Source organism: Varroa destructor, unplaced genomic scaffold, assembly GCF_002443255.2.
Source record: "Varroa destructor unplaced genomic scaffold, Vdes_3.0 BEIS01000001.1, whole genome shotgun sequence".
Lineage (NCBI taxonomy): Eukaryota > Metazoa > Arthropoda > Arachnida > Mesostigmata > Varroidae > Varroa > Varroa destructor.
In genome coordinates, this window is record NW_019211454.1 from 65,437,672 (window position 1) to 65,509,760 (window position 72,089).

General features: G+C 41.2%; 2 protein-coding genes across 19 annotated transcripts in view; one reads left to right on the top strand and one right to left on the bottom strand.

The window, feature by feature from the left end:
• The first annotated feature begins 4,543 nt into the window (after positions 1-4,543).
• LOC111254615 (uncharacterized) lies at positions 4,544-43,552 on the top strand. 14 transcript variants are annotated; one of them, XM_086975043.1, is made up of 6 exons: positions 4,558-4,701; positions 5,374-5,689; positions 7,939-8,173; positions 8,872-8,983; positions 25,234-25,642; positions 26,095-30,694. In XM_086975043.1, exons 5-6 carry the CDS (start codon positions 25,245-25,247, stop codon positions 26,996-26,998), a joined length of 1,302 nt encoding a protein of 433 aa, XP_086831169.1. In that variant the 5' UTR covers positions 4,558-4,701; positions 5,374-5,689; positions 7,939-8,173; positions 8,872-8,983; positions 25,234-25,244; the 3' UTR covers positions 26,999-30,694. The 14 variants fall into 14 exon arrangements, 7 of the variants coding, with proteins under 7 accessions (XP_086831169.1, XP_086831161.1, XP_086831156.1 ...); XM_086975035.1 differs by lacking the exon at positions 5,374-5,689 and having other exon boundaries at positions 4,558-4,799; positions 7,939-8,509; XM_086975030.1 differs by lacking the exon at positions 5,374-5,689 and having other exon boundaries at positions 4,558-4,799; positions 7,939-8,192.
• Positions 43,553-65,260: 21,708 nt separating this feature from the next.
• Positions 65,261-72,089, bottom strand: part of LOC111255501 (spondin-1-like) — an 87,343-nt gene continuing 80,514 nt past the window's right edge. For 3 of the 5 annotated variants that reach the window (XM_022817537.2, XM_086987612.1, XM_086987625.1), the window contains 6 exons: positions 71,621-71,680; positions 69,694-69,881; positions 69,080-69,218; positions 68,576-68,648; positions 67,826-67,912; positions 65,261-67,396 (listed from right to left, as the gene is read on the bottom strand). In XM_022817537.2, coding sequence (XP_022673272.1) covers positions 68,578-68,648; positions 69,080-69,218; positions 69,694-69,881; positions 71,621-71,680 — 458 coding nt within the window. In that variant the 3' untranslated portion in view covers positions 65,261-67,396; positions 67,826-67,912; positions 68,576-68,577. The remainder of the gene's footprint in view (positions 67,397-67,825; positions 67,913-68,575; positions 68,649-69,079; positions 69,219-69,693; positions 69,882-71,620; positions 71,681-72,089) is intronic. The other 2 variants (XM_086987621.1, XM_086987616.1) reach the window with 2 other exon arrangements.

Consider the following 72,089-nt stretch of genomic DNA (forward strand, 5'->3'; position numbering starts at 1 on the left):
AGGTCTCAGGCTCTGGTAGATGGAGCCTTGTATGCATCTCTTACGAGAACTTTGGCGACCCCGTGTAGCATGCTGACTACTGTTTAGTTACGAACCTCGGAGTCTCTTGCTTGTTAAGTCGGAGGTCTCAGATACGTCAGATTCATCGGTAATAGCCTGAGGCAACTGTAAGTATGCTACTACGTGAGTAGTTCGGGCATTTGTTCGAGAGGCCAGGCACCTCATCAGTCATGTCATACCCCCTGGTAACCACCTTCCCTTTTACGGCAAGCTGTGTTACCTTAACGGGTACAGCCGATGAAAGGTGACATCATCGAACCTTCGACCAATTTGTGAATTTCTCCTGTTGTTTTGGTGCGATCCAATTGTGGTGGGATTACAGTAGGCTCAATGCGATCAGAAAGGCGTCCTTTCGACAATGCTTTCAACGTGCTGGAAGAACCCAAGTGTTTCTTAATGGTTGTACCAGATCCCCATCGCACCCGGTGACAAGTAGAGCACCGCATTTTGTACACCAGGCGATTCAACTTAATCAAGTGCTTTTTGGATGTTCCGGCGACGTTTTAGTGGCTGACGAATCGGCTAATGGCCAAGAAGGTATGGCCCTGGTCTGCAGAGATAACGTTATCGTTTTCTCTCGGAAGTTCGAGGAGTATCCGAAGTTCCTCGCAGTGTGATCGTCAATGCCACCGGTTTACATGTGGCATTGACGATGCACCTAGGTGCTCGTTCATAGTTTGCTCGCTGGAAGTATTTCCTGATCTAATGGTTGTGGCGATAGGGTCACCTACCAATGTTCGTCGGTTATGGAGCTTTTTCAGGTCGGAGTCCCAACTACTGCTGGTTCGCGTAGCGCGTGGGAGCTCCTCTCGGTTGAAGAAGCAGTATTCATCGGAGAGGGAGTATTTGGCTGTTGTCTGGGCGAAAATACTTGTACGGACAACGGTTGATAGTGGCTACTGACAATAGCGTGTTGAAGTACTTGGAAAAGAAAAAGGGACCTGAGCACGAGGCTGACTCAGTAGACTCTTAATGCGGCACCATATCGGTACGGTTAACCGTAATGCGGACGCGTGGTCATGGTTAGACGTGGCAATACTCTCGACAGAGCCGATGGCTAACGGTGCTAACTTCGGATTACTTGTAGCACATCAACTGGCAAGCCCACGTTGGGCCCTCGTAGTAATTATGCTCCAGAGGAATGGTCGGGTTAGCTTGCTATTGAGGGATAAAAACCGGTTGTAGGAAGCTACGCTATATTCTGGGCTGCGAGGATTTCACCCGATCCTCTCCCGATCGGTCCACTCGGCGATGCGCGCTTTCTCCCATTAAGACCATCCGGGGCGAATAAAAGCAGCCCACCGGTTGACGTCTCATTACTTCCCGGAAAGGGGCGTCTAATATTTGGAAGCACGTCTAAAAATGTGATATTTATCACGAGAAAGAAGTGAGCTACAAGCGCTGTCTGGCTTAGATGCCTGTAGAACCGCTGACGCGCGCTTTCCCAAAGATAAACTTAAAGTTACGGAGCCGCTGCGCTTGCCTAGGAGAGCGCCGGTCCGTGCTAGTGAGTAAACTATTGCACTTGCTTTATTCACCGTGACAGTCCGGATCGTAACAGAGGTTCTCTTCATATTTTAGAGCCGGTACGGACCGATGGAAGTGATCGTAGTGGATAGTGTTAGGTGCTTCTGGCGCCGGTGTATACCCTCTACCTTTCGTGTCGTGCCACGAGCACCGTAGCAAGTGAACGGATTGGTTATGATTCCATTAAACCGCACCGGAATTGCTAGGCCTTGCCCCAGAGGTTGCTTTCGCAGTAAAAGTTATTGTCTGCAAAGTCTTAGGCGCGATGCCATTCGAATTACACCACAAGTTCAAGTCGTGCTGGCTGTCAGATAAGTCGCCGGAGTCGCGGTTAGCGTAAGAGCGGAATCGTTCGACATCGAAAATAGAAACAGATACCCAGGCGCCGCTTTGCCAATAAAGTCGAACTCCGAGAGAACGATTTCTCTGCGCCGGATGCTTCAGCACGGTAAATGTCTGTCCCACACCAACGCCCCCACATGTTGCGGAAGCTTCTGCCCATGTTCAGGACAGAATGGAATGTTGAATCGACTCGCACCTATCCCTTGCGCGGGTTACGGGAATGGCGCGTCGCGCCGCTGCTAGCCCACAAGATGACTGGGAACGGGCGCGAAATAAAAACATCTTGCCGAGAAATATGAAATTGAAACATACATTTTGTAGCTATAATGGCTGTTTCCGGTTCCTGCTGACCATAAGCATAATGCCTTCGGTCGTCAGGTGCATTCATTATTATGTTATCACAATATACATAGCGATGGAAACATTTAGGATTACTGGTACGGTAATCCTAAGACGAAGCCGCGCTATTCACGTATGTGTCTTAACATATGACCTAGATAATCTCGCGCTGACAATGTCCTTCAAGCACTCGGTGATTCCCGGTTACATTCGTCGAATTTTCCGAAATGGGGTCATATTGATTAGCCCCAAGGCGTCGAGCCTTCGTCGCAACTAAATGCTGAACAACCGTTTTTACTGTACGAAATCTGCTATAGTGTGCAAAAAAAGGACTTCCTTCCCACTGTTCGAAGATCGCATTCACTGGTGCACAGCCGTCGAATTAGCCGGAAAGGGTAGTTTGGGTAACGGCTTCTTTTACAAAAAAAAACACTAGCACAGATATTACCCTTGCAGCCATCCACTTTGTCCATCGTCGATTAGAATAACCTTACGGCCTATTGTAGCGACGACACATTAGTACCGGCAGAATACGTATATATATATATATATATATATATATATATATATATATATATAATATGATAACGATATATGTAAGTAAAATATAAATAAAATAATAAGCTAAATATGCTCTATTTTGATCGACGGCCTTGTTCTAACACCATAATCCCATCACTGTGGAACTTCTGTTGTTTATAAGCGAAAAATTGTAACAAGCGCTTTTAGATCCTTCTTAGTAAACTAAATTAACACCAGTGAGGGATTTCTGCAAATACAAGAACACATGCGAATATGAGAGGCGATATGGCTCTCGATTTTTGCCGGGTGGATAAATATGTATGTTGGTATTGCAATCGCACACACAATTTCCTTGTTCACTAATTTTAGTGGATTTCAATGGTTTGTTAATTGTTGACAGCGGATGCCCGAAATAATCGTTTCGCCAGAGAGCGGCAGCCCCGAATACATGAATCCTTTCCAGTTCCAGCAAACACGCAATGAACTTCAGCGTCAGCCTGGACTTTGCCAAAAATTATCGGAGCTACATTTTCATTAGGTGGTACACTTCACATGCGATTGAATCCATGGCTTTATTCTATTGCACCTCAAAAAAGTTTTGCGAATCAAGATACGATCGAATTGATTATTTGGTATCGATTTGCGCAGCGCTCAAAAATTGAGCTATTTTTGCATCAAATGCTTTAAAAATGATGGATATTAACTTCCTTAGCGATATCTGAGTACTTATTTAACGGTACTTAGTCGACCACTATAAAAAGCATCTTTCTCATCGACGACTCGAGAACGAAAGCGACGAAACCATCTTTAGGCCGTTTTTTTAAGAGAACACAAGTGAAATTTTATTGGCCTGGGCAGTATTTGTCAGAGCGCATACATATCTCCATACATATACGGTATTTGATTTCTTATAGTTTCCCGTTCATGCAAGGGCCTCTAAAGCAGCAAGCACTGAAAAAATGCACGACAGAAAATTGGTTCCGATTGCAACAAGCAGTTACGATGAGGCGCTAAAAGACCGCTACAGACGAAATGTTTTCCGGTGCGGATTACGATTTTTCGTACCAATCTTCACGTTCTTGCTGCGGTTCGTTAAACCGAGTTCGGTGATCTCGACATCTGGCGCGAGACTAAATGCATCGCCGCCGTCATCACCTATGAGAGAAGTATTTGCTTGTTCTACATTGTTTGACAATGTAGTAGGTAATTTTGGGTTGCTTGTAGGTTGGAGCGCTAGGACAGCAAAGCTCCACGAACCACTAGGGGGTTGGTGTCGTGCACTAAGTCCACGTGTACAGAAAGAATAGCACGGTGGCAAACTAAGTTGAATTTAAAGTTGCCGCTATCGCCGCCGCACGAAAGCCGAGCCACGGCAGGCAAGACAAATCCCGTCGCTGGATTGTCTTCTTTCCAGTAGGGTGCCAACCGCCGAGGTTGTGCGGAGATTCTGGGCACACGGGTGCGCAGCGAACGCAGCAGCTTCCGCTGCGGCCTCGAGAATCTAAATCCCATACCCTGGGCAATTAGATGACGATTCATCGAGTGTGGCACTACCCTCTTTCGAATGTGATTACAGATCATGAAAATTTGGGATTCGTCCGACATTTCAACGGGAGGACAGTGGGAGGGGGAGGATATGAGTGTATTCACAGACAACATGAACAATCCGCCCAAGAGACAGGTTCATAGGCATATTGCCTACGAGCGGGCACGTCTGCTCCAGCCGAATCGGCGGCGGGTTAGCACAGCGCCACTATGTAAATCAAATACTTCGTGTCTGCCTGTTCAAAAACTTTCGTTTTCGAACATCGTCTGCTTCGACGTCGATATGATGTAGTTCAACGCCAGACAGCGCACTCGGCGCTTCAAAGTGGAAAATACAATTATAAATCCGTACAGAAGCTAGCAAAGGTGTGAATAACTCTTTGAACTTGCCAGAATGCTTTGAATTCGCCTGAAAACGCGCCATAATTACTCTACGCTTGGAGCCATAGCTTCCGGCATGTAATGTATGTGTCATGTAACGTATATAACGTCCGGTATATAACGCGCAAGTAGGTCCACTTACATATCGAGCAATTCTAATAGAATGGATAAAAAAATTCGTCGTTGAGTGCTGTGAAGTCACAATCAGAATGGCACTGACGACGAAGGGTTGCTTATCTACCTAAAAAAGGTGATCTTACCAAGGCGAAGGTATCCTAAATGGTGCTAAGGCACTTTAAACTGGGGCGATCAGAAGAGCTTGAAGTATACGCTAGAAGGAGTCCATGACTAAAGTTTATCGTTTATATGAAAATTCTGTGCCTAAATTTTGGATCGTATTAAACCCTAGTAGCATTAAAATACTGTCTTGCATAAGAACTGCACCGTGTCATTTTCAATATGGCGTGTAGTAGAAATGATACCTAATGCGAGAAAGATGGTGCCGAGCTGTCGTTGGAGCCGGCATAGATAGCAGCTTTACTGAATACAGATGCTAATGTATGTGAGCATCAATATAAGCGTAGTACGGTTGCCTATATAGGGGTGGTTCCCAACTATTAATACAAGGTCTGACTAATCCGCATAATATGTTGGCAGCTACCAAGGTGACACCATGTTTAGCCGACTAGTAGATCGTCTGGGCTACCGGGCAGAGATGTTGGAGCTGGCATTAATTTGAGCATCGCACGGCAAAGTGGCTGATGGTTCAGTGCGATGGTGCGAAGAGTGCAGACGAATCTGCGAAGCCCCCCTGGGAGCTGTTCAACCGCTGGGTGGGGGCTACTGAAAGCTAGGACCTTAGAAATAAACCGTACGACTCCTTGCCACGGGAAGATTTCACTAAGACCCCAAAGAGTCGTTTGAAACCTTTTTGCGGCCGCAAAAACAACGAGAAGCCGTTTCAGCAATCTAAGTAGGTATTAAACTGCCACCGCCGGATAAACTGGGGGTTGGGCCCTGAAATTCGGTGTGGTCCTAACTAACATACAAGAAACTCCGCAACCTGCTACTTTAGCTAACGTTGTTACATAAGGGGGTAGCCAGTTTCTAAACCAAATTTGTTTGAGTGTACTGATATTCAAAACCGGGGAACCTGAAAGTTGTTTCATTTGGCAGATAATCCCATATGTGAACTTTCGCGTCCAAGTTATTTCGATGTTCGATATATTCTTTTTAAAGTTTGACCGTTATAAACGACTCGAAAGGATTGAAATTATGTTATCTTCAGCCGTCGATCATAATTACACTTTCGTCCAGAAATATCAATGGCGTCAAACTGCAGCGTATTCTGGTAGGTGATCAGTGGTTAGTAACTGTTGCTGTCGCAGAAGAACGAGATTTTTCTATTTCAAAAGCTGGTAGACGGATGGCATAGCTTCTGGAAAAATCATGTACACCTTCTTCAGATCAGTCAACGCCAGTCAGCAGGGCTTGCTTATGGCAGATGAAATTTGCGTTAGTCCTGGCAAGGCAATGAATTTCGGTTTTATTTTTTCTTTACGAATGAGTGTCGCAGCCGTGAGCGCTGTTTTTGGCTCAAGTCAGTGCTGTCCTCGGGGTAAAATATTGCGCTTTTCGTGAACGAGCGGCTCGAGAAAGGCTGCCGTGAGATTTCCAGAAAGGTCTCAAGGCGCTCCAACGCGATCTCAAACCTTAGTCGTATTCTATGCAATGAGTTTGAAAACATTTCAACCACTTTATGAAAAATGAAATCCTAGATCACTTTTTTTTTAGATTAAGGGTGCCTTATTCGGAAAACTAGATTTTTTTTACCGGAGACAGTTTTTTTCCGGCGGCCATAGTGCTGGTCGATTGTTTGAAGAGACATCGTCTTACGGTATTGGGTGCTGATATGCAGCAGGAAAATGTACTAAGGTTGATCTTGTCTGCTTTGACTACTGGCTGGCCATTGACGTATTACTCGGGATTTAGGAACGCATGGCATCCGTGATGCACGATAACGCGATCTCAACGAATTCGCATTTAAAAGTTTGAAATTTGGGTATTTGATGTACCGATCTGGCCAAGAACCATCAATATACATGTGCATATTCTATGTATTACATACTAGGTAGAAAATATCTCTTTGTTTGCACTCATGCACTATTACTGTGAGCTATTTATTGGCCGAAGCAAGGAAAAGTACTTTACGTTTTGAATGATACGAAATGACCAGTAAGTTGAAAAATGGGTTTCTAGATATTTCTATAGGAATCGATTGCTGGACATTTAATTAACGAAGCGATACGATGCCATCTACATTTAATGATTATGCATTCTATAGACATGGACCTAATCGGAACCATTCTGAAACAAGTCGCCTTATGGCTTTTGAAATTTATGCGAAAATACCTGTGTTTTTCGCCTTTGGGTTACCACATGCCCTGTATTAACTTGCAAAAATGATCACGTAGGAAGGAATTCTCCATACAGTGCATAAGGAAACAGTTAGAAATAAGAGGGTTCATTGCATTTTGCCATAAGTGGTAATATTGTCCATGCTAAGTAGCTTATTGGTGTATTTCTATATGGCATGCCCAAATATACCCCGAAATTAGCGATCCTGATTACTTAAACGACTTCGTGTTAGTTCATGCTGCGGCAAACGATGCGCAATGCCTTTAGCAGGTAGCACATAGCTAAACCCATGAAACTTGTTTCTAAAAGTTAGTTTGTGAAGGACGGAGAGCCGAAAATTTATTTTGACACGTTGCAGAACACCGCGTCAAAGCTTCATTCGGGGCGTAAAGATTTTCCTAAAGACGCACACGACAAGCGATAGTCGATTGTGTGGTAACAGCTGATTCCCTGCATGAGGCAGGCAGGCAGATAGAACTAAAATCGCTCGAAGTGTTATGTTTGAAAATTTGTAGATGGCTGGCAGAAATTTTGCGGAAGTTAAGGACATTCCTCACGAGTAAGCCATGACGATCTGATTGAAATGCGTAATATTTTTACATGACTCGCCACATGCTTTACAGTCAAGTTAACATGACCGTTTTATTGGCCTGCTTGTAAAAGTATATATACGACCGTCACAGGACCAGCTTGCTGGAGCACATACTGCAGGATATATGTTGCTTGACGAAGGCGGGTCCTATTTTATCTCATTATGATGCAACAGTTATTATATTTCTCTTTCATGTCTGTTATGCGTCCAAGGTCTGGGCATAGCTAAATCAAAGCCATCTTCACCTGGATGGAAAAGGATTCAAGGAACGCGCTTCCCTCGCCTACATCCTCTCTTCCTACCTCCCTCACTTTGGCAATTTTACTTTCTTGGAGTGACGCTTGTTTTTCTACGGGTCCGTACTATCGCAACACTCTCGCGCTGCCGAGAGCATCGTACCGCGTGCACAGCATTGCACGAGGACATCGTCGTAGAGTTAGTCAATGGGTCAGTCAGAAATGGAACGGTCAGTCATAGGATAACGTTTGAATTCAAAAGCTAAAGTACTCAAAAAACTAACTGAAGCAGTGAAAAAGATTCGTGACCTCTTTAAGACTTATCACGTAAAATGAAAAGACCTATTTTGTGCCATATGCACGTAATCTGTTCATGTATGCCTCAAAATGGATGCTGCGTAGGAAAGAAAATGAAAAATAATTTGTCGGCAAACAAAGTGTATGGTTTTCAAGATATGTAATTACTGTCAGACCTAATGTATACGTACAAAATAGACGGTAACAGCTATAAGAGGGAGCAGTCGAGCGCCATTTTGTTGCATACACGGTAAGGCTTTGTGTATTGGTTACTACTAAAGAAGTTCAGCTAGGAAATTGATTATTTGTATAATTTAATCTGTCTTCAAAGTTCAAAGACTGTTACTATTTGGAAAGGTCCGTCTTATTACGAAAAATGTTTTTTCTCCCGAATAAAAGTTATTTTCCGAGTTAACTGTGAACTGTATTATTAGATTCTATAGACTTAACAATACAGCTTATATATTTGGCGGTTCTCGTTTTTTCAGACGTTGCCTTCTCCTCTAGGTCTTTAGCGATATCATCTGCCTAAAGGGACTATGGCTTGTTGTAACTGAATCTTTCTTGAATAAGATTATATTGACAATATAACTTCGATTTGTCGGTTTTCAGCTCAGTAAATCTCGTTGGACAACAACTAGATAGGATCAAGATTAACGAAGACCCTCCGATCAGGGCCGTCGTGTAGCTTACAGGTTGACTGCTTCATAGGATCATAAGAAAGGTAGTTCACATTCAATAGAGAAAATGTACAAAGCTAACACTTTTCGCCTTAATTTCCGCTGCTGCAGGATCGATCATCGTTGCTGTATTTGAACCAGATTGTCGTAAGTTATCAGAATTGAGTTTGATACGGTAACTGAATAAGGCAACACTGCCCAGAGATTATGACCTGCCGCATTGCAAATTAGACTCGAGAAGGCATCAGTTACGTGCTTCTCAAGTTAATACTTCAAAAACTTGTTGAACAGGTCACAAACAAAATGACTTAAAACAGCGACAGACACGCTTTGCAAGAAGCAAGCTGTTTTTTGAAGAAGGTGAGAACTTTATTACACAGCTGCGGTTGCGATCTTTGGTGCACCTACGATATATACACATAGATATAAGTTGACGTTGATTTGGTCAAAAGAGGGTGCAATGCACCACATAAAAATGAACCTTAATACGGTACTAGATTTACTGAAACAAGGCGGCGGGAGAATCATAGCCGGGTCTGAAGTTACCTTAGCTTCGATTGTAAAAAACATAATGGTATTGGTCAGCATCCAGCTTGCACGGAACATGTGCGAGATGTACTTAAACAAGTTCATAAGGCTCACGGGTGTTCCTAAATATAAGCAAGCGGGTGCTTTACAAATACAGTGCTCTTTGTTGAGTAACTACAACTACTCACTTAGTCGTAATGTTGTATAATGATGTAAAGTATGTTATTGCATATTTAAACATCTTGTCTATCTTGTTAACCATAGAGATGGATCAAATCCCTTGTTTACCTATTTTGGCCATTCATCAAAGTTTCATTAAAACCGTGTTATTTTTTTTTGTGTAAAAGAGCTCTTCATATTACCTCGATTGTCTGCGTCAACTATTTAAAATTCTCGAAGACTAATAACACGGTTCAATAAAAATTGGGGTAACAACGTGTTACTACTTAGTGACAGTAACGTTTTCAAAAGCAGTCGTGTTGCTCTTCTTTATCAACAGGAGCCGCGTAATATGTAACGTAAATACGTGCTTTCGTTACTAATATGTGACATTCGAAAGAGCCATAACTAAACAGTTGTAAATGTTCAATATAGCGCTGTGAATTAGCGTACATATTTCGCTTGTATTTCAGATAACTTGGCTCGTAATTAGCCGCTTTTATACATAAAAAAATCGCTGAAGACATCCGAAATCTGGTGACCCAGGAACGACCCAGCATGTCCGAAAGGTCTTTGTTACTTTAATTAGGGAAAATTGGGCGTATGGTTTCTGAAATACTGTGTTTACATACAATAATATCGTTGGTACACAAGGTGATTTAGTGCCTCTGTAATACTGAGAACGTTCATCTGTTCATAAAACCGTAGATTCATTCTTCTAATCAGTGGAGTAAAATTTTCTGTAAAGGATTTAGGGCTCTGTGTGTGTTTTTTTATAGTGCCGTAGATCGTTTGCATGGCTCTGTCGTTGGTTCACATTTCTGAAAAAAGAAAACTTTATCAAAATTATTCAGTTATATTAAATCTAATTAATATTACGTAATTAGTCAGACAAACATAATGGTTTCAGGTGCCAGGTGTACTATATCTATATATAAAAAGTACACATTATTATATAGTGCACGCTTCCGTCAAGCCATTGGGAGTCTTCGTATGAAAAATTTTGGCGCAGCCTAAATACTATTAATCTTCAATTGACCGTTTTGTTCTCTTCGTATGACTTGTATTGGGTCTCATAACGAGTTGTATGGTTTTATGTGACAATGCTCAATCAATTTCTTGAGGACAAGAACCAAGCGAGTGAGGTTGGCTGCGTTTCTAGGCAGCACTATTATATTCTAAACTTACTTTATACGAACAGTTTGTAGGCTAGCCCAGACGGGTCCAGACGTCCGCGACTACTTTTCTTTATGACGAGAACTGCGACATGCCATCCGCAAGATACTTATATGCGAATTACAAACTAGATTTATCGGTATCGTATGAAACTAGGCATAGGCCTTTTTTAAGCTTCAGATGTAAATGATTGTAAAATAATCGGAATCCATCTTATGCCGCGCCAACATATCTATTACACCAAAACGATAATTATAATGAAGCTGCGTTGTACGAATCTGCTATTGAACCTAAACCACAGAAAGGTGGCATTTTTTGGCATCTATCGAGATTCAGACAGAAACGTTGCAATTAGTTGTCGTTTCTGCGCTCCAGCAAGGCAATGTTTTTTTTTTTTTTTTATAAATGTTTTGCCGTAGGCAACAGGTTGTTGTCCCTGACCAATCACATAACTAGACTCCTTGTGTGCTCACTCCTGGTATTGACTCCTCGCCTCCGAGATCCTCTCCTGATGAACGTCGTGTTACACGAATTGAGGATGAGGAGAAGGGCGTTAACTCTGTATGCAAACAACTCCTGGACGGCCGGCCGGCCGGTCGGTCGGTTAGCCAGACGAATACGTATTCTTCTTGATGTCGTAACAAAAACGTTCTTCTCCCTAAACATTATTGGCTGCGGCTTCAGCCAGCGCCTCGGGGCGAACTTACCGTAGTGTGTAGAGAGAAAGCGGAAGATCGAAAACTTAACTTGCAAAAATAAACACGCAGAGAGAAGCCACAGGCGTACCAGGAACGAGTAACAAACAAGCAGGACACTGACGACTTGAGCATCTGTGTAAAGAGCCAAAATGTACTGCTCGAAAATTCGGCGATATTTAATGCAAAATTGACTGGGCGGAAACGTAGCGGATTTCGCCGCTAAGAGACCGGGAATGTCTGCTTAATCCTTACTACTCGTCTGAGTATAACAAAACAGGTACAGCGAGCTTACCAGCCAGGTGTCTCCTTCTCCTGTTTGCCACTAATTCATTATGCAATTTGTTGCGTTTCGGACTTCATCCTGGCGGTACAAGCACCATGGAATGGTATTATGCCAATGACAAAAGCGTCCAAAGAAGAAGCGATATCGATGCTCTAATATTTTTCTCAGAAGGTATTTCTAAGAAAAGATATTCTACTAGTATATATTGAAATTCGTGCAAGGACACGTTTTCCTCGGAACATAGTTTTGTTCAGTTGCTACATGGACAAACAGGGTTTTTGCCATTTTTGGTACCGAACCTTTATAAAGAAATGTATATAGGATTCTTTTCGATCGTCGAGGTCTACCGACTTGTAGTCAAAAATACCTCCTTTCACACATAAGCCTCGATGAAAGTATTTGACTGCCGATTTTTTACAAACATTTTTACTATGATATTAGCCTCTATAACTTTCCTACGGAACATGCATAAAAAATTCAGAAAATATACCATAGAACAGCCAATCTGAGAGAGACCTTCGTAGTCGGACGAACAATACCAACTAACGAGATGTGATTTGCATTACACATAGCCAAATACAAATATACAATTGTCAACTTCTGAAATTCCAGTATTCCGTTGCAATTATCTTATTGCGGTCATGTACTTTGCCTGATCCAGTTAGTCTATCAGTGACATTTACCCTACCGTAATTGTTCTGCTCCACGTGTCCTGTACTCCTATCGGAATGTCTTTGCAGTCCTGCTGTCATGCTACACTTATTAGCCTAATTCAATAATCGATTCCTGTTGTGCCTAATTCGTTAGCTCTATGTATTGTTGCATTCATCCCGTCTTTTAATGTCTTTCGAATTTCAATTAATTCCACCACTCGGGTATGTGTTCATTCAGCTGTGAAATATGGATCATATGGTATGGAATGGTTTAAAAGTAATTTGCCATTTTGCGAACCAACTAAAACAATGCAGCTCGACCTTATGGACGGCAAATTGCTTCCCGAGGAAGATTACTTGAAAGATAATGGACCGATATTTAACTTACACCTAGTAATTGATGCTAAAACTAGAAAAAGCCGGCGGCAAATAGCGACGACACAACCCAAGTTTGCAAGCCAAAAACTCTAAAAATACAAACTATACATTTCTAAGAAAAGACCGTTAATCAAGTCAGTCTGCGGCCGACTGAACAGACGTTGCGATCGATGGTATCGATAACGGACATATATAAAATACGTCTGATATATAGCATATTTTTTTTATCATAACTTAGTAGATGCATAATTAAATAACAATGCGACGAAGTAATAATTTATATATAAAGACGCCATTTAACTGATCAGTACCTTGAGTAATAATAGCAGCCGAGAATGCTGGGGTTATTGATATAGGCCTTAACGTACAGCCGCGTTACGCACTTATGTGCCTCAACGTATGCCTATAACTGTCTGTCCAACTCAGCTAGTTCTTGTCGATGCTTTATTCACTCGATGATTATAGATAGACACTCCTCTAGTATTTAGTATAACAAGATCATGCAGTAATCCCCAATGTTGCCGAGCCGTTGTTGTAGCTCTAAGACGTCTGCTCTATTTATTGAAATTGTAACTTCGCCCTCGGGTGCTGGAACCACCTTCGTTGAGGCACCTCAACATCTCCTGTAAAGTTGAGATATAGTAGTTTCTCCTCTCGAACCCTCTATCCCCAAATATAACATCACACATCTCAGCCTTGCAGGGTAGCCGGCTAGTTCGTCTATCCCCCCCCCCCCCCCCCATTTGCATGGCCGTCCAGGTACTACGATTTGCTCTCCCTTGCCTCTAACAAACACGGTGATGACGTTCGTATTTCTGCTATTTCTAATATCCTAATTGTTAGAAATTCGTTCAAAAAAATACTCAAAACGCACCTTCGCCCCGTTGTTCGATACGAACGATGGAGTGCTCATACCATACAGTCAGAAATATCACTTTTAGATATAGGTATATAGACTGAATTTATGGTCAGCTCGTCAAGATCTATTGATTACCACCAAGAAAAAACGTCCTTAATTTAAGCTTCCATTTCATGAATAATTTCAAGGTTAACTCACTTTAGAGTCGACTCATCTACAGATTTTCCCCCAAGGCTTTAGTGTTTCTTATTTTTTTAATAATAGCAGGTAGTTACATATTCTACAATATATATATATATATATATATATATTGTTTTTTTTTAGAAGCTTAGAAATAATACATTTGCTCGAATTTTGGCGCTATCATGCGATCTATGTTTCTGGTAAGATTGAGTGAGAGTATATGTTGAGTGTTCTGACATTTTTCTCCAATGGAGCAACGAATGTGCATTAGGTTTTTTTGTATGAAAAATAAAATTAATCGCACAGACACTCTACACAGATGACACAGAATCCCTATGGAAACCTGATACTGAGTAAAGGTCAAGCAAATAAGAGGTTTCTTTCGAGAACAGCGGACGAAGACGTGATGCTCATCGCGATCTTCTTCGGAATCGCTCGCTGTGAGCTCATGCTGTCCGGCTCCACGGTCACCAACGAGTATTATCAAAAAGATCTCACCGCGGAAGACTGGGACTGAGCCACGGTCCTAAGTCTTCCACTACGACAATCCGTCGCTTCACGCTTCACTAGGCGTATAGCAGTAGTTGCTAAAAAACTCGACGTGTGTGATGCATTAACACTTTACACCTGGTTCTTTCTCTATTTAGAAAACTAAAGAAGGGCCTGGAAGGAAGCGTTTATACACGATAGAAAAACTGCTAACCGGGATAAGGGCAATCCCAACTATTGAATCTAAAGAGCATTTTAAAGAGCAAAAAAGGTAGCGGCGGTAAAAATGACTTTAAAAAATTAATTAACTAAATTCTGACGATTAAGTGAAAAATTATCAGTCAGAACAAAGAATTATAGCTGTTTCATTTTATATATCGATTCTCTTTCCGGGACGTCACTGAAGCTGAACGGTGTTTTATATATATTTTTTTTTATAATTAATTGAATGAAGATATAATGAACGTTCAGGCATAATTTAGTTTCGTTACATATTACATTGAAGAAGAACTCAAATGGTTTGCTGGCACATTGTTTCTAAGGTGTTACTAAAGATTAGGCATGTTTTTCATCGTTTTTTCGGCCCTTTTTAAACAAATATTTAAAAAGCTATAATGAGTGTGGCTAAAGAACTTTGAATTTTTAACTAAACTAAACTCTCTGGATTTTTTCATGAAAAGCAATTCCACATTAGCTAACTTTAACTAGTAACTCAGTTGACATTTATGAGAGACTTGTTTATACTTGTTAAGCCAAAACAACTTTCACGCTGCTCGTATGTAAGCATGCGTGACGCTGGGGGCCACTTTGCTGTTTGCAGACGATAATGCAGCCCTGTTCTGAAAAACGAAATTAAAACGAATACGCTGTGGTCGATTTACTAACAGTCAAATAAACATTACGCTCTATCTAAATAGCAAATTTTTCCTTCTAGAGAGAGAAGTATTCGTCCAACTGGTTCCATCTTGCGTTAGCCTGAGATTCCAGCGACTAATAAATAATCAGCCCAGTCCGACCACTTCAGAAGATCGTCCTAGGTCCGACAAACAGACAGACATAGACTTTAGCAGCATAAATTATATAGAAAACTATCTAATTTATTTAATGCGCCTTTGTTCAGCAGTCTGCTACAGCATTAGCTCACTTTTTGAGTTCGTAAGTCTATGTTATTTTCTTCGGATGGCTCGCTGCTATGCTTGAGATGAATGGCATACACAGTCATAGAAACCGTCGACTAATCAGTAGTTCGTAGAGCTCTTCCTGAACGGTCCCATGTGAAGTTTCTGCTTCTTGAGCTTGTCTCCCTTGGGAGCCAACTGCGCTGTCTATTGGGACCCAGTTCAACAGGCGTCGACTGGAACATATGGCACGCCAGGAATCAACCGGTGAGGCAGGACTAGATTTGTTTTCTAACGAACGCGAACGCGCCATGTTGCCGAGCTCGCCCCGTTCTGAGGAAGGTGTCACGTGTTCTAGTGTGATAACGGCATGATATCCTCAATAAAGCATGGCGGCTAACGGGCTCTGAGGAGTCGAAAACTTTCCAGCAGTTGCTTGAAAATAAAGCATACGATCCAGAGTGAAGCGATTTGTGTCTCCGCTGAGCTTCTGGGCTGAGGGTCACACACTGCTACTACATTAATATTGCGAGCAGCCAGGATATGAATACGAAATTCCCACAAGACTTCTAAAAATGACGCATAAACCAGGTATCGGTTGTTTAGACGAGTGCCAACAATGATCTGTAGGAAGTACTCAAACGATCTGGTACATCGAAAAAACAAATATCAGAAGCAAATCGTCGAAACGATAGGAGATCGCACGAAGTGAACAATAAAGACTTTTTTTTTTGTATGAATGTCGAAAGGCATAAACATGGAAACACGATGACCGAAATTTCAGTCAGTTCTGCACGAGCAGTTTTGTAGAAATAGGTGAAACGATACTAGATAAACAATACGAATGAATATGAATGAAGGCAGCAGACGAATTTAGAAGGTGTAGCGACGTTTCAAGAGCAACGAGCGAACGGCGTCGTGAGTTAAAGTAGGTGACCGGTTACTTTGAAGGATGCGGGACGGAAGTACGGTTGTAAAGCATTAACGCTATAGAAGCAAGTTCTTTACAACGATGACATCGACATCGTCGCATCTGGATAAGGACAGGAATGTGACGCGGAGAAACCTATCAGTCAACTATAATATACAAACCTTTAATAAAACCAGACTTAAGCGAACGGTGAACAAATGCGTATATATTTATTTATACACATACTCGATTTGAGTAGTGGACAATTTTATAATGTACCAATAGAAACGTATGTATAATCGACAAAACGTAGATGGATATGAGATACTAAGAATGACTGAGTGCACATATGAATTATTGCTTATATGAGTGAAGGATCGAGGTATAGACGGTCCGTGCTTGAATTCGCTGGCTGTGTGAAGCTGCCAGTCATCATGTCAACTTTTAAAGTGTTGTAGTCAGCAAAGATGACATGTGAAGTATGCATTCCAGCTTACTTTGTAGATGACATAATAGAAACCTCAATGACTGCATGCGCTGCAACAAAATGTTCGCCCAACAGAATAAAGTACTGTCTCATTTTCGAGACAACGTCTTCATTGTCAGCTAATTTATCTGGGCGCCAGCAGTCTCGATTTTGATCGCATATACGAGCGGAATCCAATACAGCCTAAGTTTTCACCGATTTACGCGCTTATATATCAAATTGCGATGTAGCGCGTTTGGTTACGCTGCCAAGCATCGATGAAATTAGATGAATAGAAAAATAGTAGAATTCATCGTTTAAATATCTTCGGTTTACGTTCTTACCGCTACATTTTTACCTGAATTATAGTTACCGAAAATTAGGAAATCGAGCTATTTTACATAATGGAACCTTTAATCTCGTATTGTTTCTACCTACTGGATATTGTACACGCCTGCTTTTTATCTCTTCAGAGAAAAGACACACGAACAAGTTGAACATTTTGTAGTCATTTTAAAATCCTTTACTTTATTAAGCCCCTGGTCGACTTCATGAACGTGTGCTCAGCTTTTCAAAAACCTCGTCGGTATGTCATGGACTAATTATAGTCTCCAATGATTTACCTCGACTAAGAAAAAAGGTGTCCACAGAACCCCCAGCCCACCTGAAAAATGCTCGATTGCGAGATGTTTGGAAACGTTCGAGTTCTTAGGCTTTTTTGAATAAACGGCATGATTTCAGTAACAACGACAACAACATGACCGTTCTTAGCATTGTTAATATACATGCATTGCTATAATTTCATAATAATAATTTCAATAGCACCATCAATAGAAGATCTCTGAAATTCAGTTTAGGTTTCTAAGTGATTATTGCTACTTTTTGAAATTGTTCCTATTTGTAACTCTTGGTTACGAGCTTTGTTCACACTTCATTCTATAACATTCGGTCGTCTTCCTTTGGAAGACTTCTGATTTTTCCGTTACAATATCCTGACGAACGTTGACATCTGAACTGTAAACAAACTGTTTATTGAAGGTTTGTCAATTGCTTCTGGTTGAGAGCGGTCAGCCAACAAGGCACGGCGGGTTTTTCCGTTAGAGAACTCAATAAACAAGACAAGCTCGTACGATTTTGGAGCGCAACGCTATCCCACAGGGGTTAGACAGGACTAAGAGCACCAGGGGTTCTTGAAAAACGAAGGTAAAAGAGATGTGAAAATTGTACAGTGTGGATCTAACGTTTTTTTCTCCCCCCCAACGGTCCTCGTTGGAAGCTTTTGTTGTAGGATCTTTTTTGTACGTGTATGTTGGAAAGCCACCGGACTAAGTTTCATCGACGAAGTCAAAGGGTCGGCCAAGTTTTCAGCAGGCAATTCCTGAACCAAGGTTGGCCAACGACTTTTTTTAGGTTGTAGGGCCTGAGCGAAGAGTTTAGAGAAGTCCCTTAGGGGAGAAGGGCGCATAGAAAGGCAAGCTTCACTTTCCCTTGGCGCTTATGCGTTCAAACTAGTTGTTTGGGTGAGCTAACTGAAAGATTAGTAAGAGGGATTTAGCCAGCTAGCAGTATGAGAACCTGACTCTACTGTTAGGCTAGTTTCGTGGCGCTATGATGGCGACTAGAAAAGCCTCGAATGAAGAGAATTCGAAAGGAAGAATACCAATTTAGTATACCCAAGCAAAGACATACAATACTCTATGCCAAAAGTAGAGATAGGACGCCTGGATTACCAACGAGTGTTTCTATAGGGCCTACTATAAGGGTGCAGAAGTGAGGAAAAAATGAATCGTGAAAAGCTATTCGGAGAATAGCTTTTTCTGCTTCTCTGAATACGTTTCCAAAAGGCGAAAGGAGAAGTGAAATTTTCTAAACAGCAGCAGCAGCAGCAGCAGCAGCTAACGAAAAACTAAGGTACGCTTTTAAACAAGAATTAGGTTTTGAAGGCAATCGATAAATGGCATATATACATTTCTAAAAGAAGTCAAACTTCCGCTTGCTGCGATCATGACTTGCATTTCCTTCATTTTTTTCTAGGTACTCACATATATTCTTTTTCTAAATCAAATTCTTGTCCTATGTTATCACCCACGCACCGCTTAGCGCCAATTTCTAAATGTGCACATCCACCACTGAAGTGCACATATTTTGCTTCGAAACATAAAAAGTTATCAAGTTAGCACGAGACAGTCCAACAATCTTTTTGGGTAACAATTTCGAAAAATTCAACGTCTTAACTTTTGGTTATAGAACATTTTTAAACGGTTCACCATTGAATTCGGGTTCATAGTTTTATTCAATTCCGCGATTTTTTATATGATCAAGTTGTAGTATAAACGCTAATATAGATATGGCTCATTATCTTTTTGTAAATAACTGACATCGGCAATTGTGGTAGCATGACGGGTAGAGCTGTTCCAATAACTATAGCTGCTTCTAGCTACTGAAGGAACCTTCCCCGCGCTTTTTGAATATTGAGTTTTGGCATATGCGTACAGACTAGAGGTCTATCGTAGCTCGAAGCGTTAAACATTGTAAATAGCTAGCTTTTGAAATAAGCGTTTTGAAAACTTGGACTAAAGCTCGGTTTTTGTTGTAAGTTGATGATTTTATAATGTTTTTACTTAAAAAACAACGATATAACGGCCATGATTTCATTCGCACACGTAGCATATGGTATTGAAATCGGCTAATATTTGTATCGATTGAGAAATATTATTTATTCCCTTTGCATACATGTTACAGAACCTTAGACCGAACCCCAAACATGAAAACAGCTGAACAATGCCCTTTGAATTCTGACGCATGCGTCGTTGTAGGGTTCCCAAACCCTGCCGTAAATGGGGCTTTTAGCAAAATCATTTTCCAAATGGCGAGCTAGACGATTTTGGCAAGCAGCGGATAATTTTTAATGTAGACATTTTCAGGCTGTGTATGACTACGAATAAGCTATTGTTTTAGAAGCAGTCAAAAATGAATTCATAAATATCTTGAACCAGTTTTAACCAAACCTAGCCTGGTATAAAAAGAACATTAGATATCCACAAGTAAATAATCCACATCTAAATGTTTGAAGTTACGCGAAGAATACTATTTTTGGTCTCTAATCTAATCCCGTATTTACGTCGCAATACCCGGAAGAGTCTTTACAGCAATTAATATTCTTATTGACAGATTCAACCATGAATGGTAAAGTGCTGCTTCAAAACCGCGTGCTGAAGCTCATTCTATATGACCTATGAACAGATTAATTCAGAAGACCTGACGAAGAAGGAGCAGACGTACTGTAGATTGAACCTTCGATTAAGATGCCGTTGGTTATTTATAAGACACCTGCTGACGTAGGTGCCTCATACAAAAAATATTCTACTTCGGTTCCGATGAAGTTATTATGGTTTGCATAGGCGAGTTAGATCATTGTATAGCAATGGAAACGTTTCGTTGATGGAGAAAAAAATTTACCTAAAAAAATTTCGACCTCATATTCGAGTTGTCAAAAACAGAGGGCGGGATATTTACTCCAATAGTCGTCAATTTCCTCGAAGAGAAACTCACTAAGTATCAAACTTAAGTTCGCAAACTTATATGAAACACACAAAAGATTAGCATACATCCAATGACCCCAAAAAGTTGCATGTCTTGCGACAACTCCTTGATCTCTGCAAAGACGGTGTAAGATAGGGAAACTAATAGGAACGCCGAACTGTTTCTATTTATAAACAGCCGCACATAACAGAACAATGTCAAAATAGACCTATATGTATATATATCAAAACAACAGTATATATATAGTATTATTAATTAGTGCTATTTAATATAAGCAAAACATGCCGGTGTTCCTGAGTGCACGCGCGCTATTATTTGTTCTTGCAATATTGCACTGCAAATGAAACATGTCTCTAGATAGACACAAGTACGAATCGTTCAGCGGCAGTTACTATGTTTGAGCAAATTTCCAATTACTGACACCCGTATAAGTTTTGCCTAAAAAAACCACTTGATCTTCCGTTAGATCGAAACTAATGATTTGTTATTGTTTTAATCTTACGTAGGAGAAATTAAGCTAAGAAACGGAAAAATTCGAAGTTCACTTATTCGGCGCTCTTTCGTAGATCTCCTTCAGGATAACGTCCGGCTGTTGCAGGATAGTCCAGCATTAATGATACAAGCCTCCTTTACTCCTGCAAAGAAGCAATGGGTTTTTGTTTAGCAGAATTTGTCCATTTTTCCAAAACGAATTTGACCTTTCGTTGCAGTTTAACCCATCTGAAATATCCACGTTTTCCTAGAGGCCTAAATGGATCCATATTGGATTAGTTTGGCATATATTTACAATAGAACAGGTGGCTCATGGGCTTTCCTACAACAATTGTCGGATGGCGGCGTTGGCTACTGTAAAATAATATTAATTAACTGTCGTATTAACTTTAAGCGGAAAAGCCTTGGAAGCAGATACCAAAGCACAAGCCTTGTAAAAAGGTATCTCGAGCTAGAATAAGCTCGAGATATTCGTACGATAACTTTTAAATAAAAGCTTTGAGGTAAAAACGCGGTTTTTTTTCCTAACAAAATTGCATAGGTGTGACTAATATAATGGTAAAACGGGACACCAAAAACCATTACCGATGCAAGAAATTGCCGAGACAACAGAAGTAGAAAAAAAAAAAGACACGCGCATAAAAGGCTATCAATGACTTCATGTAAACAACCCTTCAGTTGTAAAGGAAACATTGTTTCTTCTGGAGAAAAACGAACATCAAAGGGCAGCTATTGCGTCGTTACGAAGGATTCGGGTCCGACGCCCAACTGCTCTGGCATCCGCCCTGTTCTCTCTATAGAAAGTTTTAAGGCCTCGGCAGACGCCGCCGCCGCCGCTACCGCCACCACCGCTATTCTTGCTGCTGGAGATCGTTGGGTGTGATGTTCTCTGCCCGAAGAGTGAGCTATGGCTACTCGTAATCGCCTTCACAATGCCAGTGTAGTTCACAGCGTGAAGGCACGGCAAGGAATGCAGTAATGAAACAGAAGGAACAGAGTATCCGGTATGATGAGGCTAGTGTGGTGTGGCTCGGCAGACCCCCGACATCTCGTAACGGCTGTGACCGCAGTCGAAAAACTACCGACGATGACGACCCAAGGAAACATAATCGCTTCTTCTTCGTCCTTACATTTTGACAAAGGTTTCCTTCATATTGTCCAGTTTGAGGCAATGCAGCAATCAACGTCTGCTCGCTGACTGGAACCGGGTTTCGCTGTGGCAGCTGAGGCGTCAACTGAGTTTTACAATCATTGTTTCATTCCCTTTCGTTGCCTATTTACAGTTCATGCTGGAGGGCATTATACATATTCGTGGAATTGGCATAATGGCAGTGCGTTCAAAAGTCCAAACTTGTAATTTTTATATGATATGCAGTGATATGTTTCTCCTTTTTCAGCGAGTGATTCTGTGCCATGATTAAAGGGTGAATCCTTCTTTAGTTGCTGTTTCTTGACGTGAAATTAATCGCTAAATTTATGCCCGCCTCTATCGAGCTTGAAGAATACACGCACGCCACACATTTCTATTTCTTTTCGCTGTGTTTGCAGGTTTTCCACTCTTGCCTACGGAACTGATATGTTTATCATCTACCCGTCGTTGATTGAAAGACCGATTGAAAGACCAACAACACCTCGAAATGCCAGCATTAGTTATGCTAGAATAGAAATAGAAGAATTCATTAATGGTTTGGTAGGCATTACTTGATCTGGGCAGGAATATTCATTTTGGATGGTTTTCGTCGAGTGTCTAGTAAAAAGTTCCTGTCAAAGGTTCTTTCCCCAAAGGTCATCAAAGGTCATTAGAATAGAATCGCCGATATTTGAAATACACAAGCATGTTATCAAAACCAAACGTAAAATTCAGCTACGTCAAGCGTCAAGTTTGAAGCCGCAAGCGAGCAGGGGCTACATTGGGCCTTTCATAAAAAAAGTATTGTTTTATATTGTTCTAAGGGCTTACAAGCAAGAAAGTCCGTATGACTCTGGTAGTCAAAAAATAGATAAATTAGATGGAGAGAGAGCACATTTGCGCCTAGAAGCCTTCGGCTGCATAGCAATTTCCTGCATCTGAAAATGCAGATGAAACATATAGCCGCATCAGCAGCAGCAACGACTGCAGAGCTTGAAAACCATTCAAGCACAAAATACACCATACCGGTTGAAGGAGTCGTTTTTACAACACGTTTTTTACATTTGTCTTCCGAGTAATTTAGGTACGAACGTGTACCCCGATTAATTACAGAAGCGTGCGTTTACAAGCAAATGTCATCAAACATATATGCGGCTCACGATTTTCCTGGCACTTTTTGTCTGTCGTCAATCTAATGTGACAACCCATTGATTCAAGTGGCTTTTATGAGCAGCCAAAACTTCCATTCGATATTGGAGCGACGCTCATGCTTCAATACAATGTAACGACCCGCAATACGCGTACAATCGAGCGCGCCGCGCTGAAGCAGATTGGCAAATTAGAGACTGAAGACAGTGAAAGCCCTTGGGATCGAATGCTGCTATAGTTTATCCATTAAATATTGACAGGTCGTGGCAGAGCGATTTAGGAAGGTGGAAAAATATCTTCGCCATAAACCCTTTCTCCCGCACCCGCGCGCTCTATGTATAGCTGTCTTCAAAACCAGCGAGACTCCGAGCGTCGAGTTAGAAACTCGATAGCAAAACAGAAGCCGTACAAGCCATGTTGCCAAAGAAGATGTCTTGACACAGAGAGATAACAAGCACTTATTGATAAGCTGTCTCGCCACCTCACCGCTAGTGCCAATGTCTTTACCGGTGACCGCCACATCGATCAGTTTTGTCAATAATGAATACAACAACATAACGTTGCCGCTGACTTTGTTGGGCACAAGCGACATTTCTTGTAAATCGGTATAAGTAAAGAATATTGATTAACAAACGATTCGAAAGAAAATGTCTAGCGTAAAAATGTGCAGATTGCAGCGTCCGTATGGCTCATGCTATTAGATGATAATGGGCACCTGTAAGTTCAAATGTTTAGAGGCTGTGTACGTGACCATCTAACCTGGACGTTTATCAACACGTAATATCAGCAGTCTGGGACGAGCGTTTACGGGGCTATAGTTAATTTTGCGCAGCTAGAGACCTGTTAGCAGATTAGGTTATCTTGAAAACGTTCAATAAGAAAGAGGGTATTTTTATGTGGACGGCGCGAAATTATATGCGCTCGATATATTTCCCTTAAAAATGATGAGAACTGCGGATCGTGGTTTCTGTTTCTCTTTCGAGCTCCTCGTTGGGAACTTTGTCAACAGTCGCAGACAGTATATGGTGCGACAAGCAATTCGTATCCTGTGGCCTTAGTTATGGTAACCGCTCGAGCCAATGCGCTTCCCGTCATTAAATAAACCGCTCGGTGAGCGTCTACTCCATCATTCTTCTGGCAGTTATTTATACAATGTCCACTTCCGAACCCCGTCTTTTCAGCACTCAATTTCCCTTCAGCCTTTTTGTAGCAACAAAGCTAACGAACTTTAGAAAGGCTTTGCGACGTATAGGTTAGCATCGACTTCGTTAGAGGACTGACTAAAAAAATTGTATTTGCCTTAACGCTGTACAGCCTCAGTCTTCATACTTAGATAGAATGATGTAACTTATTTAGTCACAGTAATGTTGTTAATAGTAATGATGATATTATACAAAAGGCAAGTTTTACAACGGGTCTCTTATAAACGAGCTACTAGTAAGTGGCGCTTTTACTCTCCCTATCAATTTCAGGATTCATTGGCTAGATCACTAAATTCAGTCGTATTTAGAAAGGTAAAAAAACACTAACATGTTCAATTGACTTACTTTGACCAATTCACAAAGATTTAGAACTTCGCGCGGAGATCCATTCGTGTGATTTTCTAGACAGATCACCCTATCAGAGCCGTAGCAAAGAAAAGCTTAGAGCGGCCTCTGTCTTGTCAGCATTTTATAGTTAAATGGTACGTAGCTACCAGTTGAAAGCTGAACAATTCCGCATTAACCGCTTATGAGATCTAGCTCACAGATTTTTATAGCAGAATAGATATGAATACATATCATGCCGTACGCTACTGCAGAGCTAAGAACGTGGCAGGAAAGCTCAAATGGGCTAATTTTCATTTAATTTCAACACTCACCGTAGCCAAACTCTTGGCTTCATAGTTTGAAGAAAAGGAAATGTCGCATCGCATAACGATACAGTCTTCAATTGTTATAGAGTGCGTTATTTACCTAAGCCGCTGTTTGCCGTGCGACCTTGAGGATGAAATTTTATTCGCTGAACTCCTTTACTCAAACCAGGAGCTCTGCTACAAGTTTCAACATATCGTTCTCTATTATAACCAAAAAATAACGCAGTTTTCAGCAAAATGTTCCGGGAAAACGTACCTTCCCAACTCGTCAATCATGAAGCGGATATCGGCCATAATCATGCACCAGAGACTCCTAACAACAAGCCTTTTGAGATGGCCGTTTGTGCAGGCACCATATCAACAGCTCCGGCAACGCAAAATATTGAACTACGAGGATGCCGCGACGTGGCCTGTCAGACAGATCTTATAAGCGATTTTACCTTGCCTAACGCGCCGTCCAGTTCGCCGAACAAACTAGAAAATCGTTCTACCCAGACTGAGCCTGCAACCCGAAGTGTTTTTACTCGCTCATCACGTTTTCTTTTAGTATCGAACGAAAATCCATCTGAAAGGCAGTACTCTACGGCGTCAGTGACGCCATCTCATAGGGGAGACTCTACAGCAGTTTTATCAAGGTACGATGACTCACTGACAGATGCTATATAGTTCAACTTCGCTCCTAGCTAAGGTTTAAAATATTTTTTTCATCTATGCAGTAAGAATGACGGTGTTACCTGAGGTTTCAAGGCATTCTAATATTTAGCAAATATAACCAAATTGTTACCGCATTGTAGAGAGATTCTTCACTATAATGAAAATCGTTTACATATAGAAAAGGAATAGTAGTTACAGGTGTGACCTTCTATTAAGAGTAAGACTTGACCGGCGCTTCTTCAATATTGTCACTATTTTGTATGTATTTTCTTAACAAGTTGCTTCGCTGTATGTTTTGTGATCATTTTACTGTAATCGACTTTCTCTATTTGAAAGGAGCATCCTACTACAATTCTTCCCATATCAGCTGCTAGTGTTCGTACGTATCAACTATTTAACCGCGCCTTTACTTTAAATCAATATGATTTTTCAGTGGGCGGGGCAGAGGTCGTTTCCGTGGTCGAGGAAACAATCGCGTCCGGCTACGGCGAGCTGTGAGCCTTCCGAATATTACTACTGCCACTACGTTGAACAATAATAATAATAGCAATAATCAGGATCAGATCAATCTACTGAATCCGGAAGCGGTAGGTAGGAGCGCAAGCCTTTTCACGAGCGGCGGAGCCAGTACGCCCAATGACATTTTGGCACTGCTTGAAGCTCGGCTTGGTGAAACTCCTCTACAGTCATCTTCAACACGATCACTGCAAGATCCCCCAGCTCCTCCACCTGTTAGCCCAACTGAGGCAACGCCAATAACAAGATTACAAGGGGTTTCGGTAACCCCTGGTGCCACTCTCTCTGTACAAATCATGGCTCAAGACGCTGATAGCCTTTCCACTAGTGACAATTTGACAATACTGGCACCAAAGAGTCAACAAGCGGTGCCTGTTAAGCCCGTTCCGGGTTTCAGCCCTAAGCGACAGCAACATCACGACTTCTCCACTTGGACAACTGAAATTGACTCGATGTCTGAACGTCCTCCGCGAGTAGCACCGAACGCCAACACATCAAGTGTTAATAGCAGTTTATCCCCATTGCCCGGCAGAACATCCTGGGGTTCTACGCAAACAACCAGTATGCCCGGCACTTCTCTACTAATGAATTTCGATGGACTTAATATAGTAGGTTCGCCGGAGGCAAGAAACAGACGGCGTGGGGTAAGAGGATTCCTGAGTCGATTGCTCGGTAAAGAGGGCTCTAGCAGGCCAAAGGTACCAGGCGCCACGAGTTCATCGAGGCAAGCTCGTGCCACCAACAGGACCCTGAGGACCTTTAACACCCAACAGGCGACAACCGCTGGCGGTGGCGTTTCGAATAGCGACTCAACTGGATGATTTCATAAGGGCGCAGTAGTATTCCGTTACACAAAAAGTCAAGCGCGTTGGATTTAATGTACAAGGTCCGTGGATATAATGCTGCGATTAATTACAGTCTCATAGGATTTGTATGCTGTACTGTTAATGAATGTGTTTTACTTAATCGAGTTTAGCCTTTCAATGGATCACATAGTATTACTTATATAGCAGGCTATTGTTAACGAAATTAGTCAGCGGCATTTGTGGAACTTCGGCACGCCGCTCAAAAAATACGCTAGCGCCGAACTTATGCGAGGAGGGACAAGCAGTTAAGGATTACTGGTGGTACAGAATAACTCTTAATAAAAACAAATCATTTATAGTTTAGCAGGACGTAAACAAATACAGTTTAGTTTAAATGCGTCGACGTTAATATCGGCGAAATGAAGCTTCTCGTGTGCATTTCAACGCCTTTGTCTACGACTGTTACACGATTAGCTCCATTTTATTCAGCTGGTAAAATTAATTAAAAATGGGATGTTTTTCTGTGAAATTGTTCGGCAGCTCTTTATGCCGTCGAAGGATTTTTTTGGAATCGATTCCAAAAGAAATATGCGTCTGTATTCGAGTAACCGCAGCGAACGAATGGGCGACAAATCTACTTAAAATTTGACTGTGGATTACATGCACACATCTACACGCGTCGTAGGGAAACATGGCTACATTACTCGACAATGCACCCCTTCTTTTCCGTTGAATGAACTTTTGAACGAATGAATTGTCGCTTATGCAAACAGACTTCGCTTCATCCTGCCAGCGGGCTTCTGCCGTAACCCCGTCAGCTATGTCGCCCCGAACAACCTGGTGTATCCCATCTGCTGCCAGTGTATCCAGGTGCACGGGACCAATCCTGCTTCCAACAATAGCAGCTGCAGCGGTGACGACAGGCGGCAGACTTTGAGGGAAAGAGCAAGAAAACAACGGGGGAAAATGTAGAAGCATGTAATAGTGAAAGTGGACAAAAGGAGGAAAGTATGCGATTCAGATAGTTCGTAGCTTGGGGTGCAAATGTGTTAGGCTCGAGCAACGTTTGTAAGTGCTCTAGCTGTACAGTTTGTCCCGCCGTTGATGTTTCTGCTACTTGTATCTCACACTGTCAGACGATTGCTCTTCGCATGGCACTGGCCAACCCATCCCAGCCTTCCGTCGGGCGGGTCATACTGCCAATATTTTCCAACCCGTTCACCACACAGAATCATTCAGTGAATCAACGAACAAAACACAGTCGACTGCTCTGGTTCGACAGCAAAGCTTGTTCGGCTCAACCTAATAATGGCCGGACTCGTCTGACGTAGGGAGATTAAGATAGGATGTTGGGAAGCGATCGGGGCGCATATGGCTTTGCGGTTGAAAAAGGCTGCTGGGCAACATTGTATAGCGATCTTTATATAAAAACACGTGCGCGGACGGATTTCAGGCGCGAGCGCCGCTAAGCTAATCTGTGCGTCCCGATCGCCACGGGGCTTTCGCTTGCTGACGTTTCACCTTGTTCGGGCTTTTTTTCCCGTAACGCTTCTCCCCGGAAAAAAGCAAGCGTATTCAAGAGAATGTTTCTGAGTCGCTGGGCGGCCGGCCTCTCTTCATCGTCCTGTCGGGGTCGATCGCTACGTCCAACATTGCCGAGTCCCAGAACGTAGGCACACGCACGCACACTTACGTAGGGTATAGACTGGTTCAGCGTACCCTAACACGCCACTCAGCCCCAAGCAAACTCGCTTGACTGACCAATATTCGGGATCTCTAGTGCGGAGAAGTCGCAATGTTGGCCTATGCACATAATGCATTCTATAGTTGTTTATAACGGCGCTGTATACCACCGTCACCACGCGATGTCTGTATACATGCCTAAGTAGCGTAGCTGGTGAAGGATAGCGAGGGAATGTCTGTAGAGTCTCTGGAATGTAGCGTGCAGCAACAATAGGCAAAAGTCAGACTGTGACGCCAGTCTGGACCTACGCCCAGTGTCGCTAAGCTGGCACTGCTGTTATCAGAATAGACCAAGTTGAGTATGCCAGGCAGAAAGGTATAAGAAAGGATATCACACACTATATAAACCATAGTCAGCCATACAAATCTGGCAGTTGAACTTTATTGAACATTATTAAGGCGGCCCATGTCTCTAAAAGAAAAGAGGTTTGAAGCTTCCGGGTTTAATAGAAATAAATTGGCTGTACTATTTTTACTAGATAGTAGAGTAAATATTATTGTCTCCATGTGGTGCGTAAGTTACGAGACATCGCAGCTAACTGCAAATTAATTAAGCTTAGCTAGGACCCTTTACGAAGTGCTAATTTTTCGCACCTATCTTTGTGATTAGATGGCCAACATTAGCATGCGTTCTTAGTTTGAAGCTCGATTTTTACGAATCTAGTATTAAACTGCTGTGATTCGTTGGCGAAAAATGATGAAAAGTCATTATTGTATCCGTCCATTGAAACACCATTACGGGAAACCAGCGAGCACTTGGCGTCACTTTCTTTGGGGTAAATCTGAGCTTTGCCATAGATCTTGGAGCACAGTTTTTTTCATTTGCACATTATTGTCGTATATGACCTGCTTTTTATCGGCTCTCATAGGCCGCTTTAGAAGTGATTCCGCTTTCCTGTGTTTCTGCTGAGTTCTGCAGATTAAATACGATGGAGTAGATCGCGTCAATTCAGGTGGCGCTTTAACGATTTCTTTTTGGCTTTTTGTAGCCAGCTGCCTTTAAACGCTTCTTTAAGCTGTTTGGTAGTAGATGTTTGGTTCGATATCTTGGCTACTAACGTGTCGGTCCTGCTTAGTTTTCCTAAAGTCCCGCAGTTGAGCGGATAGCATCTTTAATATCGAAATTTCTAGAATAAAAACAACAGATCGATTTTCGGGTTGTTTTTTTTTCTTTTGAATAAAGGCATTGCAGTAATTTTAGCACATCTACTACTGTCAACCTTCAAACGACAGTGATGACTACCGTGATACGGCACCCTAGATGTAAGAATGTCTGCGCCCATATCTCAGTGAAAATCTTCGAGCGCACTCCAATTCGATGGTCGACAAGTTTCGGTACGATGCGTCTGCGTTTGAATCTGCAACAAAGCCTATCCTGAATTAGGACAGAAATTGCGTGATTTCGCTGCGTGTTATATTTCCATCATTGGAGGGCCTGTTTCGAAATGAATACGCTTCAAATTAATGCGGCTAAGCCGACATTCTTGTCGATGATGAGTAGAAAATCATCTGTGAAGCAACCCAGCAAACCGCGCAGGACTTTTTGTGGACTCGTCGGCCTACCGTCCATATTCTTGATATAGAAGAAGTACTATGATAATCGGTAGAACTGACGTTCGTGTCATAGCGCAGGGAGAGCAATTAAACTTTTTTGCATTGCCTTATATCGTGTTAGACAGGGTAAAGCAGAACTGTGCCTCTTTTTTTGACCAAAGACGCAATATCGTATTAAAAAGTAGACGAAAAGGATAAATTTAAAAACTGCCAATGTATTAGATGGATGTACTATAAAAAAAATTAATTACAAAAACTATAAGGCAAATTATTGTTAATGTTGAAATACGTTTGATAACTTGATAAGTTATCCGAAGCACTCCAAAAGTTGGCTAAAAAGGAAGTAAACATTGGCAAGAATGGAGTTTTCTGTTCAAGGATGGTTAAATATATATATATTTTCGTTCAATTTTAGCTTTATGTACTCTTTGTATATTGTTGGACATTTGCCTCGGAGAATCTTTAAGCGAATTTGAAGAAGGGTCTAAGGCCATTTAACTATATGCTGCCTGTATAAGTACTGGAAGAGCAAAATTTCTTTAGTTCAGCTTATCAATTCGTATCAAATTGAGCTCCACCAGTTGTTCTAGTGCAAAGAAAACTAATGTATTTAATCCTTATCTAAAAAAACATCGAGTTACTCCACTGAAGTGGTCTTACGGCCCTTTATGCTAGAGACGCTCTAATTCAGTGGTACCTTATATAAATCATACTCAACACATGATTCTTTTATTAGCACCGATACTCTGACCCAAGTTAACTTCAAATTACTAACTACGGAAGCCAAATCGGAAGAAGATGTTTTTAAAGCTTCGAAAAATTAACACGTTTCATCGTTCTGTGCATTGTCTTGGCAGATTTGAATGATACTCAAAGAAAATCACCGTTGTCTTTTCGCATCGTTGACTGCGTTCCGTATGAAACCATTATACATCAAATTGATCCAATGACTGTTTTGGCGCCATTTTTTTAGACAGAGGCGCCAAAAATAAAATTTAAATTATAAAAAACGTAAGGCGTACCGCAAGAACAAAGTCTAAGTTAAAATTCATTCGTTGTACCCGTTTCAACTAGGATTAAAAAGCGAACATCCAAAACTTCCATACACTTTTGGCTAAAAGCATCCAGCTTTGCAAGTACTATAATCCACTAGAAAACTGACAAAATCGTCATCTTTGGATATCTTGGCAATATTCATAATTTGATTATTACCTAACATACAGTTGGTTTGTCTTTGATATTTATCGTAGCAATAGATTGTTATGTCGCCTTGGGTATTTATAATGAACAAAATTGTTGCAAACATGTTACATAGCGTGTACAGCTTAAAAATCAAGATGCAAACCTAAGAGTTCATTATTGAAACAGGCAACTGATTTACTAGAAAAAGCTCCTAAGAGATTCACTACTCCTCCATATCTGAGGAGTGTTCAAAGAAAAACAACGAAAGAAGTTCTCTTGGTTCCTCATATTTTTTTCTGCTAGAAGAAACCTTTGACCAATGAATGACTTAAATTAAGTGTTCTATTTACTTCAAGCGAAGTTATCTATTGCAACTGCCGATAGTAAACAAAATACTAAGTTAATATACAGTTGAGTCGGATCTTCTTCAGTTTGTCAACACGATCACGCACGTCCTAATCGAAGCCTGTGTGGGCCATTCCCAGATACTCATAGACGCTGGCGGCAGAGACGATCATACTCTTTTCGCGCGCGGCTGCATAGATCGTTGTAAGGGATATAAACATTACAAGCAATGTATGTAATATCCTTGAGGAATCCGCATAATAGAGTCATACTTACGAAGTCCAATACAAAGTTTACAGCCGCAACAGCTGTAATGAGCATAGCGTGGTAAGGAAAGACAGAGGAATGTACGTTTGGCTGCGAGTGAGTCTCTCTGTCTGTCATGTGTAAGCATTTGCCAAAGTCTGAGGCCTTAAACAATTCTGGACCTCGACTTCACTAAGGAAACCTGGAATGCGAAGTGACGCTGCCGGTAGCGCCAGTGGCAGCTTACTCCGTCAACCAAGTATCGCTCCTCCCGTCTGGAATGCAATAACCCATAGACTTATACTTGAGTGAGCTCCTCGCATCTAGCTCAATGAACTTTTAGCTAGTGACCCTTATGGGTTTGCCTAGTAAAATGCCCGTAGTACTACGCCCGATCCTGAAATAAGGTCCTGGCAGAAATGTGGGGGAAGTTAAATCGCTTGAGAACGAAGAGCTGTATTGGATAGAGAAAAGGTACCTTATCAAAACAGTCGAATCAGTAATTGGGCGCCCCCCGCGTTGGCATCGATCCATTGTCACGCGACATCCACGAAAGGGTTCTGTGGGGAGGTGTGGCTAAATTGTGATATACCAGGCTATACCGTTGTGAATAATGAAACTTACCAAGTTTGTTGACATTCGTGGAATAAGTAGCTATAATGCGTTTTTGCGAGTGGTCTAATGATGAGCAGTGCATGTGAAGTTTTCTCAAAATAAATTATGTGTGGGGGGAGGCAACTGGCTGTCTGATGTCACAACTGGTTTGAATGTTAAACCCAAAATGTTTTCTGTGTTTTGCGACGAGCGCCATTTTAAACAATGTGGAGGAAGTTGCACTCAGTATCAAATTGCCCGTTGATACGGGTTAGGTCTTCTAACAGTGCTTGGACACAGAGGGATCGTAGAATAAAGATCGTATGCTGCTATATATAATATATGATATCAACAAAGTGGGTCTGTTTATCCCTATAAATTCCGTCATATGTATCAAGAACTTCAGTTCCAGTAAATGTTGTGCCACGAACCCCCGTAACATATTCCTGCATAGTATGCTAGAGGTAGACTACTGTATAAGGCAGTATTTTCTTGTATATATTATATACAGCAAAAAAAAATAGTTCACATTTATGAAGAGCTATACCCTCGCTGAGGCGTTGCCATCAAACGACAAAAATAACTTTCTACGATACTATCTGTGTTGTTACATTAGTTGCATTTAACTAAATTGAGGCAGTAACACGTATTCAGCTGATATTAAATTTAGGCAACAATTCACATAGACTGTAAATAATGAGCTTTATACGGGTTTATATCGTGTGTTTTAGTAAGTGTTTTTGGCTATTATGATTATGTATGGTTTTCAAACATCGCTACGACTTATCAGTTACGAATCGCATCACCTAAATCGTTGAAAGACGACAGACTTTAGCTGTTCGATTAGAGTTAGCCTATTTGTTATTTCTAATAACAGCACTTCTTCCACTGGGTCAGAGAAGTACCGATAATTCTGCACCGGCTGTTCAAGCTGGAATTGTCGTCTCCAAATTAATCCTCACCAGGTTCGATGTACAAGCGCTAGCCTCTTTTTCAGCGAATGGGTTTTCGTGTCGCTCTCGTTGATTGTCTGAAACCTTTTTCTACATCGGGTGTTTCTCGAATTATAGAAAAAGGAAAAGGTCATAGGGAACTATAGATAGTGAATGGGGGCAACATGGGCATCGAGTGGTAATAACTTGCGAGCTCGAGCATTGCTGTGATAAAAAAGCCCACGACTTTTTCTCTTATACCCACTTTGGCATTACGGCAGCATTACATAATTTTCTTACAGCATATTGGTGGTATTCTTTAATAACATTAGAATTGCTCGGCGTAAATTCATAACTTACAACTTGCTCATAATTGAAAGGAACTTGATTTCTGTTCTGGATCTTGCAACCTCCTTCGGTCTGTCCTCGCCTTTGAAGTAATACTCTAACTATTGCGCTTTTCTCATCACGTCAAACTTGTACGCCCACGTCCCGTCGCCTATGATCTCGCGTTTTTGTAAATGTGGGTTTTTTGAAAATAAATTAAGGAACCCCCGGCAAAGTCGTTCGGGGGATTTGCATTGACTTGGATTTCAGTCTTTTCACTGCAATCGTTGTTGTAACTCTTTTCGTTTGTATGTAATCCTTTAAAAAGAGTCACGAAAGACTTCTAACTCTTTTGCCAGCTCCTTGGGGATCATTGGGCGCCCCTTCAGTGTGACATTTTATTAAAAGCATGTCATCTGTGCCCTATGCAACAGGTCGTTTAAAGCGCGTTGTTTTTAAGGCTTCTTCATCCATCGCGCAACCACTGGTACACTCGTATAATCATTAAGTGCCCCTATAGTAGTGGGCATTTCCCTCTGACTACGGTCATAATTCTAACTAACAATGCAAGGAATCGTTGGAATAAAATGGTTGTTTTTTATTCACTGATTGCTTATGTTAATTCTCTGAAAGTGTATCATATTTTATGAGAGTCGTTAGCGCACCACGTAATTATCTTTAAAATATATACAGCACTAGGTTTGGCTGTCTAGAGCATCCCTAGCCCGATCTGAATGTCACTTTTTCTCGGTCAGGTTACTAGCCTAGAACTTAACGCGATATTCAATCACAGATCAATATTATTATACGTAGAATTTCATTTTCTAGCCTCCTGAGTCATGCTGTTCGACGCTGAATATCAGCGTTATGTGGTGGGGTCTCGAGGGAAGGAGAACGTGTTAAGTAAGTGAAATTGCTAAAATGTCCACCTCAAAGAATCTGCTGAATAATGAAGATTATTACCATGATTCTTATCTGGTGCAGAATCTAAGGTAAGACACCGATGGAATACCGCTTCTATACAGGGATCAGGCGGTGCGCGAAACTTTTTTTCACTTTTCAAAGTTAAAAGAGCACCATCTGCTGTTCGAGGTGAGTTGAGAGCAGATGAGTAGAAGACCCGATTGGTAAGCCATTTTTCATCATTCCAGCGTCTGTGCGTCCACAAACTAACAAGGGGCAGTGCGTGCCTTGCCCCAAGTCAGCTAGCATCTCACAAAAAAAGACAACCGACACGTTACATTGGGCTCATATGTACGTACGTACATTGTAAGGATATGTATGCAAATGTTACAGAACAAATTTTTCCTTCTCGTAAACTATCTTCAGAAATTTTATTTTTTGCAAAATTTATTTTAAGAAAATGTTCTATATATATATATATATATATATATGTTGTTCGATATAAGCTAGAACATATTTTTATAATTCTCCTTCAAATATATTGTTTTCAGATTAAACCAGCTCCATTGACCTCAAAACAATAAAAACAGCTTTTTCTACTCACGAGGCCGCGTGGTATGTCTCGTCAGCTTGGCTAGATCTAACGTGGCCTATCTAAAACAATATGCAGTAATTAAGTTACTAGAAAGTAATTCGAGTGGTAAGGTTTTGAGACAAGTGGCTTGCCGAAATAATACAGTCTATATATATATATATATATCTGTATGGTGTGTAAGTCACGTATGTCATGGCCAGAAAAACCTGAGTATAGGTAATTAATGATTTAATTGGTATACGCATATACATTTTACAGATTCATCTATGCCTAATAAAGAAGTATTAGTTCGCTGTTCAAGTTTAGCGTATAACGTGATCGACTAAACGTCCCATGTCTCAATTTATAAAGTATCTCTTATCGTGCCAATCCATATCACAATGAGGATATGCCGTTGGATTTTCAGTGGGACCTAAAGTCTAAAAGGCGAGGACGATTAAGGTTGGGGCACAGCGGCAATGCAGAGGCGGCTGCGGAAGTCAGCGTATGGATTGAAGGAAGGGAGCATTTTTTGCTATTAATTTTGCCGACAGCCCGTTTGAACCAGGTGTTTCGTGAGCTCCTCATCGCTGTATCTCCGTGTTTGGGAACACTGCTGTACGTTGATGTAGTCGCCATGGTCATCTGCAAAGACCTCCTTGAGACTCTACTACCTCCGTTTTCTAATAACTTCCCTTTGAGTGACTGACTTCCTGAGGTATCGCTCTGGTTAGCACAAATGCTTAGCGTTGTTAACAAAACTGAAGGACATCCAGAGGAGAATGTCGGAGGTCTCGATCAGCCAGGACTGAACGGTTCAGTCCAGTTCGCTTCTACTGTTCTCTCATCTATTGCCGCTTCCTTTTTTCCTTATATCCAATATATATATATATATATATATATATATATATTGTGGCCGCCGCCGAACAGACTATCTTAGGCTTGCCGAAAGGGGTCGCTGTCAATCATCGTCTGCTTGCATTATCCGACCAATTTCCATTAACCGTTCTGCTACCTAGAGATGGAGTTTATTAGGTATTTATATAACGGTGCGCTGGCTATTTTACTCCGCTAAACTGGCTAGCATCGGACACAAACGACTAGCCTATGCTCGCTATATTCCTCGGTAATACGGGGCGTATGCTATTCTTTTGTTTTTTAACGCTATATAATTCCATTTGGCTTAGCTCTGGGCAGTAAGAAGAGCAGATCGCTGTAAAAGTGATCACACATTCAACCTGCCGTTCCTAGAATGTCGAAGTTCATATTGGTTGATCAATTCAACCGACGTCACTTCAATTTTTCGTTCCGTTAAAACATATACGAAAATAGTGGGCACTTTTGATACGACCCAGCATAAAAGTAAGGTCTGATCGAAATGTGACCTTATAATGGCGCAAAGATCAACCGCGCACTCGACGCGAGACGTTATAAACTGTGAATATATTGATTAGCCTATGTGACTACTACGTAGGCCGGAAAACTCCATCCCATGCTTATAGGTAATTTCATTACGGAAGTGTAAATAGCTTATTTAGGAAGATGCTTCGGTAGCACATCAATAGTAACTCAATTCAGCGGAGCTATATACAAAAGATGACAAAGCTGCCCATCTATAATCCACAATAAAACCGCAAGCAAACATTATAGAAAACGCGAAGCGTATCCATCTGCCAGTATGAAGTTTACTGTCATTTACAATTAGAAGTCATCGCCAGGTACCTACGCTTTGTCACTCGATGTCTGTCCTGTTAGAGTCTATTATTATTAATTAGGCCTCGAAAGGTTGAGGTAATATATTTGAATATGTATACATGCTGTTACGTGGTACTCTACAGCCCTGTGACATATTGTCAGTTTTCCTGCTGATGCTGTAACCTAGGTTTTTGATGGCGAGGGAGCGTGGGGAACTCCGCTCGTAACAGAATATCAGGTAAGAAAACAGTCAAGTAAAGGGATATAGCGGTAGCGAGAATACGAAGTATTGCTTCTGCGTCATCGCTCTATGTCTCTCTAGCCCTATGACTCTGTGCGAGTGCGTTGTAATGATTATTGGGGAAGTCATCAAGGACGGCGAATAATACCGGTCTGAAACTTGGCCTGTCTCGATGGCGGTGGTATCAGTTGCTGCCCCAGCTCGTTCCCTCAGTCCGATACAAACCCTCGTCGTGACTATTCGGCGAAGCCTCCTCCGTACTGCCATTGCTGGCTATGGAGTTGGTGGTCTCTAGCTGCTCGCTTCGCTTCGTTATCAAATGAAAAAACAGCTTACGCCGGCTCTAGTAAACGAAGCTTGTGGACGTTGCGGAAGTTCCCGAATGTGCGCGTAGCGCTGTTTGGGGAATAATGATACGCCGAAAGAGAGATAAAAAAAAAGGGGGAAGGAGTGATATTTGCTGTGCGAGCACATCACAGGGTGTGAGAACGGTGCGGGATTTGCGGCAGTTTCCTCCGTCAAGTGCCCATCAGACAGCACACGCGTGTGTTTGTACATGAAAACCGGCGAGTGCATAGCCGGCGCACAGAGGCTGGCTGATGCCAAGGGTCGATGCTGTCGAATAGAAGCCCACATAGCCTGGGAATGGCAATCTGTGCAGAACTTGTGGGTCTTTTTTGCATGGTATAACATTTACGTGGGTTGTCAGCCATACTTTTATGCTTAATTGATAGCTAAGTCAAAATTATGTAGAGAGAAATCGTTAGGTATCCTGAGGTTCCTGTTTTCTGTGAAAATTTTTCAAAGGGTCAATATCATGCATTTTGTTGCTATTAATATTGTTTCTTGTTCTTTTCCTCGTGGAATGACATTTTCTTTAATATAATGATGGAGACGTCTATCTAGAATTATTTCTAATATAATGACCGGTCTCTACCTGCAATAGATCAAGCTAAGGGGTAATTCTCAAGCAATTTCTTGATATTTGGAAATGGAGCTCACCGTGTAACATCCTCCCAGCTTTGAAAGCTAACTTGTGACTAAAGATCTATTTGACACCCATGAAGCCCGAGGATACCGTCAGCTTTTAATAACGTAACCAATTTTCTTCATTGCCTGCGTACCATTTAAAACTCAATTGTATAGACACAAATTTTTAACAGCAGCTGAATAAAACATGGCATCTCTTTCTTTATCCTATAGCTGTGGCTATTTTCCAATTCTGACTATGGATATAATTCATCTACACGTCGAGCAAATAGCAGCATGCAAAATCAGCTACGAAAAAGACAGATGATAAGATGGAGCCTTAAAGCTTTGCATTTGACATGGTCAGTACAGGCAAAAACGAACGTACATGTGACCGCAGAATGCTCAAGCTACAAATACAATAATAAGAGAAAAGACAGTGCAACTTAGAATGGGAGAAAGACAGAGAGCGAAAATGGAGTGTACACTAAAATACTATGTGAGACGCAATTACTCCTGAACCGGCCTCAGAGTCTGTCTTTGTCTGAACCGAGTTCGTGGGAAAAGATAGAAGCAGTCAGAAAATGAAAGAACTGAGAGGGGACGAACTACGTTTTGTGTATATACCTGATCGCCCGCAAACGCTAGCCTCAGTAGGGGCAAGATGGGGCCCAGAATGTGGATCAACTGCACGAGAGAAACGGCCCGTTTTGGGGATCAAGTCAGAAGTGTTTTTAGGGGCCAGGTGGAAACGGAGGCGACTCGCTCTTCTAGCGCGGTGGACTTACATACGCTTGCTTGTAGCGGCACTCGTGGGAGGACCATTACTCGACGTAAAGGCAAAGCGGATCTTTACTGTCCCCCTATCCCGTTACTTTCTGATGGGATAGGAGGACATTTTGGCTTATGCCTTCGTACACCGACTGTTCAACCACTAAAAACCATCGTTTTTGGGCAGCGAGGCCATCCGCCGCTACTAGTACAACTTGAGTACCCGACGGTAAGCAGCGGAGCGGCCGACCGACCGTCGTATTAACATGGTTTTTCTCTGCTGCTTTTACTCGAAAGCAAGTGGGTCCTTCATTTCCCTCGAGGCCCCATGCTTCCGCGATGTGAGAACACTGTAAAAAGTGTGGGGTTAAGATCAACCTTCTCATTCTGCGCGCCGTTCCCACCCTAGCTGTGCGTCGGCCTGTGGTAAAGCAAGGCGGCGCTATTAAAAACAGAATGTTCTCACTCCCCTCCAAGATCAACCGCGTCAGTCCTGGCGGTGCTGCAGCCGCCCCCAGGAATCTCAGACTTTTCTCTGTCTTCCCATCACCAACCGACCGCCGCTGAGCGGAGCGACCTCACTCTCTAACTCTCTGGGTGTGCTCTTCTCGCTTCCATGGCTGACTGGCCGGCAGCTTGAGTTTGGCTCCGTGCCTTTTACCCCACCCATCTCATAGCTCATAGAACTGTTGGGTTCCGAACAACAGCCCCCCCCCCCCCCCCCCCCCCAACGCGACAGCAAAGGCGAACGGGGACAATCTTAAATACCGCAAGACGACCTCCGTGTGTTCCTTTCTAACATAGCTACCTCATGGCCTTACTCTGTACTCTAATACTACTATTTCTGTTGGACTTTGAAACGGAATATGCCGCTCGGAGGTGGTTGCTTGTGCGATGTAAACGTCTTCGAGTATTCGTACGATGATAAAGAAGCCATTTCAGACCATTATTGAACAAGAATTTGGATTGGACAATAGTAAACGATTCGAACCTAATGCGTGTTGTTACTTTTTTAAAATCTGGCCCAAGAATACTTTGTTGTTTATCATAAAATTAGTGTATAATTTGATACAAAAGCGTTTAGTCTTTGAATGGCTAGAACTTACGGATGAGAATATTATTTCAGCCACAGCGGGCAGGTATCAGCAATCAGTATTATCAGTAACGCGCAAAATTTCCATGGGACGAAAATATATAAAATTTTGCCTTTATGAAACCATAAGTGCATACCTTCGACCACCAGATATTTCGCGGTCCTTTTATCATGAAATTCGTCAGAGAGAACACAGATGGATTTAGTAATCCGAAGTTCACTATCACCATTGATGATATGAAACCTAAAAAAAGTGTATATAATATTTATCATGCTATTATGGCACCTCGTTTTAACACTATACCAAGCATACGACACTGGTAGTAGGTATTTGTTATATGCTTTTAATTAACTAAAAGTTTCTACAATATATATATATAACGAAAAAGGTATCGTTTTATTAGTGCGGCACTTCTGAGAATACTGGCCAGTTTTCTGTCCAACTAGAACCCTGCTTTCGTTATTCAGTTCGATAAATGACAAAGTCGATAATCACAGTTAAGTCGTACTGTCATCTATGACCAACATCGGTCTTATTATATGCTCCACACGCCACATAGTCAACATTCTGAAGCCACAATCGTCAGCCTATTGCAGGGTTATCCGAGCGGGAAGGAACTCACCCAAACAATTCCGTGTCGGTGTTTTCACTGCGTCAGAAATTTAGTTAGGCATGAGGAAAGCAGGTGCATCAGAAGGGGAACAGCTATTGCTACTTGGCTCCATTAGAACAAATCCATCAAAAGGCGCTGTATATTGACTCTTGGCTATAGTCACTTTTAAAATGGCGGACAACGGTTGACGGGCCGACATCTATGCAACTGCAAACGTGAGCCGAGGGCTACTCCTATAAAGGAGTAGCTCGAAAAAGCTTTTCGAGATAGTGTTGTTCAAGTTCGATCGGCTCGCTGAAAAAGTTTAACTCAGAGCCAACTTCAGAACTCACTCATAAATGACGCCTTTCTTTAAATGCGTATATTTAGGGGATACATGTGGAACTTATCTTCTCAGATAAAATTTGTCTCCAAGCGCTGCAAGATTCGTCTCAACATGAACTAAGCATGTTTGTTACTTCTAACGATGATAACTATAGAATTCAGCGCCGGATCATTGAGCAAAACTTTGATTCAAAGAGTTTTTTTCTAGAGCAATAATCAATCATAAATAAGTTATTGTACCCAATATCAATAACCCATTGTGCTTAGCATCACAAAATACATGAGTGGACCCTAAGGGCGAGGTGGTATGTCAGCGATTCTATGCAAGCTGCGATAGGCATTTCAAACGTTTGATCGTGAAAGATCTCTTGTACGTTGTAAGACGTTACGGAGTAAGTCACGTGTCGTAATGCCCTCAGGATGGGGGAAGTTATTAGGTGGAACCATAAAAATTAAAACAGAGGCAATGTTAGCTAGTGGAATCGAATCTACTAGCAATGTTATAGACAGACAAAGTGTTAGTCCTTGAGACGAACATTCGGCCTAAAGCTGGGGAGATTTGTTCATCTGAGCGCAAAGTGCATAGGGCAAACTCCATGAAGTGAATTCCAAAGAAAGAGGTCCCGCTGGCTATTTTTACAGTTTAGCCACCAGGACCTAAAGGCCTATTGGACAAGACCACTATAAGGAAGAAGGGAGTCAAATTCCTTCTGGCTTCCCGAAGCGTACGTCTTTTTTTTCTTCTTCCTCCTTGTCGGTAGCAAACGCGGCTACGGCCAAGGCGATTTTTGCCAAGCTAACTGAGTGCTTCTTTAATAAGCGAAAATAAAAGAAGTGGCCATGCAGGAAACCGCGCCGTTCCGAAGCCCTCTTTTTCGTTTCTCGTGCGGATCCTTCCTTACCCTCCAATCAGGCCGAGAAGCCTGTGCAAAGTTCCGGAACTGCTAAGTACTTAAACTGCGTGTGTTTGACGAACACCCGAAATAAGGATACAGTGCAGAAGAGTCTACGTCTGCTCGCATTGCCCCATTCGTGACAGATGCATAGTCTTCGATATACATTCTCCTTCACTGGTTCACTATTCACTTCTGAAGTGTCGATTGCCGAGGAGTCTGCCATTGAGGATCGTGCGGCGATGAACAATTTGAAGAGTTCGTCATCCAGTCGGCCTCGTGCAGTGATGACTTTGGACGACCCAGGGTAAGAACCCAGTTAACGATGGTGAGGATTAACGATACCGCCCACAGCGGGTATTCCTGCTATATATAGCGATACAATAGACGGATACAGCTCTCTGCTCTTTGGTTTCGAAGAAGGTGGAACAACAGAGTCGATTGGAGTTCATAAGATGGAAACCACCTGCAGACGTAACACTTAGAGGCCGCTGGCTGCCAGCCGCCCCTTCCTCTGATTCTGTGGTAGTATTATTATTCACCGGTAGGCGGGTAGGCAACGCCAGTAACATCGGTGTTTGACCTTTGGCGTGATACCATAGCGATAAACATTCGCTTTTTTGAATTCGACCACCATCGAGCCACCCTTGCTCCAATAGTCCGGACAGCCTGCTAAAGAATCATCTTCCATTCCCTGCTGTGCTGATGTCAAATCAAGACACATCAGGCTGTTCGAGACGAGAGTTATGTAATATACTAAGAATGAGCTGGCCAAAGAATATATATATATATATATTTGAACACTTTCTGTGTGAATAAAGTTATTTTTTAAGCACTTTTTAATCGAATCTTTCAGAGATCTCTCTTGCCTGCCCTTTTTGCTTATGTAATATTGAGCCATTGAGCGGGGCCTGATGTTACCAGTATTGGCCCTTGCATTTAATGTTTTTCCCTAATTTGAATAGGTGGAAGCCAGGGCTGAGTAAAAGCAACTGGCCTTTCTTCCCTTCGGCGTGCATTACATCATCCACACGATGATGCGGCGACTGTGAGCGGTCAGGCCATGGGGAATTCTATTCGACACAGAGCGACGGAAGCCGGACAAATCGCTTCAATACGACCTAGGCCAGGCGTCCTTCAGCGTATCCCATTTGCGTGTATAGAACTTGCGTATCATCGACCCTATTCCAAAGTACAATTCTACTTCAAAAGAGATCAAGAAAATAGATCATCAAACATCATACAGTATACAGTGGATAAAAAAAGAAATTTTAAGCGACTGTAAGAGAGGTGTACGCGATACTTAATACTGACAACGTACTCCAAATGATATGACTTCGTTCAGTTTATAGGGTTTATGAGAGGAGGCATTGGACCATGTCGTGGGGAGACCGGTTATCGCACCTCACATTAAAAGTTTACATTTTACTTAAATCCCATGTAAGTGAAAAAAAAAATCGCAGAATAAATACTAGTCGTTTTGATAATAAATATTACACCCGCAACATAATAATCGTCCCTCTCGCCACGAATCGATCAATAAATTGTAAATAGAAACAACCATTGAATAAATTATGGAGCTGTTTAATAGAGAGAATTGATTTTTGCTTATAGCTCATCAAAAATTGTTGCCATTTATGTATTACTATATCTTTCAGGATTTAACGGACCAATATGCTCCGCTACAAAAGCACCAACGGAAAACGGAAGATATTGTTGGACAGCGATGGTTTGTTCCGGTTAAAGGGTGCTATTTTGTTTGAATAATCAACAATAGAAAAATTGTTAAATGCCACAATAGTCTTAAAAGGCGCGTGTGGAAGCATTACAAGGCGATATAATCACATATACATAATTCCTTGAACATTGCCTCATCAAATCTTGAAAAAAAACCTTCAAACGTAGTGTTTATGGATTGGCCTGTTGTACTCGAACTATTTCATGTGGTAGCTTTGACAATTGATCATATTGTTAAGTTTATTCAGGCGCAGGCCTTAATGGTGTTCATTCCTATTGAGTGCTTGGTTAATATGCAATAACTATGGGGTTCGGTTTTCCATTTATTTATTCGAGCATTTCTTTAAGTAGATTTTTTACTCGTTTGTAATACACGCCAATATCGAATGTATAATTTTTAATGTCGACGGTATTTTAACGTCTCGTTACGATACGCGCCTACGGCAGAACGTATTAGCAAAAAAAACATGATTAGTTTCAGTTACATGCTGTTTGGAAATGTTGAATGAAACGTATTTTGAACTGAGTATTCAACACGGACCTGGCTTGAAAGCCTCATAGTATCGGTGCCTGGCATACATAAGGTAGGAGGACAGAACTTAGAGACGCGTTTTTCTAAATACTCCTTTTCGTTGGTGGTAAGGCCACGCTACAGTAGTAGCAGGCCAGCGGATACCTCCCTGTATAAATTAATTTCTCGCACCTCAGAACCACCCAGTCAGTAGTGTTTTAAAAGACAGCTTCGGTTAGACGCATGAAGCTTCTAATCATCTGGTATCTTAACCATAGTTCCAGCATACGCAGCCCAGTGGTGCCAAAAATGTCAGTTAGTTCTAATTTTTACAGACCTTGCACTAGCTACACTGCGCACTAGTATTGCTACACACATATTATTTTCCATATATTTTCGGTAATTACACAAGATACAATTCAATTACATTTATCTTATTGGGTTTGTAGGACCTTACATGAAGCTTGCAAGAAACAAAGTGTTATCAATTCGTAAACAATTTTATGACTCTCATTCTTTTACCTTGTGTCACCAATGCCACACAAGCATAGACCTACGATTAAACATTTGCGAAAGCACTCATTATTTGAAAAAAGGAAACCAAAACCTCTTCTTACTCTATGGTTTCCTAGTCCTTCGGGCTAATCCAGCAAAATATAGGACTCAAGCCTCGGGATCCTAACATTTTACATATATTTGTAGCAGTCTACCGCAAGGTATCTTTTTCCCTTTCCTTTTCAACTTTTTTGCAACTCACCTTTTCACTTCTCATGGCTACGTTTGGCTCCACTTTGGAGGCTAGCCAGCCACCTGGTTCACGATGCGCTATTTCGTTAAGATGAAGCTTCGGCGGAAGTCGCTTTTGCGACGCCCTTGAAGCCACCGACTGGTATGGAATGGTAGAAAGGCCTTTTTCTCGTATGGGGCGGCCAAGGGAAAACCTGGCGGATGAGCCCCCAACTTTAGAAGAAGGGAGAAGGAGAACGAAACTCTTCTCTTGATCGTTTCTGCGGGTGGGCTGACACTAGGCCAGCGGCAGACCTGCGCAAATTCGGCCCAACCGTAACGCGAGCCGGGTTAGGACCTCATCGCTTTTGGGTAAAATAAGTTTGTAGTCTGCTGGGAGGTAAGAGGTTACAGTGGACAGAGAAACATACCAGAATGGGAGACGCAACAGGAAGTTGAGCTATCCATGCCAGTTTGCTACAGTAATCATGAAAATCAGCTGCTGCGACGTGAAGTCATTTAACCGGTCTAGCTATCCGCTACCATATGCTCAAGGATGGGGGGCTCAACCCTTATGTAAATTTATAATACGCCGCTTGCACCCTACTATGATGAAAGCTAGAGTTCCCTTTTGAGTACAATGAAAATTCTAGAGTGATGTGTTTACTTTATTAAGATATTTTCACTAGTCGACGCTATTGCCTTTAGCTCATACTGTTACTTGCGAATATGGATGGTAAGTATTCATAAACGAATAAAACGTTCGACAGGAGAGAAGCACGACATTTAATATAATAATACCAGAACAATAAGAATCGCATCTGTACTCGCAAATATGTGACAGAAGATGGTTGTAAATTTCTGTTTAGAAAAGGGAAAATTAACAACAATTAGAGATTTCGTTGCCCAATAGCTTTCTACATTTTTTTTGTTTCTACACATTTACACAATGGCATTTTGGTGTTTTAAGGATAGCATCAAGAAAGCTTTAATACTATTTTCAGTTAATGATGACTATTCGTAAGCCCACGATAATTTTAATTCTGCACTTACAAAATTAGGTTGTACGAAAACAGTTCAGAGTTGAAAATTAAACTTATTCAAAGTTATTTAAGATTCTGTTCGTATGCTCCATTAGTGTGCCCTGGGCATACATTGAACTTATATTTGTCTGTGATCAAAGCTGTTATATTACGGATCGTTGATGGGTGCTGTTGAATATATTTATAGAGGGCACCTTTAGCCCTCGGGACAATTTAAGCGTACAAACATTCCGGTAAAACGATAGAGGTGACGCTACCCGACTTATTCACGTTAGTGATTTAGTGGTAGAATATTGTAAAGCCATGTACCAATTAGTGAAAATACAATTTAATACATTCAGAGATTCAAGCTGCCGACTGAAAAATTCGATATCTAGTTCGTATGTCTGCTATGTAGAATTTAAGTAGCCAACTTTCTAACCAAAGTTTTAACTTTTATTTAGTGCTTGACTTTTAGTGCCTATAAGGTTTACAAGGTATTTTTTAACGTAACACAGGCAATATCTTAAAAAACCACTACATGATTCGTATGCAGTAACACCCTAAAATAAATCGATGTATTTGGCATTCAGTGACGGTGTTCAAATATAGATTCTGGCCGACTCCACCGTTTAAATACCTAATATCCTCCTCCACACTGCTACAAGTTTTTGTCTAAGTCGATAGGATAGCACTACTCTTTATGATTGCCCTTATACCATATTAGTGAGGTTGTATTCCTTTTTGTGATGGAAATACGCCAAATTAAGTATATGGGTTATTTTCGGCTAACACGGACTCGAAGCTGCGGTTCGGCTGAGTACTAGCTACCACTGGGGATTTCTAGACTAACTTCATGAAACGGGTTGAAACATCAAATTCATTGAATGGCCGAATTTTTTTTACAACGAGCACCCAAAAAAACTCACATCATCATTTCATTAAACCATTGAGGTTTTACTTATCGAAGGATATGCCTATTTATGCGAAGCTATTTAAGGTTTGGCAGACCTTCTTTGCAGTTCACAGGGGTCTATGTTTTGTTCTTAAAAACATCTACATCCACGATCAGCTAGCCTTAATTATATCAAAAGAGTACTTATGACAAAAATGATAAAAAATCGCGTACCTTTTTAAATAGGCATTTCAATGAAATAGCGTAAAATAGACAGAGTGTGTGTCATCTTACCGCAATCTTAATTCGAGCTTTCGCGCAAAGTTTGGGTAACCACCAGGCTGTTCACACATGGTCTGCTGCAAGGTTGGCCTAAAGAATCATGAAGAGTGATTATTAGGGTGGCCGCAAAACATTTCTTATTATTTATTTAAAAGACCCAAAAGCTGAAATTACTTTAAGAGCCTTATTATTACAAAATAGCTCTATATATAATGGGAACGAAGCAAAGCTACTTGAAGGTTTAAGGTTCAATGACTTACAGTTACCTTTAACTATTAAGGAAACAATTTATTAGAAAAAAAAAAGAAGTTAATGAAGCGATATGTTCTAGAAATGGCAATATTGGGTCGCTGGGCCTTGATTTCGGTAAAAACGAACCGTTGGTTCTAATGAGAACTGAATTATGTGGCACCTAAACATCAATTAGTCATCCTTAATTTCGAATTATACAGTCTGCAGTTGCCGTTTTCCGTTTAGGCATACAGATAATTTTTTAGGTATAGCACAAGCCCACAATTATACAGGTTCCTTGTTCCAGTCTCTACTAAGCATTCGTAAAGATGTTTTCTCTTGTCGTTTCGTTATGCTGCCAACGTATGAGATAGCACATTGAAAAATAATTTGGCTTATAAATATTAGTAACTGATTGATTTTATGTTAGCCTAACCTATAGTGTATAGCCACGTTCCATGCGAACTATGCCGCTTTGGTAAGGCCATTACTTCTTTTATGGCTGTCTCCCCAGTGACTCATATCTAAACTAGTTGAACTGCCATTCACGACACATGTCGTTAGGATTCGAGCCCTTCAATTCGAGCCTTACGAAGCAGAAAACGGCAACCTCTATTTGAGGAAAAACACACAAGGCTTCGATCTGCATAGATTCTTGAAGTATTCAGCATACCGCAAGTGCTGCTAACGTCTTTCTAGAGGATTTTATTGCTGCTAAGTGGCAGTGCTGTCGACTGATGTGACGCTTGAAGTATTTTCTGAGGGACCACAGCGTGATTTTTCCTGAGCTTAGTGATCGTTAGTCAGCGCAGGTGACAGGCAGAGTAACTGAACCTGGGCATCGACAACCTAGGTCTCACCACAAGCGATGAAGACTGCCGCCTGGAAAAACGTATTGCAACGTATGACGAATACATTTCCTTTTAAATATCTGTTTCGCTTTGTTCTTGGCTCTGCAATGATTTACAGGTATGACTTTGTCTATAGTATTTTTTTGTACTCATGGCTTTTGACGGTTACATTGAAGGACCATTTTGCGGTGGACGATGATACGACATGTGCTTAATTGTCATGGCCTTTCCACTAGTTAATCGCGCTCGTTCAAACTTAGACGTGCTACGCTCACCAGAAGTTATCTATACGTGTTTTGAGAACAGAAAAAAAACCAATTTGATTTGAAAACAACGAGCATAACGTGTACAGTTAGCCATTTGGTCTCTGAGTTGTCTTTCTGCTGCCGCTTCCTGCGCAAAAATGACCTTCAGCATTGTAGCTGTGTCCGGCTGGCTCTGGATACATAAGAAACAGCTAGTACTATCACTTGAGCTATACTATTATTGCAATGGTAGTGTTTGATAGAATTCAGAAGTGAGTAGTTTGAAAAAATCTATTAGCCATTTTAAGCGTCGTAGTTCATAACGTATTATACTGGCTACACGATACTGCAGCTGTTGAATCCGATAGGGATCTAAGCTACTTTGCAAAACTGAGCCGGTTTCATTAGAAAGATTTTTTTGTCGCGCCTTACTTGACTTTTCTGAACTCCAACGCAATTTGTGGTGCTTTTTTTCCTAATAATTTTTTTCATATAGGTAATCACAAAATTGGCCTAGCTGAAGGGTTGCTTTCAAACAGCTACGTAAATGTCTATTGAATAGCTCAGTGTACATCGAGTTTATAAGCGATTCACAACCATTCTCTACGTCTTGGCTCATCGGCCTACTTGTAGCTTGGACTTCTACGGTTCTAATGTTATAAAACGATTTTGTATGTTGTACCAGTTTATTCATGATGTTTTATTCTGTTTGTGACTTTGTTTTGAAGCATTTATCTCATGCCACCGCCTGGCATCAAGGGACCAACGTCTTTTTCCTGCCCCGGGATAACGGCAGCAGATGCACATCCCGGGTATATAGCCGATAAGATCCTTTCCCTCCTCTTGCTCCTACTTCTTTCTTTTCTTTGCTTGCTCGGCATGTTCAACACGATCGTCTCGTTTTCTATGGCTTATAGGTAAGATGTCGACCGACCAACGACGTCAACGCCCAGTGCCAATATGTGACGGTACGCCTAGCATTTTCCTTTTTCTGCTTTGCTCTGTAGTAGAGGCCTGCTAGCAAACGGACAGCAGTACCATCCAACATCCACATTAGATATTGCACAAATCTACGCCTGCTCGCAGCTACGCTAGCGAATACGCTAAGCAGCCTGCTAGTCGTTTGCCAAATCTGTCGGCGGCGTAGCGTTGGAAAGTGGTCTGCGAATGACATCTCAACGAGAGATGGCTTACCACAACGCCATGATCCTTCTCGCTTCTCCAAGTCGAACGACGTTACGTGTTATCACCAGCGTCTACATTAGACACCACGAGGCCCTCGTAGGCCGCACTATTGCAACCGAAGTTGACGATCGACTAGAAGTCTAGATATCAAAACATAACACATCTATTACCGCCAATAACACTAACCGATCTCTTTGCTAAGTATTCCTTTTTTTTCCTAAGGGTGTTTTTGTGTTGGTAACCCCTCTGGGAATGTTCAAAGGCTCGAGTTGAAGGTAGAGAAACAATTTGCTCGATATCAACGATTACGCTGTGTAGCTTTGTATTTGTCAATTCTCAAATTACTCCTAAAGTGCCAATTGTGAACCACAAATATATGGTTAAATCAATGCATAATAACGTAATATGATTACAGAGTTCGTTGAAGCGTGAAGTAAATATAACAGGTCAGCATTTCCAGGCTCATTTTCATGTTATAGTTTTGAATCCGTTAAGTTCTAACCGAAGTGTTACATTGTGCCAGAACAAGTTACCGAGAAATACCTTAAAACGTATCTGCTGTGGAGAAAACACATTGTAGTTCTGATCAAGTTTATCCCAATTGAAAATTATGTGTCCCTATGAATATCAGTTAATAAGCTAAAGAACGGCGCTACTACACGGAAAGGTTGTCACTTCAATGTTCGAAATCACTGTAACAAAGAAATGATAGCTTACGGTATCTATAGTTGGGAACGAAGGGCATCCTGGAGATGGCGCACATTGACGACCCTGGTCAGCTGACCAGTCGATTACTTTTAGAAGGTCTATCGTCTTCCATAGGTAATGCAATGCATTCACTAGAGCGGGAATCAGTTGATCTGAGAATTAAGAGTGTAGGCTGGTTTGGCTTTGAAGCGGTTCTAAGAGGAGCCTGTATGTTAAGGGAACGGGTAAAAGAAGGAGAAAACAAGGAAGGGTCTCCTCAGTCACTGGGCGGCAGACTAAAGGAAATACCCAAAGAAGAAGGATCGGCTCTGACAGAAAATCTGTCCCACTAAGACAGAAAATCTGTCCCACTGAAGAACTGAGACAGGCAGTCGAATTGGCTACACACTGGAAATTAAAATAAAGCTACCCAGCGAATGGGTCCCTCATAGGTAACTCCTTGGGCTATTGTAACAGGATAATGTTATAGATATGCACGCATGTTGACGCGGTATAACAAATATGGTAATTTCCCTAGATTGGATCGCTAATGATTTTATTTAGACAAACATCTGGTCACTATATATGAATTATATAATATGTGCCAAATTCTATGATTTGTTACCAACGACAGACATCACTGTTGCAACTATGACCAGCATAACGTTAGGCGATGCTTTTTTCTGTTACGACGTAAGGTACAAATATTATCTTCGACATTTCAGTCAAGGAAATAAGTGTATTTTAACTACAACTTATCGATCATCATATAGATAACGTGTTTACGGTTACAGTACATATAAAACACTGACTGATTAGTGTTTTGGGGGGCTTTTTTAATTATACGGCATAATATAGCCACATAGTTCTTAAAATTGCCTAAGATAGCGTCATTCTAAACAGTACAAATTTATACAAACGCGATTATAATTTTTTTTAATGTAATAAATATTCAATTTAGGTAGAATCCGTACACCGTGAATATGTGTGTAAAAAAAACACGACATGTATGGGAGGTATAATATACTCTACTCATTTTATGCCAAATATATACAAATTACTAGAGATCAAACCTCTGCGTCACAATCGAAATGGAGTTGACACAAGGGATTGCATGTCTCGCTTCATCTCGACCTACTGTATGTTCTCTCACTGAATTTTTACTTAAGTCAGAACGTTCAAGCAGAGCGGACCCGCCTAGTTAGCGACAAGTTTGACGCCCTGAAGCCTCATGCCCCCGACTTACATGGTCCCTTAAGAAGTTTATTGCGAACTGTTATCGTTGCGTGGTAATTCTAGCTCACCAATAACGGCTCTATTATCTGACTGCTTACAGTTTGTATCAAATGGTTGATCGGTAACTTTCGATACGTATGATCCCTCGTTACCCCAATCCACCCTAGTCAATTACATATTGATTTGCAGCTAATACAGTAAATGTGAGGATATTTATAGAGCTGCCTTGGGAACATTGAAATAGAAGAATGGCACCTATCTAACATGACATGGTTTTTAAATCCGCGTCAGTCAGCGAATCTACGAGTTTGACACGCTAAAACACACTATTTTGAATACTACCTCAGAGTTATTATCAAGTTAACTATATCTACTTACAGTAGTAGCCTGTCATCCGCACTTTTAGTTCAGAAGAGAAAACTGCACAGAGGTCAATCAAATTTGAATAATGACGCTTTTTTTTTTTTTTTAACTTAAGAACTACGCTCTTTTTTAACCGTGCATACATTCATTGTAGCTTATAGTTTATACGCAGTGTGGCCTAATTGTTTCTGATCAGCTCCTACGAGCAGGCCGGCTTCCCACGTTGGGTTTGCGTACAGCTTTCTCACGCAATTCATTATATAACAGCTGTAGAACCTGCGTAATTGAATACGTACAACCATTTTTGTTCAGACAAAGTGTTTACTGTTGGATTACTAAGCATAGCTTTATAACATTCGATATAATCCCAGCACGAGAATAGACATGCACGAATCAGTCTATTTCATTTTGTCTGTATAGAGTGAGAAATCATTTTTTAATCCAAAGAATACATGAATCATTTTTTTCAGAAAATTTAAGGAAAATTTCCGAAAGATAAGGATTGCCTACCTGTTCCTTGCAACCACATATATGTAATCAGTGAAACCTTCTTAGGAGAAAAATGTGGGATATAAAATAAAGATTAGGCGGTGAACCTTTGGAGAAACTCATGAAGCTAACAGACGGCAGTCCCAGTCGAACAAACCGAGAAATCAACTTTGGTCATATTTTCGGTATGCAGCATTAAATAAGAGGGGCCGAATTTGTCACTTCGCGATACATATTTATGTTTCTATTTTTTATTACTTTCCTACTTCATTTAAAGAGTGGCCACTTTAATGTAGTGCGTTGTTGAAGCGTTACGCGTAACCGGAACATGTAGACAGCATCGAGGAGTCTTTGTGATGAAGTGTAATAACGACGACTTAGAGACAGATTCGCCTACTGATATAGGATATAAGAAAGATGAACTGAGGCTGAACGGAAGAAGAGCAGTTCTTAGTTCTAAGATAGGTTGGCCTGTCATAGCGTAACCTCTGCTATCTCTGCGGCTGCCGCTTATGAGTGAGAGTAAAGCATGCGTCGCGGCAGAGGGGTGCTACCAGCTGCCATAGCAGCTGCTTCTGCTAGCTTTCCTGTCATTTCGCTCATTCGTCAGATGGTAACGAGCTTGACAAGAGAAGCAAAAGTCGGTCTCTTCCGAGCTGCGTAACACTTCTCAGTGTTAATTTAATTGCTGTACAGAAGAGTTGAAGACGTACGCTGCGGGAGCAAGTGTGTGCGTGCGTGCGTGCATGTATGTATGTATGTGAATATGTGTGTGCTTCTATCGTACAGGGTCGGGACGATAAGTCTAAGGAACTCTTATTGGGATCAAGGAAAAGTGCCGATTGTGACGTTCGGTCGCTTCGAACGTTAATTCGCCCGTTCAATATGAACTCATGAACCGGAATGCTATATAGTAGTTGCCGTTGTACCGTACAACGCATCGGCGAGGTCTTACCTTTGACGCAATATTAAGCTTAACAGCATTGACGGACAGTATTTCGTTGAAGTATCGGGCGAATTCAACGTTTCTTTCAACGCACGCCCAACTGAAACAATTACTATATAATATAAACAACTCCACCTGTCAAATTGAGAGTCGAGCGTTTGCATTATAACTATTCACTCATGGAAGTTTTAGCATATTTTTCTTTACTTTTTACTGAGTAAGTTAAAGAAGCTTGATACTAAACTGCCCGAGAGAATGACTATTCTTGCACCGTCGATGGCCTAAAAAGTATTTAGGCGACTTTTTCTTCGCACGCACCAAGCGAATGCTGATTAACTTACTTCACATTGGTTAGACTGCTGCGTACATCCGAAAAATCTCTGGAGCCGTCGGTTTAGCTCGTTCGGCGTCGGGACCACACCGCGGAGGATTTCGGTCAGGAGCGATGCAAATATGCTGCGAAGGTGTCGCCAAGTTCTGTTGGGGAACAAGTTAGTTGAACTTTGTGTAGGTTTCCAGCTGATTCCTAGCAAAGGAAGACCACATTAGCTAATTAGAATCCAGATGATTCTACTGAAGGTCGCTCTCGTCTCAGCCCCAAAAGTATGTGCCGTGTCGCCTAAGGAAGCGTACTAAACTTGTGCTTTATGGTTTCGCGGGGCCTTGGCTTCCACTTGACTTGTTCATAAGGTTCTGTATGAAAGTGTAGAAATCTTTAACTTTATAATTTTTTTCATGAACGAAAACCGTCAACCTATAGCACAATATTCCTTGAAAAGTCATAGGCCCGTCCATTGAGACGTATCTACGAACGTGTTGGAAAGATATTTGGACCACATACCATACTATGGGTTTGTCTCATACGTCAGTATAGGTGTTTCTGGGAGAATAGTTTTGCAAATTAGTTATCTACTCAGACAATGGAGTGAGATCTGATATAAACGAGCATGGTGCCAGTAATGAGCTTAACAGACCCTATTTTTTTGGTGGTAATAGTATTACGGGTTTGATGTGGTGCATTGGCGAGTGACTATGAAGCACTTCTAGCAGCGTGTCGTGCCTGCATTTGACCACTAAGATGGTTCAGTCATTCGGCACCAGGACTGAGGCCTGCATTCGCCTCTATGCACTCACCTCTACTGGCGATGTTTTACTTTGTTGATGGCCAAGTATTACATAATGTTAGAAACCTACCTTTGAGGCTTTGTTTTTCCACATCAAGTATTCTATCTCAACATGCGAGAATTTCAGTGTTTTATAAGTAAAAACCATATTTTACTTCTGCTAGTGGTACCAATAAGGCCTGCGACCCATCTAATTCGTCTGCTAACTTTCTAATGAAGCATTATATATGTATATATACATATATATCCCTTGGCAATAAGTAAAAGCTGTTCTTCTAGAAAAAAAAAACATGTGTTTGGCGAATACGTTAATACCTTAAAAATAATTACTTAACGCTCGATTAATATAGAATTTATTTACAGACAAGTGTCGAATAATGGAGAAGAGGTGGTCTTCAGATATTTAACTCTACACAGTGGCTTGAATATATCGTCGCATATTGTAAATTCGTTGTTTATATTGCGACGATAAATCTGTATATTGTGCGGTGAGAGTACCGCATTCGGTTCCTAGTAAGCCTTTCCTGTGGTACACAACGCCACGTGTCCAGGCGTCTAATCAGTACATCTTTATGTATATCATTGTAAGCGACCCACTCAAAGCTCGTGCATTTCAACAAGAGCTGTTCAGCACAAGGAAATCATCGGCACTGTATTGAAACGGCACGTTGTAGGCTCGTCGGATCTACTACAGAGAGAAGGCCGGTGTTTCGACCTGACCTTATTGCCGTTGTTCGGAAAAGTCTAAAATACCACAACAATTTACTGCTTTATGTCCCCATCGGCACATATCACTAATATCAAAATACGATAATAATAGCAGTTATAAAGTTCAGGTTACTTGCCACTTCTGAGTACGACAATTACGGTTAATAGATAACGGAGTTGGCTCTCTTGCTTCTAGTTAACTTCCAGTGATTTTCCTTACATCGCACACAAGAGTAGAGGGAGTTATTTTTCGATTCTTAGTAACAGTGCATGTAGGCTCAAGTTACTTCTTGTCCCTCAGTCCTTGCAAGCTCGTAGCCTTTAGTGAAGCCTACTTACAACAATGTCGCACAAAACATAAAGATAAGCTATATGGCGATAAAAACTACACCGCAGGACAGCAGAAAGTCTGTAACTTAGATGACCTAGTATTCGCCGCAGATGATGCAAGCTTAAAGAAAATATGCTGCTTATGACGTTCGTACGCTTCCTGAGGCCATCGCTGTAGCTGGCGTATTCTAGGATAGGCCTAATTACACGCGTCGGACTATCTAGTCGACCTCTTGCTTGTAAAATAAGCGATTATATAGATTCTGCATGAACACGTTAGATATCTTGGTTTTGATTTAAGATTGTAGGGAGCTTTTTCTTTCAGCCCAGTACCTAATAACTGTATGCGTTACCAGTTAGGGAACTGTATTTTGCTTACAATAGATACTTGAAAACAACGAGCTTTTTATATCAATTTTACGAGAACAAGTAGAGGATCACACGTTCCCGTTAGACAAACTGCAGTTTATCGGCTATTTATATATATATATATATATATATATATATATAGAACAGGGCAATATTATGAGAGCAACGTTTACCATTGTTTTCCAGTGTTATGTCACCCGGGTGATTTCTTCGTCGAGAACTTCTTCGTAAGCCGGATACGAAACACACAATTCGCGATATCGTTTCTTACAACAACCTGCCATAATTTCTTAAGTGTCAGATACACTCTTTCAGTTTTTCAACTCTTAACTCGCTTTTGAAAAACCTCGCAAAAAAATCCAGCGGGATTAAGTCGCGTTGACCGAACGGTCATCGTATGCTCCGCGGGAAGTTGCTCATTAACTACAGTTTTCTTTCAATAAATTCGGCGTTTCAGTGACCGGTGGTACCGCGCTATTGAAATCATATATTGTCAAAATCAGACCTATCCAGTCTCAGCTATACAGAACCTTTGAGTTTGTTTCTGTAACAAAAACCATAAAAAACGGGTACGATCAGATGCCCTACCTGAAGGCTGCACCACTACTAATTTTAGTTTTACAAAATCATTGTCTGTACAAAGGATGAAAGTTCTGGCGCGCGTAGTTTTGTTTTTGCTCACTGGTCCAGCTGAATTAAGATACGATTTAACTGACAAGTTGATTGGAATAGACAATTGAAATTGCTTTGCAACGGCTCTTTGGCCAATATAAAAAATGTACGATATTTGGCATGGTCTGGAGGCTTGAGGCCCTGGGTATTACACTGAATCCGTCATTTACATTACCGAAATCTTCATGGAGCGTACACCAAGTCGAACCGTGGGACAAGACAGGTTTAGTAGTTAAAATTGGCTAGAAATTGCAGTGTTCGAATTTTATAATAGATCGTCAGCTGCTACGTGAACGACCTTTACATGTGGATTCTTGGTGCGTGCCTAAGGGGCAACGGATATAAAACCATTACTTTTGGAACTTTTTGTACAGGACTGCATAGAAAAGTCATAGAAACTGTAGCATGCTTACCGTCTAAAGAACTACCATACTCTACAATTGTGCAGAAATTCTAGCAATGTTCATACACGGGAACGAAGAACCGAACTTTCATAGTGACTTTACAAAGGTGATTTTCAAGTTTAACATTATAGTGACCGACGAAGAGAGATATATCCGTTCGAAAAATGATCGACTTTGAATTGCACCAATTTATTATGTGAAGTCTCAGTACGTCAGCAACTGTCATTTAGCTGCCGTACTCTGTTGTTGGACTTCTCGTAGACGCTACGCATCCGATAGGCCTGTCCCAATGAACTTCAAGTAGATCCTTTCTCGCGGTGGGCAAATCGCGCTAGTGACAGTGTCCGAACGTAGTAGTTGTAGTAGGAGGAATTATGGAGGCAGCCGGCGAATGAAGGTGTTGCCCCGATGCTACTGGCAATACTCGTTTACATGTGCCCTCTCTCTTTTTTGTAATTCGGTCCATCACGAAAAAAGAACGTCTATCGTATTTGGTCCGCTTCGTTTAGCTGGCCATTCCGATTCGACCGCTAGTCCGATGTCTCATTTAAAGACCACTTCATAGGCCGCTACTGAATCTGTGTCTCCCGTCGGCCTGCCGATTTCCGTTGCATCCACTTTGCCGTCGTTGTCATCGTCGTCCTCGCCTCCTCCTTGTACGGCTTCTTCGTCTTCTGCTTCGTCACACACCCGCTTCCATCCCTACTCCCTATAGCCGTACCATTTTCATGAACAAGCATCACCGGCCGGTACCACCAGCGCTAGTTGCAGCAGAAGCCTCCCTTGGCACCCCAGCTGCCATATAGAACCTCTTCAGAGTACAGGTTTGGCTGAGAGCGTGTATCCCGGATACAGAACTTGTCTACAGTTCGTTCCGCGCCGCTTCCCTTCATTAAGGTCTGATATTGGTAGTAACGGGTGGACACGCTTGTACTTCCACCAGAGCCGTCATTCTCTGCCCCACCTCCGGAGTTTTCGTCACCTCGCTCCCCTCGGCCCTTTCCGGAACGTCGTGGATAATAACGATGTATGACAATGAAACGAGAGCAAGAACCAGCGAAAAAAGAGATGTAACGCAATGATAACGAATGCAAGGATACCCAAGCGGGCAACGCAGCAATTAATAAATTTATTGTTATCTCTATTGATTCATTCAATGCATAATTGACCTTTTTTCTTATTTTTAATATTTATATATTAGTTTAGAAAGCCGATTTCATAGAAGACACTTTATGAACAGTTATCAGTATTTGAAGGTCTTCTACAAAAAGCAAACCAAGCAAAACCTCTTCTTTTCTATATTGGCTGTTCAGAGTTACAGCTTTACTTGTAGTACCGTATCGTATCATCAACACAGATTATTTGTTACCTTCTTAGCAGTTGGCTATAAACGGTTGTCTAGAATTGAAGCAAAACAAACGGACCATCGTTGTCAAATTTCGGATCACAATGGGCACTAATTGTCCTAGCTTTGATAAAAGCACTTTTCGACCTTTTCACTATACTTGAATATACGATATTCTTTCAGCAGTTGCTTCGCTTACGGGGGAGTATGAATCTACCAACACTCAACGTAGATGTTATTTAACATAATAGTAATAACTTAAAAACAGTGTTTTTCTTTATGGTTGTATGATTCACCCAAGGTGAAATTTGCCTTTTAGCGTTTGTCCGATACTAAACGTCATTCTTTTTTGTAAGACACCAGTGACACCTACCATAGTATAAAATGTGTACACAATTGCTGATGATACATAGTTTTTAACCGTGTATATTTTATTTAGAGATAGGCCTAAATGAATGTATTATCTTTCGGTACAGTTCTATCGACGTCTCCAGCTCCTTCGAAATTGAAGGAGAGCCTGCTGTCAAAGGAAACTCGGCAGTAGGCCCCCATGATAACTGCTACAGTTATAGATAGGTCTATGTAACATACTTTTGCTATCAAGGTTTGCCTTATCTTGAACTCAATAGAATCTGCAAGATGCCTTCACTGTTATAAAGTGAGATGCTTTCTCATAGACTTTTCACAAACTATGATATATTTGTAAGCAATACTCTAAAAGGGACAGTAGATGGTTCTTCTTCTTTTTTTCTGGTAGCTGTATGAATGACAAAGTCCTACGATGAATGACGTCTATGAAAGGAGGTAGCCAATCCATTTGGCCTACAGCTTATGCTCAATATAATCCGTATCGCTGACGCCCGAGTTCTAGGACGGCAAATCTGTAGCACGCAGGGCTGACCTGTGATGTTGGCATATTGACAGTCGTTGAGTGGGATTTTCTGCGACATATAAAAAGTCTCGTCCGCTTGGACTAAGCAGTAAGGGAGCCTCTCATTATGACAGGCCGGCAATCAGGGTGGAACATAGTAGGAATAAAAAAGAGGCAAGCCTGAGGTCTTTGAGAATCTGCGGTAATCGATAAGCTTCGCCACTGGCGCCATCGAACACAATATGTCAATTGTCTCGTATCGATCATTGATCGATAATCAATACAATGCGATGATGATGATGATGTCGAAATAGGTTCACTCCTGTTTCCATGCGGCTGGCATGGAAACTGCTACTATGACGGCTCACGTGCCATTGACGACTATGGTTATTACTGGGGCATGGTTTTATATTGCGATAAAGATCAACTTTTACCGTCCCCTATACACTAAATATTACTTGATTCTGCGTAGCAAGTTTTAGGCTGAAAAATTGACAAAGGCTGATGAGAAAAGAAAGAAATGTGGTCCTAACATACTTATGAAAATCGCCATTAGTTTGAATACTTTGTTAAATAGCGGTTTGATTAATATTAGGGTTCGATAACGAACGCGCTCAGTAAATGGATTCAAAGATTTACATTTAAATACTTCATATGCCATCAAGCTTCGACACACCGTCATCTTCAACGAACCTTTTTTTTTTGTTCTGCCTTGCTAGATTTTAACAAGGTTTTTTCTTGCATGCGCTAGAAGTATTATTCCTGAAGCTCATATTCATTTAATATAACCACTATTTACTGCTTCAATGCGGGGCCTAAATCGTTCACAGGCTTGTTTCCAGTGATCCCTTCGCAGTTTTGCGAACGCCTTCTCGATGGGCGAGTCGACGTCGTCATACTGAAACTTGTTGCTTTCTTGCTCAACAACGCTCCACGCATCGTAATCTGACGTAGGCAAATCTAAGTTATTCGGCGGTCATATGTGTCTCTTTCAGAACATGCTTGCATTCCCAAGCAGTCAACCCCCCACTAATCGGCTTATATGAGTTCGTGCGCCATCTTGTTGGAAGGCGTAGGGCTTCTATGAGACATTTCAGTTATCAACGGTTGAACAGTAATATGTAGAACATGTAAATATGTTAATGATGCGTTTGTCCTTCTGTAGAAGATTAAGAGATATCGTGGCAGGACGTCTTCATCACTGAGCACTAGGCTCAAAACATGAACTTCCTGCCCACACAATAAGCATGTCCTCAGAATCCTAAGCAAGCCAATGATCATTTCTGAGGTTTGTTGTTATATCAAGGATAGAAAATTTTACGTCAGAGAAAAATAAGGCGATTTGCGGGTTTATTCTTGAGGGAATCGAATAACAAACAACGGTGGAACCCCTTAGCTTTATTGTCCTTAGAAGGCATCCGCCTGACTTTCACGGCATCTGATATGTGCCTGAAGTCTTCATAAACAATCCACAACGTCGCACAACTGTTTACATTAAATTTGTTCGCTAGTGCTCTGATCGAAGCAGAAGGATCATTAAAAATGCACTTTGGACGGCAGCGCTCGACGCTGCAGTCTACACTGTTCTTTCTCTGCCGTGGACGTTCCTTTGTGCTGTGCTGGAACCACCTCGGGGTTCCTCGGCGGTCGCACGCTTATTTGCGATGCGGTACATTGTTGATTTCGGGCGTTTATAGTTTCGGCGAGGACTCGTCCGGCATGTAAAGATTGGGTAACAGCTGATCCTAGCCTGAATTTCGAAAACGACGCGCGTGTAGCATTAAAAGTAGCGGATTAACAAATACCATTCACTCTCCGACGATGATAGTAGTTATTTAGAGGCGGTTCTAGTGGTATTGTAAAATCTGAAAAGCAATTGTGACTGTTCGATCGTATATAGCAAGGTAGCAAGTCTGGTTACTAAGTACCATGTGCATCAGGAACAATCATAGTAGGACGCTAAACACGGAAAATCCATACCCAAACTATATTACTAAAAAAATGTTTAATACTAGACATAGGTCAATATCTCAATATTTGTTTAAAACATTGAAATGCTAAATTCGTTCCGTGTCTAATATTATCCTACAACGTATGGCGGCAGTGGGGATTGGCAACTTGGTCATTGACAATAGATTTTGGGTTGGAGCGACGGCAGGTTACCAATTGAAGCCTCTGCAAGTATAATTCCTCCTTTTTCATAACCGTGATTATTTTATCTTTCAGTCGTTGACCGATTACTGGCCCAACTATCAGCAGAGTTTTATAATCAGCCATTTTTTCCTCTGCAACATAGATAAAACTTGGTTGCAATGAACATTTTTACGTTTTTTTTTTTAAATTTTTTTTGACTCATCGGGATTTTATATGCAACAAGAGATTAGGTATATTCTACCCGAAATCGTGTCCTTGTTTATAAGTTCCACTATTGAATTATTCAGTTATTTTTTTCTTTGAGTGGTCCCAGGCCTGGTCTTTAGAGCAAATATATGTATATATGTAGAGAAGCACGCGCTGTCAAACATTTAATTGTTTTTTTTTTAGTCATCAACAAGCTGATCACATTACAGGCTTAAGCATGCACTTATTTATACACTTTATCACTGTAAAGTCACCCGGAGAACATTAAGCAAACGACCCTTTCTATGTATATATATATATATTTTTTTTTTTTCAATAATATCGTGGCCTAGAAATAATTTTTAGGAGGATTGTGGTTTTATCCCGAACAAAATGCTGCGATATTGCTACTTTCAAAAATGCCTATCTCCATTTTATCTCCTTGTATCCCTCCTTGTATCAATTGTACTCGCACTTTCTTAACGATATGGAGGTCCGCTTCTGACAAGCTATTCCATACTCAAAGCTCAATCAACAAGTTCGATTTGTAAATCTCGGTCTGCTGAGAGAACGACTTCAAACTCGTGTATATGTGAACCCTTACTCTATATAATCAAGTAAGCCTAATAATCCCAATTACGTAAAAGCTTTCCTGTGGAAGTAAACCTTTTCACCACCACCGCGACTCCCCATGCATCGTACCGCGTATAATACACATAGCGCACTGGAGACGGGCCGTCGTGTCTTGACCTCCTATACCTACGTAATATTAGCTAGTTTATTTTGCAACGGTCTATAGATACGATTCTAAACAATAAAAACAGTTCCCAGCACTAGACACTATGTGCACAAGTTTTCTTAACTTCTCAACGGGCATAACTATGTGTAGATTTCATCACGATTTCCCTAACTTCATCACCACTATCAGTGGAAATATTGTAAAGATCCTTCAGAGGCTCATCTGTCGTAATTATTATCAAATGTAGTGCTGCATCCCCAGTTGCTCGATACTCATCTATATAAATTATCAGTATCATCAACGCATGTATGGATGGTGCGTCTCAATTGAATATATCCTTTTTCCCGTATATACGAAGAGTGTCCTTTCTGACAGTCACGTTTAGTCAATATAAGCATTATTCACAATGATCACAATTTCAATTCAGCCTTATACCACTCTTTACTTACTTTCAAATATATTTCTTCTCTAATCCGCGAATCACGTGGGTCAGATAATATTTTTTCCAGTAGAGTTTGAGTGATAGTTCTCACGTACATCCAAACAATAGCAGGGCAAGGCCTACTTTGTGTGGATTCAACGTGGAGCGCAGCCCCGATCGTTGGCCTTCCTTGGGTTAAGAGCCCGTAATTCTTAGTTCCTTTTATAACCGGCCCGAATTTTTAATTTCAATAAGCGTTAACTCATACAAGTGCCGCTTGAATACATTAAAAAAAATTCCAACGGAACCGCATGTTCTAAAAAGCCGCAAAATGTCTCCAAAGTTGTAACCATTAAAGCTTATCTAAACGACCCGACTTTCTCCTTTTCAAAGCGGCCGCTCATTTCGATGTCAAGAGTTAAAATATACAAAAAATAATTTCTAGAGCCATTTTTTAATGTTCGGACCTTTCAATCTGGATCTTATTGAAATTTTTTTCAACGTGAAAGCTAGCAATAATGCTTCGATTATAGGTTTAAGGTAATAAAAAGACTTCTTAATTTTAGTGTGTGTTTGTCCACCGTAGAGGGATCGAATGACGGCTGATATTCGTTCACGCTTCGAAAACGTTTGTTGATTGTTTCTAAATAGAACCGGTTTTCATCTGATAGCGGATGAACACACGCCCGACAAAAAGCCTGCCAATGTTTTTACCAATTTCAAGGCAATACCTTTTATAGATATGGCGAAAGCTGTTTTGGCAAAAGACAAGTTTCTCCTCGTAAGAACAGCTGGGACCGTTACACATGACTCATACATAGTGGTCAACCAAATCGTGGTATCCAAAAGGTGAGACAACGGTATAAAAGGGGCGAGACGTGCAGGAACGATAGGTGCGCAATGAGAACAGAAATCGCGTTGCACGACTTACGCAGGCTGTCATAGGCTCGGATCTTTGGATACTGGATGCGTAGCGTAGACTCTGACACAGTTAGCCTTGCCACACCACAGACGAAATTACAGTTAACGGGTTGCAAACACGTAACCTGCATGTATAGCAATGAGCCACGTCTAACTAAGCATATCCATTCAATAGCAGCCGCAACGAAAAGCCGTAAAGTTCTGTAAAGTTTCTATCAAATGCTTCGTTCACGTAGCTCTAACTCGGTGCAGACTTGCAGCGATTATCAGAAGAATCTACCATAAGCGTGTGGCTGAATGCCGAACTCGTGTCATAAGTTCGTATACACCTGCTTTTGGCTGGCTGCAATACAGCCTCTCGGTGTCGTTGCCTCTCAGAAGAGCACGTTGCCCGAGTTGTGCACGAGTCTCTATGCTGAAACAGTACGAACTGCAATGGCACACAGCTCCGCGAAGTCCAATAATTCTCCAGGGGCATTCGCGCTCGAAGGACACAACTTTAGCGTTGGCTATTGTAGCATACACAAACACGTTATCAGACGCCGCCAGCCATCGTTACATTATGCCCAACTACAATCATCCCCACAAAAGTCAGACTTCGTAAAAACAACCTTTTGAGAATTGTACACTGGACTCTATAGACCCTCCTTAATTGTTTGATGTGTTTCTCAGAAAAAATGAAATCAGTTCTATTAGGCCACAGGCAAGGCCGGAACATATCGGTGTGGCAGTTGTACCTAGATAAGATACTAGGATACTAGGCAGACGTGTGCCTATGGTTGTTTAATATCTTTAGATAATAATGCTCCTGCAAGAAATCGAAGTTACGCTCGCTGCAAGGCTTATATCACGAACGTATTGAACACACCTGAATTACATGCATTTTGAAGTGGTTACTAGCGAAGAAAATAGAAAATATATATTTGTTATTTTAAAGTACTAATAGCTAATCTTGTGGTTTAAAAGTAACCTAAAAAGCTTAGCCAGGTTAAATACCAGAACAAAGGCCATATTTTTCGGGCATTGACTGTTCGAGATATTTTTGTCTCAAAATAGAACATTTTACAGCGCTAATAAGGCAAGAAGACCATTTGGAATACTGTCACTCTCAGTTCAGGACACACAGTCAGGACAAAGGTGTATATATTTTCGACGTTTCAATGCAATTGGTAATTATTACTGGCTTCAAGGAAACCTGGTGTGATCGTGGTGAAGCTGCCTCCTTACGACTCAGGAACTCGACGTGATTTTAAAAATGTGCAACAGGACTACGACACGGCCGAATTCGTATGTGGAATCGTCAAGCTGCTCTTAATATCGGTCGTTAGCGTTGGAAACAATGTTATATAACTTGAACAGCGCTAAGGTTGATTTTTCATCGACCTATAGCCCGCATCCTTAGGAAAACGTAACAAACACGTACGTCTATCTTGAGTATAGTAACGAGGTGGAGATGTAAAAAAAATTGAGCTTCTCAATAACTTTCCTCAGTTTAAGATTGACCACTCACTGTTTTCCATAAATACGTCTAATACTTAACTAGGGGTATCCAGCATTTCCGAGTAAAGCCCGATCGATATAGCTAATTTGACTGTGACTATCTATGAGCCAAAAATGACACTCGAGGTAGCATATAAGATACAAAAGGCACGGTTTATTTTTCGTAGTAATTGTAGAAGATATATATATTCACATAAAACAAGGAAGTCTATCGCCAAATTTGATAGAATGTATCGCCCAGACAATTATCATAAGTATTGGATTGCCTAAAACGTAGAAAGAAGGCCACGCTATTCGAGTAGGACGATCGCGCAAAATTTTTCGCCGTATCGAATAGCTAGATGAAATCACGCAATGTATCACGTCTTAAACCGAACTGTAGTAAGAGTAATAGTGAGCAAGATTATCATAATAGTCTAGCCTTACACACAAATAAGCACACGTCCATAAACGTGAAACAAGTTTATAGTACGTCCGCCTGCGTCTAAGACTCTCTTCGTATATACAGACAGTTCTTTCGTCAGAACGGATCGTATAGGTTATTTTTATGATAAAATAATGCGGTACACCTCTAGAAAACCTGCTTGCTAACGGGCGTCAAGTGATACCGGCGGGCAGTTTCATCATTTCTATTCTTCGATATAGACAAGGAGAAAGGTGGCCAGTAATTAAGATATAACATGGGGTCGCTTTGGTCAAGCATCGTTTCTTATATGACATCCTTTTCACAGAGGCAGGCAGACATAATAGCGTTTCGTCTTGTTCTATCGCTGCGAGCTCTGTCTCTTTGTGGATTAGCGCACTTTTTGAAACATCATCATTTGTGAGCTCCGCACGTAATGGCGGAAACGTCTATCTGCCTCCAACATCCAGCTATGTGTTCCTCCATCACGTTAGAACCGATACAAGGACGTACGTTTTTTCAAGGAAGACATAACACACCATCAACGCGCATTCGGTAGTTCGGCTGGGCGCGTGATAGGCAAAATGATTGCCCGAAATGATGGCATTGTACACGAAGGCCGTGACCTCCGACCAGCAAATGATGCACCAAATCAATTGTGCTTAGAATCTCTGGCGAACTAAGCGCTCGCCCCTGCTGTACCGTGTTCTTTATATCAATTTCTGTTTACCTAAGTATTGACATGGAACGCGCTCGTTGGCAACGAACCAATGCCGATCCACTCGAGTCGGGAGAGACGGCGGCAACTGACATCCTCCCGTGCGCGTAACTTCTGATAGAGCCAAATTTCTTGCTTCAGTTAATGTCTCGTATCGATAAATGTACGCATAGATTAATGATCACTTTTTAGCGTATTGTAGAATTTTAGAAATACTAACAAGTATCATTCAAGCATCGATGCAACGGAACACAGTGGGTAGTGCGCTTCGCGGGATAGCGCTACATCTACAAACGTATAGGTTGAAAGTTACCCGATGACCAGTGAATCTTAGCCTGACTTTTTTAATCGACTACAGCTGTCCGACGAGATCGTGTTTGTGTGTAGAAAAACATGAGCATCTAGAAATGTGCTGTAAAGGCATTATTAACATATGCAGATACGGTGGCTTGGAAGCTTCCGGTTAGTAGATAGCAGGCGTGCCTGCTTCAGGTCCTGCCAACGACGCATACTACACAATCTGTGTAAATAAATCGAATTGATTATTATGGGTGAACAACAGTAAGTCTAACTAAAAAAAAGACAAAAAAAAAAAGACTTGGAGGCGCACAAGGAATTCACGTCCCTCATTTGAGCACTGTATACACATATCCTAAGCTAAATGTTTACGACTTCACGAGCGGACTATTAAAGTTCGTTTTACAAATAGACTGTGTTTGTATGTGTACTGTTGACTCTATAAAGGCGAACGACCTCGTCCCGCACAACTTGAAAATCTAGCCTCAAAAATGCACTCTATGCAGATCTACTGAGATTTACAGCATAGGTGCTAGTTGGTAATAAACATAGTTCTTTTGCCGTTCAGCGCTGAACGCACGTAAATGCTAGAAAATTCGTCTGCGTACGGCGAGTAATATATAATAACTTGTCTATTGGGCGCGTCGTCGAAACTTCTCAGAGCAATTTCGCGCGCCAGATTTCGATATATATCCGTTATTACGTCTACGTTCGTCGTAGCGTATTTCAGTATCAGCTGCTAACGACCACGCGGCATATCTTTCTACAAATAACTCAAGACGAAATCGTTCCGGAGTTTATCCCTGCATTGGCGACCAACCCTTGTCATTAATTGCATGGTAAATCTGAAACGGTCCAATCGTTTATAAAGCATAATTTAGAATCGCACAGTACAGCCATAGGTATGATTTTTTGTTAGGTTATGTATGTTAAATAAAATACATGTTAAGCTTTTTTAGAAAGGTCTTCTTTGTATAAATCTATAAGGTAACGTTTTCTGTAGTATGGATCGCATGTGCCCCGACAAAGAATTGGCATTCTTTCAAGTAAAGCATACTATGCCCCATCTCCAAAAATGTATCTACGATGTCATTATTTCTCATTTGGGTACCAACTTGAATGTTTATGCTTATTGTCACGCTTAACGAACGGAACACTAAAGTCTTAAAGAAGAAAAACTAATAAAAACATAGAAGATCAAAAAACCTCGTACAGTTACGCGGCTGGACAAAAAAAAAAACACAATTGTTTATTAGTCATTTTCTTATACTTACTTGTTGCTTCTGTACACCTGCTTCTTTGATGTAATCCGTCTTTCCATTGTAAATAATATATAATTATTATATATTACAGCCATTAGTCTGAAAGGGAAATTATTTAACTATTAGAATTGTTACACATTGTGCATGATTTCGCTAATAAATCAATTGTTCTAGAAATATGCTAAGTATCATACTAAGATAATAAATGACTTATGTAGAATCGCTCTCACTCGCGAAAATGGCTACATCGAACAAATCGGGCCAAAGTAACAGAAGCTACCTTTCAGTACGACACACCGTTTAACTAGAATTGAGATGATGTTTGAAATGAAAACGCATCTGCAGCTTCAAATATACTACCGCTCAAACAGAGGCAGCTTTTGAGCAGTATTATAATAGGATAACATTGAGTATCCTATTAACCCCGGGCCCAAATGCCGTTTGCGTCCCGATAGGCCGTACTAACAAAAAACTAGCAACGAAGTCTTTCCTGTTTTATGCGTTGGCATATGCCTATCCTTCACTGTATTTGACTATTCGTCTACAACTTTCAGTGAATGTACCTATGAGAAAGACAGCCGTTATAATAACAGCAGAAAAGAGAAAAACAAATTAAAAAAAAGCGGATTTCCTTTCGAGCCAGAGTTAATTTTCTCGTTTGTTCAGACGTTGGCAAATGTCGCAGAAACGCTCTTCGTGTCATGTTTTCCGCCATTTGCTACCATTGCACTCGAGTGTTTCTTCGTAGTCTAAGTAATTTACCTTTACGGTACTAGTGGCACCGAAATGATCGCCAAACTATCCGCATAGGGCACCAAACTTGTCACCAAAGAATCTGTAAATAACAGCGAAGTAAACGATCCCCAAATGAAGCCAAAATAAAGCTAATAAATTAATGTTAATTAATAAATTAATGTTAGCCTCCATTGCCCTCAACTTATAGCAGAGTAGAAAACTACAGAATCATACACAACGTAAACCGCATCCGTTCTTTAATGCAGTGCAGATTATGATGCTTCAGAACGAAAGGGCACCATCGCACCGAATAGCAGATGATTATGTACTGGTGCTGTTCATAGTATTACTATATAGATGGGCACGTGGCAGAGGTTCGCGCACGTACTTCCCACACATTAACGGTATGTGATACGCATGCGCGGTTCGGTGAAAGCTCGCAGGGCAATCATAGTACTCCAGTTTTGATTTGCAGAACAGCAACATGTAATTGTCTCCAGTAAAATACCTAGAGTCTATTAATTAACTTACGTTGCTTGATACCGGATCTGCACGGCGGATTTTCACGGCATCTTCGTCGTTGCACAAGCTTTTTCGGACATGACTTTCCGCCGTGCGCTGGGTTCTTTTTTACCATTCGCCGCCGCTCTCTCCGGCCGAGACCGCACGTCTAACACGCCACAATAAAGGTTCAATACATTTTTGAGCAGGAAATAATCATAACACCTATTCGGCTGCAGGAAACGGGTCCGTTACAGAGAAGTTCTCTAACTTGGCTGAACTTAATTTAGATTGAAGACGATTATGGTGACACTATTTGCTATGTACGACCAGTGAAATATACATTCGTCATTTAACCTCTATATTGATATGTCATCGGGGGTTATGCGCACTACTGATACTGAATGTCTTTCGAGAATCGGCGGATCTGGACAAAGTGAGGTACCCTTTCGTTCCACCAAACCCATTCACGTAATAGGCTGTTCAAGACACAGCGGTTAAGAATGTACGTTAGATACCGATGCATTCGGGAACCATAGGACTAAGATCTCTGACGGAGGCAAAAAATCGCTATGGAATAAGTGACCTCGGTTCTGCAGTTGTCTAGAACAAGATGTAATCGAACCCATCATCATGTCACGTACCTTTGTGCATGCTCCCCACTCTGACCATCGGGTCAGAACGCAATCGACAGGATCGCCCTCTTCAGAGACGACCGTCACGGGCGGCTCGAACAACGGTGCCCCACCCCAACCCGATAGGCTGCTACTGCTTCCTCCTGACATCCAGCCCCCCCGGTGCCCTCCGGGTAGCTGATGGCTTGCTTTCGGGCCTGCAACAAATATTGAACATTGTTCCTCAGATATAAGATCCCGAACGATGCACGACTCGATTTAGCTGGTATAGCGCATTGGAACGTAGTCAACTGAAAACTTAAGTGTACATAGGTTTTTTTTGTGTTTGTAATGAAGGTAACGTTTGTGTGTGTAATTAAATTTGTAAATTCCGTCCCAGAGTCCAAAATACGATAGGGCTATATGATATAGAGCGCGCAATTGAACGAAAAAGGTTAAACGGTATTTTATACACTAAGATTGACAGTTGTTAGAATAACAACCAAAGCATGCATAATACATCTATCATTGCAATCTGGTTAGGGAACAAGATCAAGCAATAATATACCGCAGCTAATAACAGTTCTTAAGCTATGGCTTTATAAATGTTATTAAAAAAAAAAAAGAAGAAAGGTCGGATTAGACCAGTGCATATTCTTCTCGAGGGCGTAATTTCCACGGGTTTCAAAAATGTAGTAATGCGATTAAGTCGATTTGCGAGTCTGTGATATTTTCAAGATAAAGATATTTACTAGGATATGGTAAATCTTTTTACTGAATTAGTTGCAACAATTTATAGGGAAGAAATTATATATTAGATATAGTTTGAGAAGATTTTTGCGGTGGCAGCGCCGTCAATTTGTTATGATATTTTGACACCCTGATGAGACTAGTGATGGAAACAATCGTATTCAGTAAAATCGGTTATAGCCGTATTGATCTCCAGGTTAATATGAAGCTAATACATGTCTGCTACAAGACTCTTTTCCATTTTGTCCGAGACTAAACCGTAAAAGCTTATGTTGTTTGCTTTGATCCCCTTCATTCTAACCCCATCTGATCTTGTTGGAGTGGATCGTATTTAATCTAAACACGTTTATAGATACTGCTATAAGATAAATCTCATTAGGATTTCTGGAGAAGATCTCGTCCAAGTGTAATCTTGTGATGACTGAAGGTCGTGAAGGAAAAAGACATTCTGAGATACCTTTAAATAAATATAGTACTCAGAACGTCAATGTTACTACTAACCGTGTTACCGAGTTAACGTAGACAGGGATTGGGTACCGAAACAGAAGTGCACCATATTGGCTATAGGATAGTTGGAACAATATATACCTTTAAAAAGTTTGGGGGACAAACAAGGTTGGATACTTCTTATACAGTCAGACTATATACAGATATAGTGTTATGTTTTAGAGCATTTGTATGCTTTTATTGAATTATCGTTTATTTTCAATACAAGTAGCATGCTAAATGGTGAACCGTGAAAGAATATAACAGTCAAAGATTAACTGAGCGATCTTTAGAAATAACGTTCCCTAGGCTGTTACCTCACGGAGTTTTCTGGTTGATATGCGCATTCGTCTGGAACCTTGAACTAGTTTTGAATCATTATTTAGTTCCGAAACGTAATAATAAATCCCTTGAGAAGCAATACAGATTAATAATTATAATCATATATTAAAAATTCAGAATTTTCAAAAAAAAAGTCGCAGACCTTGAAATCGTGCGCTATTGAACGAATATAGAAAACTCGCAATAGGCAAGTAGTCAAAAGATTGAGACGCAAGCCTCCGTGAGATATGAACACAGTTGAGGCACAGAGGTCGTTTACGTGCGGGCCTCAGAAAATGGAACATAAAATCAACACTTGGGCCTATAAAGAGGAGAACATGCCTGTCTGCATACGGTAGCAGTTACGCGTACTCCTGCAGGAGTATTGACAAAACTGTACCTCCTCGTATTAGAGTTCTCCTTAGCGGGGCTGGTCTATGAAATTGAAGTGGAGAAGAGCCTAGAAAGAAACAGAACGAAGCACTGTGTCAAGCACCCATGTGCTCTTTGTATTGCCATCTAAAAGCACTAGATTGACGCGGCACCCTAATCTGTTTAATAGGCTGATCAAAATTTTCAGTGGTGCTGAATATCGGGAAGTCTAGTCGGAGGAACTCAAACAAGGTTAAGTATTCTGATTCCGAACGAGCCTTAACTATTCGGAGAACCCAATAACGAGTCGGCCGCCGCAGTACGCCCTCAGCCGCGGTATTGAAACGGACAGACTTAGCCCAAAGAAAGTAACAGTTCGAGGGTTGGCAGCGCAAAAGAGTATATAAGTAATGATTAAAAAGCGAACAGCAGCGTCAAGTATTAGAAGAACATTAGCTTAGCATTAAAGAATGTCCTACAATAATATGCCTATGATG

Bases quoted from the DNA above. Each gene is read 5' to 3' on its own strand.
- LOC111254615 (XM_086975035.1), top strand. From the start codon at position 25,245: ATGTTCCGGGAAAACGTACCTTCCCAACTCGTCAATCATGAAGCGGAT. The intron at 25,643-26,094 runs GTACGATGACTC...ATGATTTTTCAG, and splicing joins TCTACAGCAGTTTTATCAAG to TGGGCGGGGCAGAGGTCGTT.